The sequence below is a fragment of the Macaca thibetana genome, chromosome 11, assembly GCF_024542745.1.
Source record: "Macaca thibetana thibetana isolate TM-01 chromosome 11, ASM2454274v1, whole genome shotgun sequence".
Taxonomy (NCBI): Eukaryota; Metazoa; Chordata; class Mammalia; order Primates; family Cercopithecidae; genus Macaca; species Macaca thibetana.
Genome location: NC_065588.1, coordinates 44442189 through 44513810, shown reverse-complemented (window position 1 = coordinate 44513810; position 71622 = coordinate 44442189). Strand labels below are relative to the sequence as shown.

General features: G+C 42.5%; 3 protein-coding genes and 2 pseudogenes across 7 annotated transcripts; 4 read left to right on the top strand and 1 right to left on the bottom strand.

Annotated features, from left to right (window-relative positions):
* Nucleotides 1-18293: 18293 nt before the first annotated feature.
* LOC126930183 (olfactory receptor 10AD1) lies at nt 18294-19225 on the top strand. Its single transcript, XM_050746941.1, is given in 2 exon segments — nt 18294-19152; nt 19155-19225. Coding segments are annotated over 2 exon segments (930 nt in total).
* A 16444-nt stretch (nt 19226-35669) lies between these two features.
* CCDC184 (coiled-coil domain containing 184) lies at nt 35670-38010 on the bottom strand. Its single transcript, XM_050746955.1, has one exon. It carries the CDS (start codon nt 37469-37471, stop codon nt 36887-36889), a length of 585 nt encoding a protein of 194 aa, XP_050602912.1. The 5' UTR covers nt 37472-38010; the 3' UTR covers nt 35670-36886.
* Nucleotides 38011-40373: 2363 nt separating this feature from the next.
* ASB8 (ankyrin repeat and SOCS box containing 8) lies at nt 40374-70026 on the top strand. Of its 5 annotated transcripts, XM_050746945.1 has the most exons (6): nt 40374-40498; nt 63222-63508; nt 63709-63844; nt 65521-65682; nt 67763-67867; nt 69065-70026. In XM_050746945.1, the coding sequence occupies exons 4-6, from the start codon at nt 65554-65556 to the stop codon at nt 69695-69697; spliced, it is 867 nt and encodes a 288-aa protein (XP_050602902.1). In that variant the 5' UTR covers nt 40374-40498; nt 63222-63508; nt 63709-63844; nt 65521-65553; the 3' UTR covers nt 69698-70026. The 5 variants fall into 5 exon arrangements, with proteins under 5 accessions (XP_050602902.1, XP_050602900.1, XP_050602899.1 ...); XM_050746943.1 differs by lacking the exon at nt 63709-63844 and having other exon boundaries at nt 40375-40498; nt 65525-65682; XM_050746942.1 differs by lacking the exon at nt 63709-63844 and having other exon boundaries at nt 40375-40498.
* LOC126930185 (prohibitin 1-like) lies at nt 50877-51737 on the top strand (annotated as a pseudogene).
* Nucleotides 51790-65554, top strand: LOC126931588 (protein SCO1 homolog, mitochondrial-like; annotated as a pseudogene).
* Nucleotides 70027-71622: the final 1596 nt, after the last annotated feature.

Below are 71622 nucleotides of genomic sequence, written 5' to 3'. Positions count from 1 at the left end.
TAATCATCTTAAGAGATGCAGGAAGACCATCTATTTTATTGAAAATTCATGTCTGCTTGTAATTTTTTTAAAAAAATCTCAGCAGACCAGGAATAGAAAAGAACTTCCATAAGCTATTAAAGTGATTTTAAATCAAAACCGCATAGCAAACATCATCTTTAGTAGTGAAACATTAAAAGCATTACCTATAAGATCATAAACAAGCCTAGGTAACCATTATCCCTACTTTTATTTAAGATTATATTAAGGATCTTAGGTGGTACAGTAAAGCAGGAAAAGAAAAAATTATGTAAGAACTAGAAATGAAAAATAAAACTCTATTTACAGATGATATGATTGTCTTCATAAAAACTAAAAGGATGCACAAAAAAATTATTAAAATTAATAGAATTTAACAAAGTTACTGGAAACAAAATCAATATGCAAAAAGCTAACTGCATTTCTGTTACCAGCAAACAAAATAGAAAATGTAATTTTAAGATACCATTTTAAATACTATGCAAAGTATATAAAAAATGAAAACTATATGATCGTCTCAATAGATGCAGGAAAGCTTTTGATAAAATCCTGTATCTTTTTATTATTTTTAAAAAACCCTCAATAAACTAGGCATCAAAGGAACATATCTCAAAATAACAAGAGCCATCTATGACAAACCGACAGCCAACATTGTACTGATCGGGCAAAAGCTGGAAGCATTCCCCTTGAGAACTGGAACAAGACAAGGATGCCCACTCTCACCACTCTTATTCAACAGAACTGGAAGTGCTAGCCAGAGCAATCAGACAAGAGAAAGCAATAAAGGGCATCCAAATTAAAAAAGAAGTCAAACTATCATTAGTCACAAATGATATGATTCTATACCTAGAAAACCCTAAAGACTCACCAAAAGTCTCCTAGACTGACAAGCAACTTCAGTACAGTTTCAAGATACAAAATCAATGCACAAAACTCAGTAACGCCACTCCACACCATAACATTCTAGCTGAAAGCCAAATCAAGAATGCAATCCCATTTACAATAGCTGCAAAAAAAATAAAATACCTAGGAATGTATCTAACCAAGGAGGTGAAACATCTCTACAGGAAGAACTACAAAACACCACTGAAAGAAATCGTGGATGACACAAACAAATGGAAAAACATTCCATCCTCATGGATTGGAAGAATCAATATTATTAAAATGGCCATACTGGTCAAAGCAATCTATAGATTCAATGCTATTCCTATCAAACTACCAATATCATTTTTCATAGAACTAGAAAAAACTATTCTAAAATTCATATGGAGCAACAATAACAAAAAAAAGCCCAAGTAGCCAAAGCAATCCTAAGCAAAAAGAACAAAGCCATGGGCATCATACTACCCAACTTCCAACTATACTACAAGGCTACAGTAATCAAAACAGCATGGTACTGGTACAAAAACAGACACATAGACCAATGGAACAAAATAGAGAACCCAGAAATAAAGTTGCACACCTAAGCCATCTGATCTTTGACAAAGTTGACAAAAATAAGCAATGGGGAAAGGACTACCTATTCAATATATGAAGCTGGGATAACTGGCTAGCCATATGCATAACAATAAAACTGGACCCCTACCTTTTACCATACACAAAAAGTAACTCAAGATAGATTAAAGATTTAAATATAAGACTTCAAACTATAAGAACCCTAGAAGAAAATCTAGGAAACACCATCCTAGACATTGACCTTGGGAAGGAATTTATGACATTCCTCAAAAGCAATTGTAACAAAAACAAAAACTGACAAGTGGGACCTAATTAAACTAAAGAGCTTCTGCATAGCAAAAGAAACTATCAACAGAGTAAACAGACAACCTTCACAATGGGAGAAAATATTCACAAACTATGCATCCAACAAACATCTAATATCCAGAATATATAAGGAACTTAAGCAATCCAATAAACAAAAAAACAAAAACCCTCATTAAAAAGTGGGCAAAATACATGAATAGGCACTTCTTAAAAGAACACATACAAGCAGTCAACAAATATTTTAAAATGTTCCACATCACTAATCATCAGAAAATGCGAATCAAAATGATAATGGGATACTATCTCACACCAGTCACTATGGCTATTATTAAAAAGTCATAAAATAACAGTTGCTGTTGAGGTTGTGGAGATACCTCAACAACTGTTGGTGGGAATGCAAATTAGTTCAGCCACTGTGGAAAGCAATTTGGAGATTTTTTAAAGAACTTAAGGGGCGGAGCAAGATGGCCGAATAGGAACAGTTCCAGTCTCCAACTCCCAGCGCCAGCGAGCAACACAGAAGACAGGTGATTTCTGCATTTTCAACTGAGGTACTGGGTTCATCTCACTGGGGAGTGCCTGACAATCGGTGCTGGTCAGCTGCTGCAGCCTGACCAGCGAGAGCTGAAGCAGGGCGAGGCATCGCCTCACCTGGGAAGTGCAAGGGGGAAGGGAATCCCTTTTCCTAGCCAGGGGAACTGAGACACACAACACCTGGAAAATCGGGTAACTCCCACCCCAATACTGCGCTCTACCAAGGATCTTAGCAAAGGGGCACACCAGGAGACTATATCCCATACCTGGCCGGGAGGGTCCTACCCCACGGAGCCTCCCTCATTGCTAGCACAGCAGTCTGCAATCTCGAGGCAAGGCAGCAGCAAGGCTGGGGGAGGGGCGCCCGCCATTGCTGAGGCTTAAGTAGATAAACAAAGCAGCTGGGAAGCTCGAACTGGGTGGAGCTCACAGCAGCTTAAGGAGTCCTGCCTGTCTCTGTAGACTCCACCTCTGGGGACAGGGCACAGCTAAACAACAACAACAACAACAACAACAAAAAGCAGCTGAAACCTCTGCAGACGCAAATGACTCTGTCTGACAGCTTTGAAGTGAGCAGTGGATCTCCCCAACACGGAGGTTGAGATCTGAGAACGGACAGACTATCTGCTCAAGTGGGTCCCTGACCCCTGAGTAGCCTAACTGGGAGACATCCCCCCCAGGGGCAGACCGACACCCCACACCTCACACGGTGGAGTACACCCCTGAGAGGAAGCTTCCATAGCAAGAATCAGACAGGTACACTCGCTGTTCAGCAATATTCTATCTTCTGCAGCCTCTGCTGCTGATACCCAGGCAAACAGGGTCTGGAGTGGACCTCAGGCAATCTCCAACAGACCTACAGCTGAGGGTCCTGACTGTTAGAAGGAAAACTAACAAACAGGAAGGACACCCACACCAAAACCCCATCAGTACGTCACCATCATCAAAGACCAGAGGCAGATAAAACCACAAAGATGGGGAAAAAGCAGGGCAGAAAAGCTGGAAATTCAAAAAATAAGAGCGCATCTCTCCCTGCAGAGGAACGCAGCTCATCGCCAGCAACGGGTCAAAGCTAGATGGAGAATGACTTTGACAAGATGAGAGAAGAAGGCTCCAGTCCATTAAACTTCTCAGAGCTAAAGGAGGAATTACGTATCCAGCACAAAGAAACTAAAAATCTTGAAAAAAAAGTGGAAGAATTGATAACTAGAATAATTAATGCAGAGAAGGCCATAAACGAATGGACAGAGATGAAAACCATGACATGAGAAATACGTGACAAATGCACAAGCTTCAGTAACCGACTCGATCAACTGGAAGAAAGAGTATCAGTGATTGAGGATCAAATGAATGAAATGAAGCGAGAAGAGAAACCTAAAGAAAAAAGAAGAGAAAGAAATGAACAAAGCCTGCAAGAAGTATGGGATTATGTAAAAAGACCAAATCTACGTCTGATTGGGGTACCTGAAAGTGAGGGGGAAAATGGAACCAAGGTGGAAAACACTCTTCAGGATATCATCCAGGAGAACTTCCCCAACCTAGTAGGGCAGGCCAACATTCAAATTCAGGAAATACAGAAAACGCCACAAAGATACTCCTCAAGAAGAGCAACTCCAAGACACATAATTGCCAGATTCACCAAAGTTGAAATGAAGGAAAAAATCTTAAGGGCAGCCAGAGAGAAAGTTCGGGTTACCCACAAAGGGAAGCCCATCAGACTAACAGCAGATCTCTCGGCAGAAACTCTACAAGCCAGAAGAGAGTGGGGGCCAATATTCAACATTCTTAAAGAAAAGAATTTTCAGCCCAGAATTTCATATCCAGCCAAACTAAGTTTCACAAGTGAAGGAGAAATAAAATCCTTTACAGATAAGCAAATGCTTAGAGATTTTGTCACCACCAGGCCTGCCTTACAAGAGACCCTGAAGGAAGCACTAAACATGGAAAGGAACAACCAGTACCAGCCATTGCAAAAACATGCCAAAATGTAAAGACCATCGAGGCTAGGAAGAAACTGCATCAACTAATGAGCAAAATAACTGGCTAACATAATAATGACAGGATTAAATTCACACATAACAATATTAACCTTAAATGTAAATGGACTAAATGCTCCAATTAAAAGACACAGACCGGCAAACTGGATAAAGAGTCAAGATCCATCAGTCTGCTGTATTCAGGAGACCCATCTCACATGCAGAGACATACATAGACTCAAAATAAAGGGATAGAGGAAGATCTACCAAGCAAATGGAGAACAAAAAAAAAAGCAGGGGTTGCAGTACTAGTCTCTGATAAAACAGACTTTAAACCATCAAAGATCAAAAGAGACAAAGAAGGCCATTACATAATGGTAAAGGGATCAATTCAACAGGAAGAGCTAACTATCCTAAATATATATGCACCCAATACAGGAGCACCCAGATTCACAAAGCAAGTCCTTAAAGACTTACAAAGAGACTTAGACTCCCATACAATGATAATGGGAGACTTCAACACCCCACTGTCAACATTAGACAGATCAACGAGACAGAAAGTTAACAAAGATATCCAGGAATTGAACTCATCTCTGCAGCAAGCAGACCTAATAGACATCTACGGAACTCTCCACCCCAAATCAACAGAATATACATTCTACTCAGCACCACATCACACTTATTCCAAAAAGGCCCCATAATTGGAAGTAAAGCACTCCTCAGCAAATGTACGAGAACAGAAATTATAACAAACTGTCTCTCAGACCACAGTGCAATCAAACTAGAACTCAGGACTAAGAAACTCAATCAAAACCGCTCAACTACATGGAAACTGAATAACCTGCTCCTGAATGACTACTGGGTACATAATGAAATGAAGGCAGAAATAAAGATGTTCTTTGAAACCAATGAGAACAAAGATACAACATACCAGAATCTCTGGGACACATTTAAAGCAGTGTGTAGAGGGAAATTTATAGCACTAAATGCTCACAAGAGAAAGCTGGAAAGATCTAAAATTGACACTCTAACATCACAATTAAAAGAACTAGGGAAGCAAGAACAAACACATTCAAAAGCTAGTAGAAGGCAAGAAATAACTAAGATCAGAGCAGAACGGAAGGAGATAGAGACACAAAAAGCCCTCCAAAAAATCAATGAATCCAGGAGTTGGTTTTTTGAAAAGATCAACAAAATTGATAGACTGCTAGCAAGACTAATAAAGAAGAAAACAGAGAAGAATCTAATAGACGCAATAAAAAATGATAAAGGGGATATCACCACCGACCCCAAGAAATACAAACTACTGTCAGAGAATACTATAAACACCTCTACGCAAATAAACTAGAAAATCTAGAAGAAATGGATAATTTCCTGGACACTTACACTCTCCCAAGACTAAACCAGGAAGAAGCTGAATTCCTGAATAGACCAATAGCAGGCTCTGAAATTGAGGCAATAATTAATAGCCTACCAATGAAAAAAAGTCCAGGACCACATGGATTCACAGCTGAATTCTACCAGAGGTACAAGGAGGAGCTGGTACCATTCCTTCTGAAACTATTCCAATCAATAGAAAAAGAGGGAATCCTTCCTAACTCATTTTATAAGGCCAACATCATCCTGATACCAAAGCCTGGCAGAGACACAACAAAAAAAGAGAATTGTAGACCAATATCCCTGATGAACATCGATGCAAAAATCCTCAATAAAATACTGGCAAACCGGATTCAGCAGCACATCAAAAAGCTTATCCACCATGATCAAGCGGGCTTCATGCCTGGGATGCAAGGCTGGTTCAACATATGCAAGTCAATAAATGTAATCCAGCATAAAAACAGAACCAAAGACAAAAACCACATGATTATCTCAATAGATGCAGAAAAGGCCTTTGACAAAATTCAACAGCCCTTCATGCTAAAAACTCTCAATAAATTCGGTATTGATGGAACGTATCTCAAAATCATAAGCACTATTTATGACAAACCCATAGCCAATATCATACTGAATGGGCAAAAACTGGAAAAATTCCCTTTGAAAACTGGCACAAGACAGGGATGCCCTCTCTCACTACTCCTATTCAACACAGTGTTGGAAGTTTTGGCTAGGGCAATCAGGCAAGAGAAAGAAATAAAGGATATTCAGATAGGAAAAGAAGAAGTCAAATTGTTCCTGTTTGCAGATGACACGATTGTATATTTAGAAAACCCCATCGTCTCAGCCCAAAATCTCCTTAAGCTGATAAGAAACTTCAGCAAAGTCTCAGGATACAAAATTAATGTGCAAAAATCACAAGCATTCTTATACACCAGTAACAGACAAACAGAGAGCCAAATCATGAATGAACTTCCATTCACAATTGCTTCAAAGAGAATGAAATACCTAGGAATCCAACTTACTAGGGATGTAAAGGACCTCTTCAAGGAGAACTACAAACCATTGCTCAGTGAAATAAAAGAGGACACAAACAAATGGAAGAACATACCATGCTCATGGATAGGGAGAATCAATATCGTGAAAATGGCTATACTGCCCAAGGTAATTTATAGATTCAATGCCATCCCCATCAAGCTACCAATGAGTTTCTTCACAGAATTGGAAAAAACTGCTTTAAAGTTCTTATGGAACCAAAAAAGAGCCCACATTGCCAAGACAATCCTAAGTCAAAAGAACAAAGCTGGAGGCATCACGCTACCTGACTTCAAACTATACTACAAGGCTACAGTAACCAAAACAGCATGGTACTGGTACCAAAACAGAGATATAGACCAATGGAACAGAACAGAGTCCTCAGAAATAATACCACACATCTACAGCCATCTGATCTTTGACAAACCTGAGAAAAACAAGAAATGGGGAAAGGATTCCCTATTTAATAAATGGTGCTGGGAAAATTGGCTAGCCATAAGTAGAAAGCTGAAACTGGATCCTTTCCTTACTCCTTATACGAAAATTAATTCAAGATGGATTAGAGACTTAAATGTTAGACCTAATACCATAAAAACCCTAGAAGAAAACCTAGGTAATACCATTCAGGACATAGGCATGGGAAGGACTTCATGTCTAAAACACCAAAAGCAACAGCAACAAAAGCCAAAATTGACAAATGGGATCTAATGAAACTAAAGAGCTTCTGCACAGCAAAAGAAACTACCATCAGAGTGAACAGGCAACCTACAGAATGGGAGAAAGTTTTTGCAATCTACTCATCTGACATCTACTCTCTGTTTCCAAGGCTGACTTTTTAACATTCCACATATAAGTGAGATCATGTGGTATTTGTCTTTCTGTGCTTGGTTTATTTCATTTAACATCACATCCTCCAGGTTCATCTATGTTGTTGCAAATAACAGAATTTCCTGCTTTTTTTTCTAAGGCTAAATAGTGTTCCATTGTGTATATATTCCACATTTTCTTTACCCATTTGTCCATTGATGGGCACTTAAGTTGATTCTCTATCTTGGCTACTGTGAATAATGCTGCAATGACTGTGAGAGTGCAGATGTCTCTTTGACATACTGATTTCGTATCCTTTGGATATATCATATGGTAGTTCTAATTTTAATTTTTTGAGGAACCTCTATAATATTTAACAAATGAAATACCAATTTCCATTCCCACCAACAGTGTGCACTTATTCCCTTTTCTCCACAGCCTCACAACACTTATCTTTTGTCTTTTTGCCAATAGGTGTGAGGCAATATCTCACTGTGGTTTTAATTTGCATTTCCCTGATGATTCGTGATGTTGAGCATTTTTTTCATATACCTGTTGGCCATTTGTCTGTCTTCTTTTAAGAAATGTCTATTCAAGTCCTTTGCCTATTTTTAAATTCAGTTGTTTTCTTGCTATTGAACTATTTTGAGGTTTTGAATCTCATAAATACATAACTATTTGCCTCTTAAAAAACATCTATTTCATAGTCCAGGACGCTCAGTGTGTTTCAAATTTTTCTCTTCTGTAACTTATAGCTATAGATGATAGTACTAATTCTCTCTGATAGGAATTCTGTCTCTCTCTCTCTCTCTGTCTCTCTCTCTCTCCTTCCCTTTCTGTGTGTGTGTGTCCTCTTTCTCTCTCATATCTCTCATTCTTTCCCTTTCTTCTCTAAGCTGTTTAGAGTTAGTCCAATTTTTTTCAGGCATTTAAAATAGCAAAATAGCTCAGATTAATCAATGCCATGGAACAGCTGAAGTTATTATCCAGTCCACTGATGTATCGTGGTTCTTCTTGATTACTAAGTTCTTTTGAACATACACACAGAGGAGCATTATCATGGGTAGCTTGGCATATCATTTTCTCTGTCTTTCCCTTAGATTTCTGGTTGTTTTACTCTTTGTTTAAATCTCCATATTGAAGGTGACTGTGAGAAGGGGGAGGAGCAGCAAGTCTAATCTGGTTTTGTTATAGCTTTTCTAATGGAATAGTAGATTCACTTTAGTGCTCAGCTGGAGAAGGAAGGGATAGGGATCATGGAAGGTGATCATGTCTTATGATATAGAGGGAGGCACAATACGGAATTAAAACCTCCACTATAAAATTAGGATGAGGTTATTTTTGGTATTTTCATTATTTATTATGTCTTCTGTGGAGTCCTAATTAGGGAAAAGGAGTCAGGCTGGCAGGACCAAGGGAAAACAAAAAAAGAAAGCAGATAAGCTGTAAGTCTGCCTTTCTTCATGGTCCAGGACATATAGCCCTCCTGCACAAATAACTCACAATCTTCCTGTACCCAACTATCACCAGACACCCTGAAGTTAGCTCACTGCAACCTTGGCATTATCAGCACTGCACAAAGCTCTCTTCAGCATACAGCATAAACTCTATTCTATAATATAAACTCTCCAGCAAGCCTGTTTTTTTGCAGTCAGCTTCTCTCGTGCTGATACTGCCAGTTGCCTCTCAGCCAAAATATTTTCCTACTTTCTCTAGTAAATCTGCCTTTCTGCACCTACAATTTGCTTGGTAAGTTCTTTTACCCCTGCACCATCAGCTCAGATAGTTGTTTCTTCCCAGTAACATCTCCCTTTAATGCAGTAAGTAACCTCCCTTTAACCAATAAGAAGGACCTTCCAGGACAGTTTGTGCCCTACACTTACCTTTTGTAGATCACAGGGATCTGTCTCATCACAGGGGTCTGGCATGCCAAGTCTGGATATATTCATAATACTTGGCCTTGGCTAGGTGTCTTCAGGGGCTGCAGGTACTTCAGAGATCCTCACTTTCCGAGGGATGTGGAGAAATTGAAGTGGATATGGTAGCAAAGAGGTGAAAGAAGCAAAGTGAAGGCAGAAAACACGGGGAGGGAAGCAATGAGAGAATTTAGAACACTTCTACAATTTAACTTAACAAATCTGTTGCAAGGCGTGGCACCATGAAAGGCAAACTACTCACTGTCCATCTTGCTGAAGAAAAGGGAAATGGGAATCAATTTAAAATGGAAAAGAAAGGAAATGGACAGGCCTGTAGAAGCACTTCTGAAGTGAGTTTGTGAGACATTGGAATGAGTTGCTACATTGCAACAGAGTTGTAAGCAGAGGCCTCCAGGAACTCACACTAAGGCTTAGTTGCCCTTCATTAAAAGTCATTTACATCTATCCTCCAAATGTCTCCCCAAACGTGGGTCCACATGCTTTTGTCTCTACAACTTCATTAGGAAATACATGGCAAAAGTTTATTGTTTGTTGTTTCCTGATTTTATTCCTAGCAGATAGGTCTTAGTGAAAATCACAGAGTTCCGAATTCTCAAATTTTAAAATCTTTAAAAATGCCATAATTACAGGGCTTTCTGGGTTATATGTAAAATCAGATGGAGAAACAGCTAGTTTTTTTCTGGCCATTTAAGGATAGAGTAAGGCCTGACCTTGTGTTTCTAATGGGGGCTGGTGCTTGGTCAGAGAGGTCTGGCAGACAAGGGCTCTGATTTTTTTTTTTAAACATAGTCTTGTTCTGTTGCCCAGGCTGGAGTGCAGTGGTGCGATCTCAGCTCACTGCAACCTCTGCCTCCTGGGTTCAAGCAATTCTCTGCTTCAGCCTTCCCAGAAGCTTGGATTACAGATGCCCGCCACCATGCCCGGCTAATCTTTTTGTATTTTTAGTAGAGACGGGTTTCACCATCTTGGCCAGGCTGGTCTTGAACTCCTGACCTCGTGATCCGCCCACCTTGGACTCCCAAAGTGCTGGGATTACAGGCGTGAGTCACCATGCCTGGCCAAAGGGCTCTAATCTTACAGGGACTTTTGCTATGGGCTGTTCTTTTTTGATTTCTCTCTTTTTGCTCCTGGTGAAGGGTCTCAGTGTAGTTTCCTCTCTTTCTAGCATTCCTGATGCAAAACACCTACCCAACCAGATGCAATTACTTGGTTCTCTCCTTGCACAAATAGGCAGCTGAGTCTTACAAATGACACTGCAACTTGTGCATTCTCCCCTTCTCTCTCCGGTTCTGGGTAACCCTGGTCTCACTAATAAGGACCTCTGGAAGATCCTGGTTGTGTTTCTATTTTAGCAGGGCTACTTCCAGGGCTCATTCCTCGTTGATTTCTAAAGCTAGTCATCTTATCTGTATTTTAGAATGACTACAGGTCTTTTCTTTGCTTTTATTAGTCTGATTTCTAAATTCTATTAGTTTTCCCATTTAATAAAAACATATGCATTCTCTTAGTTAACAAAGAGAAATTGACTTACCACTTTAGGGCAAACTATGGGCTCTCTGGGCTAGAATCAGGAGGGTGGATGGTTTTGCCTTCTTCCTGTAGACTGCCTGTTGATTTAATCTTATTCGACCAGGGAATTTTCACAGTGGGAAGAGGGAAGAAAAGTCCTGTAAATCCTAAGTGCTGGCTCTAGTTCTCTGCCTTGAGTAGCAAAGAAAATCTCCATTCAATTTTCAAATAAGTCCTAATTTAAATCTTCTATATATTCAATTTCAAAATGATTAAGCATTGGCCATTATAGGATTTACTACCTCCAATCAGTCCACTCATTATCAAATTCAGGGACAGGAATCTCTGTTGTTTATCTTCCTTAATAAAGATGAAAGGGAAACTGCTTTTCCTCACTGAGTGTATGTTGTATACCACAATAATCACACATCCACGAACAATTCAATTACCAAATGAACATTTTTTGTGACTACTTTCTGCCTCTTAAGGAATTCCTCAAAGTTTAGGTACAATTTCAAGTTTATACCTAAATGGAAGACTTTCTGGACTTAATTCTTGTTCTCACTTAGATTGGTCATATTTTGGTTGTTATTAAAAAACGTCTTTTTCCATGAACAAGATTCTTTCAATCTGTCAGTTATTAGTAGAAATTTTCTCTCATACCTATTTTTAAAAATTATTTGTGCATATTTTTCCTATTTTATTGTCTCATTACTGTTGGGATCCACCAGTACTTTATTGAAGCCCTATTAGAGAATACTGGTGGTAGACGGCTGCTCAACTCTCTCTCAATCACTCTCCATTGGAGACACTTTTGAGGAAACAAAACAATTCAGCAAGATAAAAGAACACTTTTTCAGACCAAATAAATCTGTGGGAACTTTGTGACTTCAAATCAGAAATTTTTAACCCTTCATGGGCTCCAGCCGCCTTAGGGAAGTTGATAAATTGTAGACTCACCAGGAAAAATGCTCTATTGCTCACAACTTTTCCTACAACATTTCAGAGATGCACGGACACTCTGAAACATGTCTATTGATTCCCTGGGGAGTCCATGAACACCACATTAAATGTATCTACTATAAAGTTTATTCACCCAGAAAAAAACAATGTTTTTCTGCATCGTAAAATGATGCATTTAATTTAATCCAAAAAGTAAGAGATTTAAGTATGCATTGGATAAACCAGGTTTTAAGTGGTGTAAGGTTTGAAATTATGAGAGGCACGTTTTATTTAAAGCAGACCTACAGAAGATAGTCAAGCCTCACACAGGCTGAAGTTTTCTAAGAGAAGACTTACATGATTTAAACAAGGTCGATGAGTTCATTTACAATGTAAGTGCACTAACCCCATTCCTAAAACAGATTCCATAGAATAAACCATAAAATATGTATTATATTTTATTTCCTGTGTTTATAGCATGCTAAGAGAACAACAGAAACACTTTGCTGTTGAATGTATTCAATACTGTCCTACCCCTCTTAGGTAAATACGACAAGAATCAGAGCCTTACATTATAATAAGACATTTTCCCACCAGTCTAGTCTACAATGGGATACTTTGTTCATTGTACTCCTGTGGTCATGGAATGTAGACTTGTGTCCCTTAATTCACCCACATTGTACTTTGAGAATGCAAAATATGTGTATCACCAGCATCCTTTCCTTCCAGGACCTGCTAGACATTATTATGACTGAGTTTATTTTAATTATAACCAAAACTCTATTGTTTTCTTTGTTTGCAATTTTATTTCCACACATATAATAATATCACTTAAAATAATTGTTTGGGACCTTGAGGGGGATACACTAAACAATATTACTCTTCCCATGTGGTTCTGAATCAACTGAGAAATAAGACAATGAGTCTGCAGATGGAGGTCAAAATATCACCTTTATTAATAAGCAGACATGGACTTCCTAATACAGAAGCACAGAGTCAGACAGACAGACAGACATACTCATTCCCCTGTCATTGGCAGCACTGGCCAACAACAGAGGCTTCCCAACAAGGGGCAGAGCCTGCCCTGGAGAAGTCCACTCACTCCCAAGAGGAAGGGGAGAAGAAAGGGATAGAACACATGTACTCAGTTTCTCCTTCTAAAATCATCAATCAGGTAAGCCACTCCACCTCCTGTGGAGAAGAGAAAGGTCAGGAGTATTATGTTATTACAATTTCCTTCAAAAAGAAGGAGACATCAAGAGTATGGAAGAAGTTATTTCTCACTCTACCACACCCCTAACAGTATCCAGCATTTTATTCTCTTAGCCGATGAAGTCTATGCCTAACCAGGAATGCCATAATTAAAACAGTTCTAATTCCATTCTCATGTCGCTGCTCCCCCAGTACCAATCACCGCTGTTTCGAGAGGCTCTTGGAACTGTTGGGCCATTTTGATTTTGCCTGCAGATGGTTCTAATATGGGTCAGAATCATAGGTTAATTAAATCAAACATGACACCACTCTAGATCCACAGCTGAAAATTAATTCCCTCTTTTTTTCTCCTTGCCACACTGTGTTCAGCTACATAGTCCAACATATCTTATCAGAGGTTCTTCACTGAGATTAAATCACATCATTTAGATACAGTAACAAAATGGAGACTCAAATGTTGTTATGTATATGAGCTACTTTGTAAACTACTGTTAATTTAAGAAAGATTACAGACCCTCAACTCTTTAAATAGGAAACCCAAGGAGTCATGGTTGACTTTTTATTTTATCTCTACGCACCTGTGATTAAAAAAAAAAAAAAAAAAAAAAGATCCTCTTCCAGTTTAACAAAGAAATTTCATAAGTATATACTGTATATCTTTCAGAAAACAGAGATATCTTTTTAAATATTACTATGGCCATGAATTAAGACAACCAATAAAAATTACATTTTAGAGTTCAAGATTTGTTGTAGAAGACCTAGCAACAATGTCTGAAGTCCATTCTTCAACGATTCTTTGTTAGAAATGGTGTGGTGGCTCACGCCTGTAATTCCAGCACTTCGGGAGGCCAAGGCGGGCAGATCACAAGGTCAAGAGATCAAGACCATCCTGGCCAACATGGTGAAACCCCGTCTCTACTAAAAATACAAAAATTAGCTGGGCGTGGTTGCACACACCTGTAGTCCCAGCTACTCGGGAGGCTGAGGCAGGAGAATCGCTTGAACCCAGGAGGTGGAGGTTGCAGTGAGCCGAGATCATGCCACTGCACTCCAGTCTCGTGACAAAAAATAATAATATGTGCAAGGACAAATTTTATGTTACAGAATGACATGTGTTTATCTGCTGTTACAGGAATAAAGACATGAGTGTTTTTATTTTCTTGCTGGTGTTTCTTCAACTAACGGGGGGAATGTCATTTTCAAGTCAAGGTGCTAGAATTCAATTCATTAGCACCGAGACAGAATTTTTAAAATCTGAGAAGGTCCAAATATACCATCTGAAAAAGATGGGGCAGAATGAGATTTTTAGCAAACGGTATATGGGGTGTCATGGAGTCAGAGATCACCTTTAACCCTCCTTTTAGATCTTAGTGAGCTCTTTAGCTGGATTTAGAAACCAAATTGACACTAAGCAGATTAATAAAAGTATACAAATTATATTAGTTTTATATATACATGAGGATCTTGACAAGAGAGTGGTCAAAGCAAGGCGTTTTGTATTGTTTTAGACAAAGAACAATGATTTTGAGAAGAAATGACAGGACAAAGAAAATCTGGCTAGAGGCAGTAAAATGTTTTAGGAGAGTCACTAGAAGATATATGGGAGGGCGTGTGAAGCAGGTGGAAGGTGGGGTTACTTTGTTCAGTATGTTTATTTAGGTTTATTGTAGTCTTTAAGTCTCTGGTGATAAGGGCTATTTTTTCACCCTGGTATGAAGAAAGTACCCCTGCCAGTGGAATCTTTATGGCTCGATGTAAGAGACAGGTCAGCTCTGAGACTACAACTTTTTCCTTTTTTTTTTTTTTTTTTGAGATGGAGTCTTGCTCTGTCATCCAGGCTGGAGTGCAGTGGCGCAATCTCAGCTCACCACAACCTCCGCCTCCTGGGTTCAAGCGATTCTTCTGCCTCAGCCTCCTGAGTAGCTGGGATTACAGGCATGCACCACCACACCCAGCTAATTTTTAGTACAGACGGGGTTTCTCCATGTTGGTGAGGCTGGTCTCGAACTCCCGACCTCAGGTGATCTGCCTGCCTCGGCTTCCCAGAGTGCTGTGATTACAGGAGTGAGCCACCACACCTGGCCTTCAATGTGTTTAACTCAAAATAATCAATATTTGGGAGGCCAAGGCAGGCGGATCATGAGGTCAGAAGTTCGAGAAAGCCTGGCCAACAGGGTGAAACCCCGTCTCTACTAAAGATACAAAAAATTAGCTGGGCATGGTGGCACGTGCCTTTAATCCCAGCTACTTGGGAGGCTGAGGCAGAAGAATTGCTTGAACCCAGGAGGCAGAGGTTGCAGTGAGCCGAGATCATGCCAATGCACTCCAGCCTGGGTGACAGGGCGAGACTGCATCTCAAAATAATAATAATATACCAGTCTGGCATATTTGGGGATGGCACATCTTTCACTCCTTCAAGGGGCATGTAAGTTTTCACGCCTATACTATAAAGTGTATACACATGCAACTTATCAATGTCATTTAAGTAGACATTCATCTCTAAAAGTATAAAAGAACAAAGTCATCAGACACACCTTCCCTTCCAGAGTGGCCGGCCAGGTCAGATGATCCTACCTGGACCAGCTTTTCTTCAAACACTATGAGATGTTTTCTGTTACTCATTACTTGATTCAGTGACAAACATCATTATCAGCCAAGAAACAGAATGAGGTAGGATGTGATTTCCATGATATTGTCCCATTTATTTAGACAAATCCTTCACCGATTAACCTCTAATGGTAGCTAACAAGGCGCTAAATGCTGGGTATCACAGAATTCTTTCTGGCACAATAAACCACAGGCAAGCATTTATCCTCCAGTAGGGCCTAGTAATTCCTCAGGTCAAATCTCAGTTTCTTCTTAGACAAATCCCAGGCTTCTCTGGAGTGTAGCTCACTGACTTGTTTTGCCCAGACTGTGACCTAAGCCCCAACATGTCCACTGAGCACAGGCTTCCAAGAAACATCTTAAACAGTGCTTTCTGCCCTTCTCTTCCTTTTCTGGGCCCCCAAGAGAAGTCCTAGGCACAAGAAAAGTATCCCAAAGTAAAGATGATGGGAGTAGCCTACTGCCCAGTCACTACCTTGACCTAGCATCAAATCACAACTGGAGGAATCTAGAGCTGCAAGGAGTGGCAGTGAGAGGGTAGGTAGCTCTAAATCCAGATCGAGAATACGTGAGATTGAGACACATGGAGAAGACAGGGGAGTTTGACCAGAGTAAGATAAACGGCAGGCAACCATCACCACAAATGGGAAAAGGAGAGGGAGAAGAATGAGGATTGGAAGTAGATTGAAAAAGGAAAAAAGACTAACAGAGTGTAGAGTGAGAGTGTATAGAAAAGGGAGTAGGAGAGGAGAAAATGAAGAGAAATGGCTCGCAGAACTGAAAGTTAAGCAGGAATATAGTTATCATCTATAGGCATCTGAAGGTGAGGAGGCTGGGTGCAGTGGCTCACACTTGTAATCCCAGCACTTTCGGAGGCCAAGGCAGGAGAATCACTTAAAGCCACAAGTTCAAGACCAGCATAGGCAACATAGTGAGCACCTGTCTCTATAATTAAGTTAAAAAAAAAAAAAAAAAAAAAATATAAGCATCTGAAGGGAAGGGATCTGATACATCCTAACCCCAAAACAAGATGAAAAGCATAAGACAGACTTAATATGAACATAACAACTTCCTAAAAGTTACAATAGAGAGATAAGAGCATAAGAATTGTGACTGCTCATTCTCTGAAAATGGAAAAAGAACAAGAGTTATTGCCAGAGACAAAGGGACAGCTGAAAGTTCTCTGAAGGTCCATTCCAGAAAGGTTAAATATATGCCCTGCTCATAGCTTCCCTTTTCACACAGGGATAGTTGGATCCTTTCCACCTAATTGTGTGTAACCGTAAATTCCAACCCCAGGAGGAAAACTGTCTCCTGTTAGGAAGGCATGCATGAGCGCCCACCCAGTCCCCAGCTCCAGCACGCACAGCATGGGTGGCTGCGGTAGCAGCAGCAACTGCTGGGCGAGTGAGTCTGGAAATAGGTGGGTGACTGGGAAGAGCTTGACATGTCTCCAGAAAAGGTGCAAATCACTGTTAGCTGAGGGACAATCCTGAGGATTAGAATGTTTTTATTTTCCCTGAAACTTCAACCCATTCATCATTTTTTTAAAAAATTATTTATTTATTATTATTATACTTTAAGTTGTAGGGTACATGTGCACAACGTGCAGGTTTGTTACATATGTATACCTGTGCCATGTTGGTGTGCTGCACCCATCAACTCGTCATTCACATCAGGTATAACTCCCAGTGCAATCCCTCCCCCCTCCCCCCTCCCCATGATAGGCCCCGGTGTGATGTTCGGCAGCCGGGCGCGGTGGCTCACGCCTGTAATCCCAGCACTTTGGGAGGCCGAGGCGGGCAGATCACAAGGTCAGGAGATCGAGACCACGGTGAAACCCCGTCTCTACTAAAAATACAAAAAATTAGCCAGGCGCGGTGGCGGGCGCCTGTAGTCCCAGCTACTCAGGAGGCTGAGGCAGGAGAATGGCGTGAACCCGGGAGGCGGAGCTTGCAGTGAGCCGAGATCATGCCACTGCACTCCAGCCTGGGTGATAGAGCGAGACTCCGTCTCAAAAAAAAAAAAAAAAAAAAAAAAAAAAATAGGCACACAGAGATTCAGCATTTTTTTCTTCTAGAAAAATACACCTTCAAATAGCTCAAGTATTTCCTAAATACAATCTTCTATAAGCTGATAGCCACCATCCCTTTCCCTCACACACTCCATTCTTCAATTCCTAAAACTTTTCCTCATTTGGCATGGGCCCCAGACCCAATTATTTTATTTTTTCACCTCTGAACACATCCTGGTTAGTGGCTAATCCTTCAATATTGAGGGTTCTGGAGCAGATGCAATACTTCACTTGATGCCTGATCAAACCAGAGTAAAGCACATTACAACCAGCACTTCCTTCATGTTTTGATATTATGATTCTATGTATGCAGCCTGTGGTGACCCTGGCATTTTTACCACCCCATAACACTGCCAAATTACTAGAGTTTACTAAGTTCCAAAAGGATGACCACCATTCATCTATCCTGTTTTATAACTGGGCTTCTGGGACCAAGTTGGTACCTTCTGTTACCCCACAGCTATATCCTTGTGCTTTTCCCATCTTCCCTCCTCAAGCAGGCCCCAGATGCTAAGGAATGGCAGCACAGTGACAGAATTTATCCTCGTGGGCTTTCAGCAGAGCTCCACTTCCACATGAGCATTGCTCTTTGCCCTCTTCTTGGCCCTCTACAGTCTCACCATGGCCATGAATGGCCTCAACATCTTTATCACCTGAACAGACCCCAAGCTCAACAGCCCCATGTACTTCTTCCTCAGCCACCTGTCTCTCCTGGATGTCTGCTTCATCACTACTACCATCCCACAGATGTTGATTTACCTCGTGGTCAGGAACCACACTGTCTCCTTTGTATCTTGCATGACCCAGATGTACTTTGTCTTCTGTGCTGGTGTGGACGAGTGCATCCTCTCGGCTTTTATGGCCTATGACCGTTACGTTGCTATCTGCTACCCACTTAGCTATGTCCAGAGCATAAGCTAGAAGGTCTGTCTCAGGCTTGTGGGAACTGCCTGGTTCTTTGGACTGATCAATGGCATCTTTCTTGAGTCTGTTTCATTCCGAGAGCCCTTCTGCAGAGACAACCACATAGAAAACTTCTTCTGTGAGGCCCCCATGGTGATCGACCTCTCTTGTGGGGACCCTCAGTTTAGTCTGAGGGCAATCTTTGCCGATGCCATCGTGGTGCTGCTCAGCCCCATGGTGCTCATTGTCACTTCCTATGTGTGCATCCTTGCCACCATCCTCAGCAGAGCCTCCTCCTCAGGTCGGGGGAAGACTTTATCTACTTGTGCCTCTCACCTGACTGTGGTCATCTTTCTCTACACCTCATTCTCTTACATGAACCCCCACAGCACACACGGGCCTGACGACGACAAACCTTTCTCCCTCCTATACACCATCATTACCCCCATGTGCAACCCCATCATTACAAGGAAATGAAGGAGGCCATGGTGAGGGCACTTGGGAGAACCAGGCTGGCCCCGGCACAGTCTGTCTAGCAGGAAGGCCCTGAAAGGAAAGCTCCTTCACCTGGGGTATGGGAAAGTTACCCCTTCCCCAGCGCTGGCAGAGGAGTAACTCTCCTATGCTGAAAAGCTCCAGGAAAGAGCATGGCTTCCTTGGTTCATGGCTTCCTTGGCACTAGAATCAGACCTGAAAGTTCCTCCTGATGTCCAATGTCCTGATGTTATCTCTCTGACTTCACTTCCACATTGTTTTTTCTTGGACCTTCCTCAGGTCCAAGAGGAAAATTTCAGATTTTCCTTAGTTTCTTTTCCTCTTAAGTTCTCACAACAGGATTCAATAAATAAGCATACTTAACACCGTTTTATTTGTATTTACATGCTAGTCCCCCAACCTGAGTTGCGTACATACATTTAGAAGTAAACTTTTTTATTTTTCAGCTTTTCATTTTACTGTTTTTCTTTCTTAAATTTCACTCTCACTTCCTGAGTCTACCCTCATCTACCCAATTCCTATGCAAAGTAGGTAAAGAAGCAAGAAGAAAAGAGCTGGGTGCAGTGGCTCATGATTGTAATCTCAGCACTTTGGGAGGCTGAGGAGGGAGTCTGAGACCTGCCTGGGTAACATAGGGAGACCCATCTCTACAAAAACTTTTCAAAATAACTGGGCGTTGTGACACATGCCTATAGTCCCAGCTACTGAGGAGGCTGAGGTGGGAGGATTGCTTGGGCCTGGGAAGTTAAGGCTGTGTGAGTAAAGATAGCACTGCTGCACTCCAGCCTGAGCAACACAGCAAGACCCTGTCTCATTTAAAAAAAAAAAAAAAAAAAGGAAGGAAGGAAGAAAGGAAGGGAGGAAGGGAGCAAAGGAGGGAGGGGAAGAAAAAGAAACTAGGGATAAGTATTCACATAAGAAAAGTCAGAGAAAAAAAAAAGATCAGCACCCTGAACTTCATCTTCTTAGCTTCCACCAGTCGTGGGGGGAGAATGATACTAAATGGCAACAGTGCACTCAATTTGTCTGTGTAGTGTGTTGTCAGGGAGGGATGGGTGACACAGGCCAGTGTGCCAAACCCCTTCTCCTAAATCCTCTAGCTTCCTTTAGCAACAGGACCGTCTGCATATTTCCCTTCCCATGCAAGTGGTAAGTGCCTCTACCAAGCTTCTCAGGTTACCTATTTCCTTCCCTGTTATCCATACCCCAAATTAACTCCCCTCTTCCCCTACTGCCTTCCTTTTTCGTTTCCATCTTTCAATTCATTCCACCTCAATCCTACTCCACCTTACCTCCTCATCTTACACGGATCCCTGTATTTTAAGGAACCCTTCTGCATACTACCTCCACCATTGCAGAAGTCTTTTGATTTGTAACCCTGCCCTCTGTGGCTTCCTCTAGCTTCTCACCTTAACCAAATATAGCTTTCTTTGAGAAGGTACTACATTCTCAGCAGTTCTCTTTCTTTGAAAATTGCATTTTTCTCATACCTCTTCATAATAAATAAACAAAGGGGTAGTCCTGTTCTTTATTTCCCAGTGCACTTCCATAATATGAATGGACCTCATTTGGGATGCTCTCAAACAGATGTACCGCCCTTTTCACTCATGCACATCACACATTACCCTTTGCAATGATGACTTAAAACAGTAGCTTCTGGCAGAGCGTGGTGGCTCATGCCTGTAATTCCAGCACTGTAGCAGGCCAAGGTGGGCAGATTACTTGAGGCCAGGAGTTCAAGACCAGCCTGGTCAACATGGTGAAACCCCATCTCTAATAATAATACAAAAACTAGCTGGGCGTGGTGGCGTATGCTTGTAATTCCAGCTACTTGAAAGGCTGAGGCGGGAGGATCACTTGAACCCAGGAGGCGGAAGCTGCAGTGAGCCGTGATTCCACCACTGCACTCCAGCCTGGGTGAGAGAGTGCGACTCCATCTCAAAACAAAACAAAACAAAACAAAAAAACAAAGCAAAACAAAAACAGTAGCTTCACTCCACAAAACTCCAATCTTTTGAGTCCAAATTGATTTCTCTAGAAATCAGAGGATGTAAGAAGCTCTTCTTAACAAGGAGAAAGGAGAAATCACTGTAATTGGGAAGAAACAATAAATGCAGAACCTAAAATTTCCATTGTCAAAATTTGCATCAAAGTTAAACAGGCAAGAAAGACCTTAAGACTACTGCAATATGAGATTAAACTCAATGCTACTGAAACAAAGGTCTGGGAAGTTTTCAAGAGCTGCTATGGGGGAAATCACATGACCTCTATGTTTGCTAATTGCAAAGGAAAGGAAACTTTCTTGTATCTTCAAAACAAGCTGTAGTTTTACAATTCCAAACAAGGCACCCACAGGTTAAGCTCCCACCCTCCCACAGAGACTGAGAGGGGTGCTATCCTCCTTGATAATTACATTTCAAAGGGATGGCTCCCAGGTCCTTGAGAAAGACATTCCCTGGGTCGTAAAACTGGCATAAGCTTCTAAGGAGATTTATATACATTTCAAAGGAGCACAGAAGAATTTGCAATCACAAGTTTTCTAAAGTTAACACTCAAAGAAAGGGGAGGTCAGGGGCCTAACGTCCAAAAGAAACCTGTCTAAAGTTGTCAGACTGGGGTGAATGTTAAGGCTCTTTTGGTCACCATGGAGAAAAACAACAAAAGGTCCCAATCTTTCCCCCTAGGGTCTCAGCTTCTTCTGTAGGTTTGAAAATTCCTATGTCAAAGAGGAAAAAGTGAAGGAAAGGAAGAAAGGGAAAGGAGAAGAAAGACTGCTTTTAAAAAGTTTTCTAAGAAATCATTTATTAGCTTTACATTTGCCCAGCACTGATAGATGCTGAGATTATAAACAAGACAGTTACAGCTTTTGAGAATCTCAGTCTAGTAGGGCAGACAAGAACAAATAATGGTAATAGAAAGGGCAAGAGTTATAAAAGGCCTACACCAAAGTACTTTGGAAGCACATATGATAACATACTTATTAAGCACTTGTTGTAAGAGCTTTCCATTTAATCCTCACATAACCTTATGAGGTATTAGTATTATCTCAATGCTAAGATGCAAAAACTGAGGCTCATAGAGGTCAAATACTCAAAACCCACAGCATTTACAATGGCATAGAGGCCTGCGCCTATAATCCCATAGGCTGAGGCGGGAGGATTGCTTGACCCCAGCCTGCAGTAAGCCATGATACCGCCACTGCACTCTAGCCTGGGCGACACAGCGAGACCCCACCTCTCTAAAAAATGAAAAATAAAAGCAAAATTAAAATAAAGAAAAATAATAAAACGGCATAGCTCCTGTTCCTAAGCTAGCACGGCGCAGGCTTTATACCAAGGAGGTGATATTGGCTGAGCCGTTAAAAATACGCTGGAGTTGTAAGGTAGAAAATTGGGGCAGAGGGTTCGATACCAGGGACGAGTGAAATTCCAGGCAAGAGGAATCGCTCGCTTCGTCGTAGAACTGGTGCTGTCAACATGGATGGCAGAAGGCGAGCTGGAGCCCGGAATGCTGGAAAAGCAGGCCGAGTGACCTAGAACTGCTTTTTCAAGGGCGAGCACTGTCTCATTCAAGGACCTGGGCTGACGGAGGGACGGCCGCAAGGCGGGAACGGACGCGAATGGAGCTCGCACAAGAAGCGAGCTCGCACAGCCTTGGCTGCGTCTCCCCTGCCGTAGCTTGGGCCCAGGTCCCTGGTCTCTGAAGGACACAAATTGCCCCCAGACTCTGCGAAAACCCATGAAAATGTAATTAACCAGAAACTACCCTGAAACTAAACAGCACTTTCCAGTCCCCTTTCATGTCCTAATGCAAAGACACTTCTCGCCGGTGGGCACGCAACTAGGCTCTGGGGTTACCACGGCGCAGCCCAAAGACCGAAAATGTGGGAAGGGTACCCAGGAATTGCCCCCCGCAGGGTTTGGCTGGGCCCTCGGCTCCCTCACACCAAAACCTGAAGTTGACGCCATATTTCCAGGGCCGGCTCCGCGACGCACTTCCAAACTACCCAAGAGGCTGTAGGGCCACTGACCTAATTAGAACCTGGAGAGGAGATAGGAGTGGCCTGCGCAGAAAACAGCCTGTGACGAATAAACCTTCCTCCCCCTCTCGGACTGGGGCTGTGGCAGCCAATGAGCGCCCTCTTTTTGGCCGCCTTCCATGCGCCGAATTGCGGTAACCTGACAACCTCTGGGGAACAAGATCTATTCTGGGACACCAGTGCGGCTGCTCAGTCCCTCCAGCGGGAGATGCGGACCTTGAGGCTTAGGATCCCCTGCTAGCCGAGTGGAATGGTTGGGATACTGCTCCCCATTGGCGCAGGATGGGATGGGAGCGAAGCAAGACTTGACGCAGACCTGAGCAGAGGTGTCTGCCAATCACATCCGGCCTCTATAGCTCCCAGCCTTGACCGCGGATCCGAAGCCAAGTTCTTTCGCAGTGATAGCCCCGACTCAGCGAATTGCATAATTGTTGAATCCTCTTCCCTCCATTGAACAAGTGTCCTTTGAGCTGCCTTACCTCCCCTTTCCAGGTACCCACTCGGTGAAACCTCCCATAAGCCCTAGCCCTTTCTGGGTTTACTAGACTTTCTTTGAGTTCCCTTAATAATCTGTGCGTTTTTCTGTCACTGTACTCCCTTATTGTTTTAGAGTGTATTTACTTTCCTATCTTCTCCACTCGTCTGTGATTTATTTTGTAATTCTTCGCACAGTATCTGGCCAGAGGAGGTACTGTTGTGCTATTTCCTCAATGACCTCTTAAGCAGAATCCTGATATATTAACCAAATAAAAACAGAGCTGTTCTGATAGGAGTGGAGCGGTAATGTCCAGGGCCCTGAACCCTCACGGAAGCCCCCAAGGCACCTATTATTGGTGACTTCCTTTGAAATATTCAGTTTAACATATAGAAATATGGTTTATCTAGGAGATGAAAAATATATTTAGAGCCTCAAGGAGCACTTGGTTTGGTTCAGCCTTGAAGACCCAGCTGCATTCTTACTCTTGGGTTCTGTGAAATAACCTTACGCCCATATAACAAATGCTTTTTGTTGTTGTTTGACTTAAAGCTGTCTGAAATGGATTTCTGTTTCTTGCAACTGAAGAGTCTTAGCTGAAGAGTCTTAACTAGGACAACGATGTTTCAGTGTGGTTATGAGGATTAAAAACATAAAGATTTCAAGCACTTCAATTAGCACCTCAAGAAATGTTTCTCCCCTCTTCCAACTGTTAACAGCATCCCATGTGCCCAGAGCATCAGACTTACCTGTGTTTTGTACATGATCAAAATAACAAGTCCAGTTTTTGAGACAGAGACGGAGTTTCGCTCTTGTTGCCCAGGCTGGAGTGCAATGGTAAGATCTCGGCTCACCACAACCTCCACGTCCCGGGTTCAAGCGATTTTCCTGCCTCAGCCTCCCAAGCAGCTGGGATTACAGGCATGCGCCACCAATACCTGGCTAATTTTGTATTTTTAGTAGAAACGGGGTTTCTCCATGTGGATCAGGGTGGTCTGGAACTCCCAACCTCAGATGATCCGCCCCCCTCGTCCTCCCAAAGTGCTGGAATTACAGGCGTCAGCCACCGTGCCCAGCCAGTTTTCTTTTTTGCAAGATTTTCCTCATTCCAGCCTTCATCTTTCAGGTGTTGTTATGATTTATGTTTGCTTTTTTTTTTTTTTTGGCTATGTTTTGAAGTTTTGTTTGTTCCTGAAAGGATTGAGTTGGTCATACTCCTCAGTTCATGGCACACTATCATCGGACCCTGACAGTAAGGCCCTCTTGTTTTATTTTTTTTATTTATACCCTTCAAATCCCACTTTCCCCTATAATAGGCAATTTTCTAATGTGCTTAATGTGCATATTTCCATTTATGTGTTTTCTAAACATAGTTATTATTTCATGGGCATGCATTATTAAATGTACTCCAAAGCTACTCAGATATTTGTCTCATTACATGTATTTGTTTAACCTAAGCACTGTTTTTTAGCTCCATCCACATTGCCAGATGTTAATATTTAATCTGTTACTTCACATTGATGCCTAATAATCCGAGGTATGCATCTGTCCACTCTTCCATTGATGAGCTCCCATGCTGCTTCCAACTCGATGCTACTACAAATAACCCTGCACTGAACATCCTTGTATTGGTCCCCTTGTGAACTCGTAAATAATTTGCTTTATGTTACTTAGGGGAGGAATTGCTGCTGGGCTACTGGGTATGAATCTGTTTAATGTGTCCAAGTAATGCCATATTGCTTTCCAAAAGTGGTGGAACCAATCTTGCAGCAGTGCAAGATTCTGTATTTCCACGTCTGACAACACTTGCAATTTTTCTTTTTCTTTCTTTTCTTTTTTTCTTTCTTTTTTTTTTTTTTTTTTTTTTTTTTTTTGGAGACAGAGTCTCACTCTGCTGTCCAGGCTGGGGTGCAGTGGTGTAATTATGGCTCACTGCAGCCTCTCAGCCTCAACCGATCCTCCTGCTTCAGCCTCCTGAGTAGCTGGGACTATAGGCACATACCACCATGCTCAGCTAATTTTTTAAATTTTTTTGTAGAAGTAGGATCCCACTGTGTTGCCCAGGCTGGTCTCAAACTCCTGGGGTCAAGAAGTTCTCCCGCATTGGCCTCCCAAAATACTGGGATTACAGGCAAGAGCCACTGCACCAGCCAACACTTGCTATTTTCTAGATTTCTAATCACTGGTTTGATAGGAATAAAGTGATATCTCATTATTTGTTTAGTTTGCATTTGATTACTAATGTAAATTTCCATATACTTATTAGCTTTCTCCTCTGCAATTAACTGCCTGTTCATATTCTTTGCTCCTTTTTTAAAAAAAAAATTGGGTTGCTTTTTCCTGTTCATTTGCAGGAGTTCCTTATATATTTTAGAGTGATATTACACCCTTGTCAGTTTTAGACAAAGCAAATGTATTCTCCATCCTGCCATCTGCCTGTTAACTTGGTTAATAATGCTCTTTGTGGAACAGAAATCCTTGATTTTTTAATAATGAAACTCCCCAGCTTTTGCCTTATGACTTGCACTTTTAAAATGTTGAAATATGGGTACCACTTTCTTAGTTGTGCTTATTCTTTGTCAGATATCTCTCAATCTGAATTCACTGGTGAGGTCTCTCTAGGCATTCCATTCATTCCTCGTCACTGAACTCCAAAGTCACTGTTCTGACTGAATTTTTAACCCTCTTTGAACCTTTTCCCTCATACAGTCTCAAGCTATGAAAATCATAGCCTTTAACTATTTGAAGTCAAGTTTTTCATCACCTTAGACACATATTTCACCTTATTTCCTTGGCTACGAGAAACTCAGTGACATGGTTACTTTCTCTCAAAGAGTTTTCTTCACTTCCATTTCACTAATCAGTTCCACCTTTGTGGGTCAGAATTAGATCCAGAATAGCAATCTGTACTATGTCACCTCTTCCTTCTGAGGAATGACATTTACGTCAAATAACATATCCTCCGATTCTGGAACTTGGTTTTGTGCTGGTTTCATTATTTGCTTCTGGGATCTGTAATCCAGTTTATATATCTGTTTTGTTAGCCTTGGCACATTTGAAAAACAACGTGACTTATTTCCTCTCCTTTATATTTACCTAAACGATTCCTTTCTTGCTTCCATGCTCAAGAATATAAAAAGCCCACACAAGACTCTACCTTCGTGATGTAAAGGGCTACTCTGACTTTCCTTCTATCATTTTCTTTTGTTTTTATTTCATTCCTTGCACTTATTTTATCTCTTTCTTTCCTTCCTTCATCCCTTACTTGACCTTTTTTTCCCTCTTTCCTTCCTGAATTTTACAAATGCCGGGGCAAGGGCTAATTTTCTGCAGATCACAGCAAAGCAGCTGCTTCTTACCCAGAAGCAGGTTTCCCACAAACACATGGTATGTGTCCCATAACCTGCAACCCTTTTTTAGCTGCGCATCAGAACTTAGTTATGTTTCTATGGAGCAACATACTGTACCTTTTTCCCTGCCAGGTTCCAGGTGTGAATCCCATCCTACCATGTTTCTGTATGAGATTTTCTTTTCCTCATCATATAAAATTTAAAATTCTATTGTTTTATTACCTGTATTTTGTGCATTGGTGTGGACACCATACATAGGTTTTTTGTTTTGTTTTGCCAACTCCATTGTACTTACTTTTTCCAGAAAATTACTAGGATGCTGCCTCTGCCATGGCTCTTCCTCCAGTGTCATACTTGATGTCCTCTGTAGCATAAAATGTTGTGGCTTTTCTGAGCATTTTTTAACTTCCTTTTTTTAAAAAAAAATTATTTTTACAAGCCCACAGCTAACATCCCACATTTTTTTAAATTTCTTCTCCATTTTACCTTGTCCCACCTGCATACATACCTGTGCCTCCCACACACACACCATTCCCATTTTAAAACTGAAGTGCTTTCAATTTAGTGGGCAATACTCATAGAAAACAGATTTTCCCTTTGATCTTCCGAGAAGCACCCTGTCCTGATTCAAGAACACTCTGTCTCAATTCAATTATTCTCTTATAATTAGACTGTGAGCTTCTTAAAGGCAGGGACCATGACTTCCTGGAGTCTGCTGCAGTGCCCGCTGCCTTCAATGACACATAGCAGGCAGTTGGTAAACACTTGCTGACAAATTCACTCAGTCATGGTTCTCTTTTTGGATGTATTTTTCCATCATGCTGATAAGAATTATTCACCCACTGTAAAAAAATTTTTGATTCTTTATTCTTAAAGCTGGATTCAAATCACAATAAGCTTTCCTTAGCATATTGTAACCATTTATAGCAGATTAAAGTGTAGTACCATTTAATGGGAAAAAAAAATTCTTCTATAGTTCAGGTGAACAGGCTTCTGTTCCTAACACTGTCATTAACTGTGTAACCTTGGGCATATCACCCATTTCCTTAGTTATGTACAACGACATAATTAATATTTGCTCACCGGCAATTCTCTTAGAAGGAGGCTGTACTTTTTAATGAAGTACTTGGGGTAAAAATAAGATAAATTTCCCCTACCCGGGGGGCTACGTGTGAAAGAAACTATTTTTCTCAAAATATGAGAATGCACTGGTAATGCTGAGCAAGCAGGCAGGAGCAGAAAGAAAGGAAGGAAGGATGGGGTGGAGGAGCCTGTTAAAGGCGTAAACTTCTTCATGGGACTTTCCCCAGGATCCCTACCCCACCCACCTCCATTTTCCTATTCAATCTACTGTAAAATATTTTAAATGCCTAGCAGGATTATGTGATAGTTCTTCTTGAAACCAATGAAAGGGTTTTTATGAGTCCTACAGTTGATAAGGAATGAAACTGAGGCAGCCTGCATGGACTCAGGGGTGTGGATGCGAGGGATTGGGGATGGGCTGATTCTCTCTTTTTGGAATCCAGGATCTGGTATAAAAATGAGACCCTCAAGTTCTGGAAATCTGTTTTTCCTTCCATCTCTGTCTGCTTATTAAGCCATTAAAAACTGCATGCTTTAAAGAGAAACTTAAAAACTGGCAAATGAGAAACCTTACAACTACAGGATCTTCTGTCTATTTATATGTATTGTGTGTGTAATGTTTATATAAAAGAGCTCTATTAATTGGCTTAAAGAAAAGCACTTAAATATTTTCTCAGAAAAATTAAAACTAATGCTTTTTAGTTCATGTGACTATGGTAAACTTTCAAAAATAAAGACAGTTTTAAAGACTATTGGTAAAATAAAAATGTCTTCAAAATTTAGATATTTGGTCTAAATTAGGTCAGATATTAGGTTTTCTAAGTGTTTTAAGGTCACAAACTGCTTCTTTGACTTTTGGAAATTGTTCAGTGTACCTACCTTGAAGCAATTAAATTCTAGATAAAGCCTGGGGACATGTGGAATTAGCCATGCCCCCTAGCTATGCAAAGAAGGTTATAAAGAAAAGAGATTTTATATAAGAAGTGATCTTGTATGGTAAATTATTATCCTAAAGCAAAATGACTGGTTGTTTAAAAAAAGGGATGTTTAGGGCAAGTAAGATAGTCCAAGCATGTGGTAGGTGATCTGTGTGAGTCATGAAAGGACTTGTGAAAGGGAATTTATGCAAGAAAAGTTGTACAATTCAAAGGTTGTTAGACCTCCTAAATCCTTCGTAAAATGCCACTATGACTCTTACTGTACAACTTGCCTAGCTTTACAGTTAGGTAAGGCCTGAGACATGTGGAGAATCAAGAGGAAAATAAACTATGAGACACTGCAGAAATTGTATGGAATGCTTTGGACTTCCCAGGTTTGGAACTGAAATTTGGGTCAAATTTAATCAGATTCTTAACAGACATGGGTACTCCCTTCAGACGTCTGAGTTACATACAAAATGGCTGTATGAGGCCTGGCGCAGTGGCTCACGCTTATAATCCCAGCACTTTGGGAGGCCAAGGTGGGCAGATAGCTTGAGGTCAGGAGTTCAAAACCAGCCTGTGCAACATGGTGAAACCCCATCTCTACTAAAAATACAAAAATTAGCCGGGTGTGGTGACACATGCCTGTAATCTCAGCTACTCGGGTAGCTGAGGCAGGAGAATTACTTGAACCTAGGAGGCAGAGGTGCAGTGAACTGAGATTGTGCCACTATACTCCATCCTGGGCGATAGAGTAAGACTGTATCCAAAATAAATAAATAAATAAATAAATAAAATGGCTGTATGATCATCACTAAAGTTTATTTCACCAATAACATTTTCTAAGATTCTAAGGGATGGTAACGTGTGTTTTTTTATTCCCAGCTCTAAAATCTTGTAATTCTTTAGATGTTATATACTTGTTTCAATTATACACATTTTCTCCCTATTATAAGAAAGATCCCTTACTACTAATTCCAGACAGACTTCCCCGGACCCCACGTTGTAACATCTCTGAAATGGAATGTGTCTTACAATTGATGGCAGCCTTCAATTACTGTTGGCCACGCAGCAGTCATGACACAGTTGTCATTGCATATACATGCCTGATCCTAGTTGTTATCCTAAGTGGCATGACTGCAAATCTATAATCCCTTGATGTTTCAGTTAATCAACCATTTAATGACCATTTGAAGGAATACTAGTCCTAGTTGTTGTCTGAACACCTTCCCTGAACATGTTCTAGCAAGATCAAAAAATGTGCCAGCATTAAAACTTGCACACTCGGTATTGTAGCCTGGAAGAAATTCCCATAGCCAGTAGTAGAGGACTTTTTTTTTTTCTTTAAGAAATGCCACTTCATGAATATTCAAAATGGCCCAGCGAATAGAAATGCATGGGAAAAATGCATCAACAATTCTGAGTCAAAAAGTAATTCAAGTGTCAGACTCAATGTGAAAAAAATTAAATAATACCATAATGACTTAGTTATTTCAGTGCATAGTAGTGATTTTTTTAAGTTCTATTCCTAAACAACTCTAAAAGAGTTATTTAAATAAGAATGAAACTTTAAAATATAAATGATAAGAAATCATAGTGATAGTTTGGCAGTATTTTTTCCTTTCTTAATGGTACCTAAAATAGGATGCCATACAGTCAATGGTGCCTTAAAGTCAATAAAATAGATACTTCAGAGACTATAAAAATGAGAAAGCAGTTCCAGCTCTCAAGATAACTGATAATCCAGAAGGGAGAACGTAAAAGCACATAAGGAATAATAGAAGTAAGGCAAAATGCAGTTACCATCCCCCAAATAGGTACAAAGAAAAAGATTTGGACATTTTAAGGAGGAAGAGAGCACATCAGGAAAGGCTCCAAGAGGGAAGTAGCATTAGAGAAGGGCTTTAGAGAACCGATAGAATTCTAACTAACAGACATGATGGAGCAGGAAAGTAAAGAGAATGACCAGAGAACCAGATGCAGGAAAATAAGGGGCATTTCTGGGAAATGGTGAGTAGCACATTTTGACTAGAGTTAGTTACCCTTTCTGACTTTACAGGCTTCTTTAATAATTTGATGAAAATTATGAACCCTACTTGAAATAAATGCACAAATTCATAGTCAAAGTTTTGCATGCTATTTCTGTGGATTTCCCATTCACAGGTAGCGTGAGAGAGGGAAAAGGGGCAAGGGGAGGTGGGGAACACCTCTGAGAGGCTCGTGCAGGTGGCCCAGCCTGCAGAAGTCCTTTTTCTGGAGGAGATGTGCATCCGACTGCACTTGGAAAGAATGAGTGAGAGATACGGAATTGAGGCCAGAGGGCGCTCATTTAGACAGCTCACTCAGGGATTAAAGAAACTGGGATACCCTTGGGAATCATTTCCAGCTTTGACTTGTATGATATGGGCTTCTCACCTGGTGGGATGGTGTCCAGAAGATGTAGTTGGGAAATGAAATATACAGATTGAAAAATATTCCGGGCCTAATTAGGGAGGACCTTGACTCTCCACGCCCACTGGATTTTAAACTTAGCTTAGGAAGCACTAGGGACACACAGATTTCTGAGAAGAATGAATGTTCAAAGCTCTGGTTTAGGAAGATTAACCTTCGGATGAATGGTATGTGAGCAAGGCCAGGGGAGACCAGTCAAGAGTTTATTGCAGTTGCTCTTTTACATTCTTCAAATACATTCTATTTATTTACTTTCCCTTCTCTCCTCGCCACCCACCATTTGGCAGAGAACCAGGCCTTTAGCAGGTATCTGATAGTGCTTGCTGAAGTGAAAGCCATAAATTCCCTTAGAGGCTCCCCTTGTAATGTCCCTGTTCCCCGACAGGTGGCACCATTACAGCATTATTTACAGAGCAGGATTCCTTCTACAAGCACAGTGCTTCCAAGCAGAAAGAGAATTCACTTTCTGGGGACAGTCTAAATGTGAGGGGGAAATGGTAGCTGGAATAAAGGATTCAAAAACATGTCTTTTGTTCAAAAACATTTCTTACCATAGCAAAGTATCCTGGCTGAATTTATTCTTCAAGGCATATAAATGAGGAAGATGCTTTTGAAAACCTGCCTTTTCAAAGATGCAAGCAATTTTATGTCTTGCAAGAAGTATACATCTAAATATATTTGGGTAAGGACTATTCCTTAGTTCAGGGAAAACTACTAGGTGAGCCATTTCATCATACATATCAAACAGAGACTATCATTTATGGTGATCCTGAGATCATGTAAAACTAAGTGTTCATGTTGGAGGCTAGCTTACATCTCTTAGGGAAATAACAGTTTCTCTAAGAGCAGATTTTAGCCGTACCAGGATAAAATTGTAGCTTACTTCTATGAAGCTATACATGTTTTCATCTTGAGAATAGGAGCTAAACCCTGAGGGAGGCGCCTTAAACCAGTGTGAGACGGGAGTGCCAGAAACTGAAAGAGTTGTGATGAGTTACATGCAGCACAGCATGTGCTGGCCCCAGACATAAAATGGTATGAAGCCATGGCGGGGTTCATTTCCTCACCTCCACATCAGCAGTGCTCCAGCAAACTCCAAGTACTAGCAGACTTGGAAGTATTGGGAGACAGGATTTTTAGCACATCATGGGTGTCAACAAAATTTGAATGTGTTGATTAGATGGTGAGTAATCAGATTTCTGTAAAAATTTCAATTCAGTGTGGAAAACTCTGGAGGAAAAGGTGCCAAGAGTACCAGGTTCAGGAAAAGTCATTTCCCCTAGGGTATTTCTCAAGTTAAAAAGTCTCATTACCCTTTATCTCAGTGATTCTTACTTTTTTTAACTTAATTCTTATTTTTTAAGAATAAAGTTGAAACAATGTACCTTTCTCTAGAGAATGTATATACTTAAATGACTTTGCATTCAATTTCAAGGGGTTGTGGCCCTCTGGAGTTCAACTGTGACCCTTGCCCATGAGTCTGCACTTAGAAATCCCAGCTGACACTCACTCATCAGAGTAAAGAAGAGGCCGGGAGGCATTACAAAGGACAAATGCAAGAGAAGAGTGGGGAATAGGAAGAAACAAGGACCTCCTACCTGTGCTGGATCCTTGTGAGATGCTGGGTGCAGGTGACTGAATAAGGTTGAAGGATTGCTTTTTCTGGAGAGATTTTCGTCTATCTGGGACTTGAGGGGCAATGGTTAAAGAACTTCAAAGAGGCCTTAAGGGACTGAGGACAGTGGGCATAAGAAGGGGAACTGGAGTCAAAGGCTAAAAGACTCTGCCAGAATGTTCTACAGAGGCTAAAGAGCTAAACTTCCCTTGGCTTTTTTTTGAGACATGGTCTCACTCTGTTGCCCAGGCTGGAGTGCAGTGACACAATCATGGCTCACTGCAACCTCAATCTCCTAGGCTCAAGTGATCCTCCTATGTCAGTCTCCCAAGTAGCTGGGATGACAGGTGTGAGCCACCATGCCCACCCTAAGTTGCCCTTGGGATTCATGTCAGACTCTGGAGAATCTGAGATATAGAGAGCGGGAAAGAGGCACAAGAATGGAGCTGTGTGAGAGAACACTTGGGAGCATCGGCTTCTTCCTCCTGGAACAGGTCCAGGAGGCTGTCTTCTTGGTGCTATTATTATATTACCACCCACTGGACTCTGGGAAGGGTCGCTAACCAAAATCTGAACTGCAATTTCTTTTTCCAACTAAGAAGATGAAAAGTAACCAAAACTAAGGTTATTTCCTTTTCAGGATTCGTTCAGGCTCTTGATTGGAGAAATACCCTTATTTCTCCAATATGAAGATTCCTCTCTGAAGATCCAAATAAAAGAGCAATTAGCAAAGTGGTTCCATCTAGGGCTTTTTAAGTCAGACAGACCTGGGTTTAAGTCCTGGCTCTGCCAAGTACTAGCCTGTGACCCTGAGTGTCTTAGACTCTGTTTCTGAACTGTTATATGAAAATAATAATAGTACCTATTTCATAGGGCTGTTGAGAGATAAAATTGGGTACAGTGTCTGGCACATAGTAGATGCTCAATAAATGACAGTTATTATTGTTTTTCTTAGTGCCTACTGCTGGAACTATAATAGGAACCTATCTCCCAGTCCTCAGGGACACTTTCCCACTTATATACTTTAGCAGCTCTCTCTAGGGCCCCCAATACACATTCTCCAGTCACTGCATAACTCAAGATTCCTCTGGCCAGCCTATGTGTTCAGGGCTGGCTGCCCCCAAGATGTTTTTGGCCCATAGTTACATGACATTCATGATGACCCTTTCATTTATGATGAAAAGGTCCATGCTAGCTTAGGAATCTTACCATTCCCCTTTCCTTAGCTCCATCTAATTCTAAATAACTAGAATTCTGTACATAGAATCAGATAAGTAGAATTAGATAGAATACCTAATATCTAATTCTAAAGAAGGATAAGGGATCTTTTGTTTTTTTGTCTTTTTTGAGACAAAGTTTCACTCTTGATGCCCAGGCTGGAGTGCAATGGCACAATCTTGGCTCACCACAGCCTCCGCCTCCCGGGTTCAAGTGATTCTCCTGCCTCAGCCTCCCGAGTAGCTGGGATTACAGGCATGTGCCACCACGCCTGACTAATTTTGTATTTTTAGTAGAGACGCAGCTTCTCCATGTTGGTCAGGCTGGTCTCGAACTCCTGACCACAGGTGATCCACCCGCCTTGGCCTCCCAAAGCGCTGGGATTACAGTTGTGAGCTACTGCGCCCAGCCTCAAGGATTCTTTGGATAGGAAAAGATTATATAAAAAGAAAGTTTCTAGAGCCTTCCGTGGGTAGCTTTGTTTTCCCAGAGGAGCCAGTCACCACCACCCCCCCACTCCAATAAAACTATAAGGAAACTAACATTTGCACAAGACTTCTTAGGAGTCCTATATATTTTTCTCCCCAACAACTTTTTGTTCCCATTTTACATATCCAGAAACTAAGCCTTGAGCACTCAATTCAGTGTTGGAACTGAGATTTAAGTCCAGATCTGTGTCTTTAGTGCTCTCTCTTTCCACCACTCCACAGCTACCAGCAGCAAGAAAACACACACACACACACACACACACACACACACACACACACACACACACGGCACCCTAGCTCATTCTGCTCTCAGATTTTGTTCAGGGTCTCCATTGCCCAAGGGAGTAGACTAGAGCTGTCAGTCAAGCCCTCTGGGGAACACCTTCCCCGGGTTCTCCACTAGAGGCCTGAGGCAGTTATTGTGGTTTCCCTTTGTGATGTGTCACTCTATTTCCAGAGATCCCAGGTAATCCCTCCAGAACAATACCCCCACCCCACTCCCTCCACAGAACAGGTGCAGTACCTGCCATTCCAGGACGCAGATTTGGAAATCATCTCCCAGGGGCCAGATGCTTCACTGAAAAGTCTCCTGCACATTTGGAGTTCTGGCTACTAAAAACTCATGTTAGCATGGGAGTCTCAACACTTACCACCTCCTTCCCCAGGGCAGCTTGAGGTCAAGGTCCAGGACAGAAGGGAAAGCAGGCGGAGCTGGCAATGCCTGTCCCAACCAGGACAGGAACAGTCAACTCCTTGAACTGGAGGCAAGGAGAGAGGAGGGAAGGTATGGTCCCTGCAGTTCCCACTAAGCCCAACCCTGATATCCCTCTAGTATCAGTCAGCAAGGAGGGGAGATGACGCCTTTTTATTAAGGTTAACACCAAGGAAAGTATTGAGAAGGAATACAGAAAGGAGGGGGAGGGCACACAAAGTCACCACTTGAGGAGGTGGGAGGGCGGCACATCAGTAAAAGAACCTCAGGACAGCCACATGCTCCATGCCCTGATTGGGAGAAGAGGGAGGGAAAAGCGCCATGATAGCTTGGAGCTCATAGAAGGGTCTGAAGCCCCCTGAACCTAACATCAGAGCCACAAGCCCTGACCCTGAGGGCTCACACACTACTACACAAGTAGACACACATAACACACACAAGACATGAAGGCAACACCGAGAGGCAGCGGGCAGGGACATATTGACAGAAAAAGGAACTGAAGTTAAGCAGGTGTAGCCAGGAGAGACAGTTTTTGGCTGCGGCCCCGAGTCCCTCAAATGTCCCCTAAATCTGGGCTGCTGCTGAGCACCCCCTTCCGAGTCTCTGCCTGTGAACCGGGCTCTTTGTTCTGTAAGCCCCAGTGAGTGGAAAAGCAATCCCAGATGAAGTCAGTGACAAGGCAGGATCCGCTCTGCATGCAAAATCCTAGAGGTTGAGCTATTATGTCTTCATGCACATTCATAGCCAGCTCCTCCCAGCCCAGGGGCCCTTGGAACCCCATTCACCCAGATTCCTAGGGCTGCAGTTCCCTCCTCAAGCTTCCTTTACCAATCAGCAGCCGCAGAGATCTGTGAGGGGGAGAGGCTTCTGCAGAGCACTGAATATCTTGGATTTCAGCAGAAGGGTAAATTTCCTGTTGCCAGAACAGAATACCCCCAATTCCTTAATTTCTAGGTAAATTGTTAGAGATTATTTGCCATGGTCCTAGATAAGTCCTTTTTCAGAATAGAAAAAGCAGAATTTTATTTACACATTTCAGGGGTTCTCCTGTTGTCTGGGGAGGGGGAAAGGACAGGATAGGGATGGATGGGAGTCCAGAGATGGGCGCTTCCTCTCCCGGAGCCTCACCTTTCCGCAGTTTGCTATAATTCGCTTAGTTGGGCAGAAAGAATTCTTGATGCTCCCAAAGTCCCTCACCCTACAAATCCTTCCTCGAGGGAGTCTCTCTCTGCCTGACCCACAAGAGCAGCTGTCCAAGGGAAGCATGCCGCACCGCGCCGTTCAGTCCCCTCGCGTCATGCACTCGGAAACCCAAAGACAGCCCGAGAAGGTAGTGCCCCACGGAGTCCCCTCACAGGGAGGCCTCGCCCTCCAGTTGCAGCAGGGTAATGTCGGGCATGTCAAGGGGCTCCATAGGTGGCCCGTCCCCCGCAAGGAGACCAGCACAGGGACTCTCGGGACGCTCACAGTGACTGGTGGGTGTGGCGGGGCTGGGCATCTCCTTCTCTTCTTCCTCGTCCTCCTCGTCCTCGGGATCGCGACCCAGTAAGCCGCTGTCCCCAATTCCAGGTGAAGGAGTCTCCGGCTCTTGGGGGTCTCTCGGGAAGCTCCCCTTGCCGCTGACCACGCCCAAGCCGCCCTGGCGGGGCGCAGTGGTCATAATCTGGCACATGGAGACGATGGCTCGCTGGTTGGCGCACACGTCGTCCGAGAGCACCTGGATGTGCGAGGCCTGCTCGTCCAGGGCCCCCCTCATGGCCCTCACGTCCTCAAACAGGGCTTGCAGCTGGGCTTTCAGGTGCTCCATCAGTTCCTTCATGCCGCCGTTGTACTCCCCGGAGATCACGTCCCCCACGGCCGGCACGGTGGACACCTCCAGGGGCGCCGGCATGTCGCCGCCGTCCTTGGTCATGATCTCCAGCAGACCGTCCTCCATTGAGTGGCAGAAGCGGGTGGCGGCGGCTCTGGGTCGCGTCCAGCCCGGCCTCCGGAGTGGGGGAGGGGGTGGAGGGGGAGAGGTCCCGGAGGGGTGGGGAGGAGCGGAGGGAAGCAGAGGCTCCCGAGACTGGCTGGGAGCGGACGTGAGAGACGAGTCCTGGGCAGAGGGCGCGGGCAGGGTCGCGGGCAAGGTCGCGGGAGGCCGAGAAGAGGCGGCGGGACGAGAACCCGGAGAGGGTCCCAGAGCCGGCGTCTCTTGGGCTCGCCCCGGGACGAAAGTGCCCTGCCCTGCCTCACCTCCCGGATTGCGCCCGTGTCAGCGCCGCCCTCTGGGCGCCACAAGCAGAGAGCGCCTGCCGGTTCCGTGGGTCACAGACGCGCTCGCGGAGGGGTCCGGGTCCGGGCTGAGGCCAGCGGCGCGTAGCACTCGGGACTCCCCCAGGCCATTAACTGGCAGCGCCCGCGAGTGTGGCAGCAGCAGCTGGGGCGGGTCTCCCGGCGGCGCCGCGGATGCTCCTCTGTTTCCAAGGCGACGCACGGCACGTAAATGACGTGTGTCTCCATGGTAACCAGGAAGTGGAGAAGAAAAAGGGAGGATGGCTTGAAGCTGCAGTGGGGCTGTGGAGTCTGGACTAGCGAGGTGGGGGGAGGAGAGGGGACGCTGCAGTGGCTTCGGCCGAGGCTAGAAAGAGTGTGTGGTTGCAATGTTTAATAGGGAAGCATGAGAGAGCCGTTTGCTGCATAAACCTCCAAGTCCGGGAGAGATCGTCCCTCCCCTAGCCGGGGTATGAGACCCAGCGCGACTGCCCTGGAAGGATTTTTCCAGCCCGCATTCCTTTCTCAGAGGATGGCGCTAAAGTCGAGTCCTGCCTCCCTGTCCTCCAGCGGTGCGCAGGAAAGCGGAGAGGGTAGAGAAGCTGATGCTAATCATCCCAGAGTTGAGCTGGGGAACGGTGGCGCTCTGGAGCCGGCCCCACCGGGCCTGGCGGTGCAGAGGCAGGAGGAGGAGGGCACTACGGAGGTTTCTGCAGTAAATCAGCCCTCTCGCTATAGAAATCACCGGAGCTGGGAAAGGATGGGACTCCCTCCTTTACGAGACCCTACCGCTCCTACCCAGGTCCCTGGGAGTTTGTCCCGGATGGGGAGGCCAAGTACTTAAGTTTTGGCAATGAAAGCTCCATAAGGGCAGAGATTTTTGTCTCCCCTGCATCCTTCATCACGGAATCCCCAGCTCCTAAAATACTGCCTGGCACCTAGTATGTAGACGCTTAATATAGTTATTGAATGAATAACAAAAACCACCAAGTCCCATGCTCTCATCCGGAACTCTCCAAGCCAAACGTACTGGGTTTTAGGAGACCTGAATTCAGTTTCGTTTCTGCCACGTATTCATTCAGAGACCTTGGCCACATCATTTTCCTCATCTGTTAGGGAATTGAACTGGATAGTCTATAATATTATTTCTAATTCCGAATAACACTCTGCATCATCTCACAGGTGAAAAGGTAAACTGTTGACGGTTGCATGGAGGGGATGGATGGGATGACTGTGTGTTAGAGTAATTCCCGCTCTCTCTTTCAGTGCCCAAGTTCAGACATACACTGAGTATCCACAACCTTTGTGACAACCCCTTTCCCTATTTAAGGGGTGGAGCAGGAAGGGCGGAGGAAGAAAAACATTGTCTTTAATATATGTAGATGATTCCAGATTGAGAAGGAATCAGTACCTGGGCAGAGCACATTAATAATGACCCTAGGAAATTAGGGAAGCCAAGTGATCAGAAACCAAAAATGAAGTTCACAAGAATAAATCTGGGGAAGAGAAACAAACCATATCACTTCAAGATAGAGAAGAGCTAGGGAAAGGTGTTTTGTAGACTGGCGGTTCAGTTACAGCAAATGTGTTACCTTTGGGTTTCCCTGATTATGTGGTTGGTGATGAAGAGTGAGACTGGCACAGGGAAACTTTTGTGACACTAGAGGACTGTTTGGCCTATACCAATCTTACTGCTATTAAAATAGAAACAAGTGGGGACTATCCTAAATGACCAGGAGCAGAATGTTTAAATAAACTAAGGCAAAATTGCTCATATATAAAGTATTATGCAGCCATTAGAAATTTGATTTCCCAAAACAAATATATGAACAAATTTTAAAAACACAGTATCGTATTTTCTGAAACTAATGATTCAATCCTATTTGCTTGCTTATTTCTTCCTTCATTCTACAGATTTCCAGCACTCTTATCTTGGTTAGGACTCCTACCTCTACTATGTACCCCATAAGTGGTAATGACACCTTAAGTTACTCCTGAAACTCTGGCTCAGGAGAGGACAGAAATGTTTTTCCTTGGTTTCCATAAGCACAACTGAAGTGGGCTGGTATTTACAAAGAGACTTTATTAACAACTATAGGAAAATTAGAAATAGAGACAGGACACATGAAAACAACTGAGCTTACACAGCATTAGTTTCTGATTATACTACAGCAAGCATGTTCTCAGGGCTTATGGGTTCAACCCTGCTTTCATCCTTCCCATCCTTCCCAGGAGAGCTCAGCTATAGCCAGAAAAGACTGTCATGGCTTTCAGGCTTTCTGTCTGGGTCTGTTACTTTACATCTCTTGACAAGCACTTCACATGGAAAATTTCATCTTGCCAGTTCAGGCATGTCCCTGCCTTCTACCTACAAAGAGTGACTCTGTCCCAGTGGGGGACCTCTCATCTTTGAAATCCCATAAGCTTACATTAAGCATAGCCCCCATACAGGAGGAGCTGTGGCATGTCATCATACAAGGCCTTTTGCCACTATTGTTGAGGATACCATTTATGTCAAGGCTTTCAGCATAAGATTACATCATGCTGTCCAGAGGTGCTGGCTATGAAGTCCACTGAGAGTACAAGGGATCTGAGCCCAGAGGGAGGGGAAATTATTGGAGAAGCACAAAAGACCATGGGAAACATATGCAGAGATCAAGCAGTGTGGCTGGTCCAGTCAAGTTCCAGGTCAAACATTTGAGAGTCAAGGGTAGGTGGGAACTGGGGGAGTGGACCAGTAGCAGAATTTGAAAATATAGGAAGGTGACTGGGTACGGTGGCTCATGCCTGTAATCCCAGCACTGTGGGAGGCTGAGGTGAGTGGATCACTTGAGATCAGTAGTTTGAGACCAGCCTGGTCAACATGGTGAAACCTGTCTCTACTAAAAACACGAAAATTAGCTGGGCATGGTGGTGGGCACCCGTAATCCCAGCTACTCCAGAGGCTGAGGCAGGAGAATTGCTCAAACTCGGGAGGCAGAGGTTGCAGTGAGCCAAGATCACGCCACTGCACTCCAGCCTGAGTGACAGAGCGAGACTTCGTCTCGAAAAAAAAAAGAAAGAAAAAGAAAAGAAAAGAAAAAGAAAGAAAAAGAAAGGAAAAGAAAATAAAAGAAAAAGAAAATATAGGAAGGAGACATTGGTGCGTCTGATAGAAAACCAGATCATTTCAGGAACTCTGTGTGAAAATGAGACAAGGTAGAAAGGTCTAGTCTCAGGAAAATAAGGAGAACAGTGGCAGAGCCTCAGTCAGCTAGCTGGGTTACAGGCCTGGGCCCTCTGGATCCCTGTGCCCTATAGTTAGTGCATGGGTCCATTTCTAAGCAAAAGGGGGCAGATGTGTACCCCAGCTATCCTACTAGAATATTCAGAGGAACTGCCACATAATAAGAGAATATAACCCCTACACAGCTTCTGCTTCCTGCTTTTCTATTGTCCTCTGGGAATCACCTTAGCTGTTCTCTTTCTTCATCCCACTGTCATCAGTCTGTGGTGGGGAGAGACCCTCATGCTGCCGACATACAGGTTTCCATCAGGTGCACCTAGTTTCAAACATCATATTCTCACTAAAATTGGGATTCAGAAGAGGCTCTGCCATTTACCTCTGTCTAGTATCTAGTATATCTCTAGTTTATACTTTATATGGCTGGTGTATTTTTTGCACTATAAATCCGATAAAGCTGGCTAGACTCAGTTCTAGAGCAATGATCTAAAACAAGGTACAGTTGACTGCTGTACCTTAGGCCCCAAATCCCAGACAATATCCCCCAAGTATAACTTTTATGAAGCTGAGCTGCTTTGTGGCCCATGGCAGCGTGATATCACATTCAAAAGAAACATATCCAATCGCCAAAAGCATTAAAAAGCAATTTAGATTTTTATTACAGTCTCTGGGAAAACTCTAAAGGTGTTTACATTCTTAGTGCACAGCAAAACATCTGAAACTTGTCTTCCTTCCTTCTCTATTTGTTCCACACATTATGGCATAGCTGTTGCTGCTGGTCTCTCTCCTTTCTCCCCAAACACCCTCAAACTTTCTCTCAAGCCTGACCCTTGCTTTCTCACTCCCTGGCTCTCTTCACTTCTTGGATGTATTCTTTTTCTCTTCTCCAAGAAGAAGCTTCCTGTCCTTCTCACGTAAATCAGGCCAAGCTTATTTTAGCTCTTTTGATTCTGTCCTTTATTCCCCCAATCTGCATGAGTACTGAGAACTCCAGCTATCAATTACAGAGGTCTTCTCAGAGCATAGAAAAGATGGAGAGGCTGAGAATATTTGCATTGTTGTGGGTTTTGCCTGTCACATAGACTAGTTTTTCTCAGCACCAGAGAGTGGTTTACCTGGCATTACAGCCAATCTGCTTTGTTCATCTCCCCGACGTTCGCACAGCAAAATGGACATGGTGGTTTGCAAAGACCCTAGGCCTGTATGAGCCTCTGACTGGAGAGGTGATCCAACTGTCCACAACCTCAAGATTATTTAGCGTCAGAGACATGGTCATGTGGTGAGCCACCTACCCACACCTCATGTAAGGTCTGAACTACACTTCCAGTTGCTTGCTCTGTGACCTCAAACTGTTTTTAGGAGTCTTTAAGGCCACCCCTAACCCCTTATTTCTCTTCCATATTAACTTTACTCAGAGCAAGAATTCCAGGGGACCTTCCAACTTCTCATGCAATATGAATCTCCACTGACAATAACCCTCCATTCCAATTAAACCTGTTTTGCCAGTGTCATCCCATCTCCCCTTTCTGCACTGCCCCCTGCAGCAGCTTCTCTTAGATCAACACTTGCAGAGGCTTTTCCCCCTCTTGGTGCATATTCAAACATGTATTCGGTGTCACTGTGATGTCACCAGTTCCAACCCAAGTCTCTAGGTAACTGGCCATGGACACAGAAGCATATGGAACGCCAGAGCCACCAATGATCCCTGGTGCATGGCCTTAAGCACCTTCCATCTTCTCCATAAATTATTTTGCCCCTAGAAAGTTGCCATTTTTGCAACAGCTCAGAGCCTGATTTGGCCCCAAGTCAGGCACTGATAGTGCTGCACCACCCAAAAAAGCAATTTCTAGTTCAATGGGGGCAATTTTGTTTGATCAATTGCCTCTCCCAGAGTATCAGTCCAATTTGAAGGAAATCATGTCCAAATATTTATGGTAGGATAGGGACTATGGTATGTGTACCATAAACTTCCCTTTCATTAAAGATATTTTTAGGAATTTAATGTCCCTCATAGCTGACTTATGCAAACTTTCAGGCCCTTCCTTGCCTGTCATATCTTGAGGAAGCCTGTGCTATCTATCCTACGTAATTCTACAAAACTTTGTAGGTCTCACTCTTACTAATACATCTAGTTATAGTAAGTCCATCTCTCTCAGAGGCCCCCCAAATAGTGTCAAAAGTTATTTCTAACACATTCTCAAGGACCAGCAAGGCACTATCAGTTACAGTTTAGCAGCCACTACAAGGGTGCATTCTGTTTCCATTGCCCAGACACAAATGGAGACTATACTAGTATTTGTGAAGATACCATGGACAGGGACCCCAAAATGTAATCCATGTCTTCAAAGAACTGTAGAAGTGCTAGATCTTAGGCAAAAGTGAGGAGAAGGACCCTTTCTCCCAACTTTTTCACCTAGAACCCTGAGGCTCCTATTTTAAGAAGTCTTACATGAAAATAGCTCCATCTTCTATGGTTGACCACAGTTCATAGGCACAATGCCTGCTCTTTTGTTTGTTTTAAGGCACCAGGATTACTTTCATCCTGGATCTCTAATCCTTTTCTTTGCTTTATTCTTCTCCACACCAGTTATCAATATCTGTTATCCTGTATTTTTGCTTATTTATTTTATGTATTATTTATTTATCTTTTACTCCCAACTAGGGTGTAAGGTCCATTAGGGCAGGGGGTTTGTTTTCTTCACTGCCATGTCTAGCACCTTGAATAGTGCCTGGCACATGGTAGATGCTTAATAAATATGTGTTGAATAGCTGAATCTCCAACTCTGCCTTTTCTTCAAGAACATTTTAGCTTTTTCAGTTTCAGCCATCTACTTTGGTAACCTACGGCTTATGGTCACACTATTAAGTGGCCCCGTTGGTGGCCTTTCTTGAACAAAGGAATACTTACTTCAGAGACAAATGGAAGTCTCCATTTCTTACAAAATAGAAAAGTGCTTGCAGCTTTGGAATGACAGCTGTCACCTACCTACCCCTCTAACCTCCCTTGGCATATTCCACCACTATCCCCATCAAAGTCTCAAAGATACCAGGCCAAGTTTTGTCAGAACTCAGGGTCAAAGAAATGCACGTTCTCTGCTCCCCTCAGCATTATCAGGGAATGGGATGATGTCAAGCCTGTATCTTCATACTGCATATTAAGGAGAACTCCTGATTTATATTCTTATTCTGCTGGAGGCAGCCTCAAAAAAAAGTACCCTGTTTCTGGTTGTAAGAGTAGTAGCCAACTGAGAAAGGGACATTATGAACATAGAGATTACTATGCTTTAAATCTAGTGTACCTCTTCTCTTCATATTCCTAAACTGGTAGACTATGGTGATTTAGGGTAGTGTTAGCACCGAGTTACACGTTTTACTATAATAAAATTGAGTCCTTTTTGTCCCTTGCTGCCTGCTTTCCTTGCTTCTGTTTTAAAACCAAACCAAACAAAAACTCCCCACATTGATCAAATATAACAAAAGATATATAAGGATCAGCCTTCCCAGGATAGTAAAACTAAATTAAAACCAAACAGCAAACATGGATCGGAAAAATAATATTCCAGAAATTGAGGTTAGTCTCTAAACAACCTAAGTGAGACATTTTTAGTAAGGTCTTGTTATTCTCCACAGTGTTGTCTGGGTCTCTAAGACACAGAAGGGAACAGTATGTGAGATTTACTGGTAATTGCCTGGATCAAATGAATTAAACCGGGATAGATTCTCCTCAGAGGATGATCCCGAGTCACATATCCAATCTCCCATTCATCCCAGTTCATCCATTGCCATATCACACACTGGCTTCCAGCTGCTTCTTATACTATTAAAAACCAATTCCCTCTTACCAAAGGCATTAGAAGCTTTTGCTCCTCATTAGAACAATGAGTATCATCCAAGACACTTCCAGGTATATTAAATAATAAACTGCTCACAATTTCACATATTCACATTGAAATCACTGATGTTTAAATTGCAGGGAGATCTGTGGGACATAAGCTTCTCTGGTTCATACTTGTGGACTTAAACTAGTGTGTTAGGGGAGATTCTCTTCCTAGAAAGGAGAGATTGTGGAGAAAGATTCTAAGAGATGGAGATAATGTAATTTGAAACTTACTGCCGTAATTTGAGATCTAAGACCTAATGGAAGAAAGCAAATAGTCAACAAGCTCCAGCCTGGGCGGCACATCAAGTATTTTAATGTAATGCAACTGACATTTCAGAAGAGCCATGGGCTAAGAAAGTATATTTAAAAATATGGCAGGGCGCAGTGGCTCACGCCTGTAATCCCAGCACTTTGGGAGGCTGAGTCGGGTGGATCACCTGAGGTCAGGAGTTTGTGACCATCCTGGCTAACATGGTGAAACCCCGTCTCTACTAAAAATACAAAAAATTAGCCAGGTATGGTGGCAGGCGCCTGTAGTCCTAGCTACTTGGGAGGCTGAGGCAGGAGAATGGTGTGAACCATTGGGAGGCGGGAGGCGGAGCTTGCAGTGAGCGGAGATAAAGCCACTGCACTCCAGCCTGGGCGACAAGACCAAAACTCTGTCTCAAAAGAAAGAAAGAAAGTATATTTTTAAATAATGGCTAAGCCTGGGCACGGTGGTTCATGCTTGTAACCCCAGCACTGTGGGAGGCTGAGACGGGTGGATCACAAGATCAGGAGTTGGAGACCGACCTGGTCAACATGTTGAAACCCAGTCTCTACTAAAAATACAAAAATTAGCCAGGCATGGTTGTGGGTGCCTGTAATCTCAGCTACTAAGGAGGCTGAGGCAGGAGAATCGCTTGAACCTGGAAGTGGAGATTGCAGTGAGCCAATATTGTGCCACTGCACTCCAGCCAGGGAGAGAGAGTGAGGCTCCATCTCAAAAATAAATGATAACAAACAAAAAGCTAACATTTTTCCAAATTTGAAAGCTCAATAAAATCCAGGCAGAATAAACAAATAAACCCATTCCCATGTACATCATAACCAAGTTGCTACAAACCAAGCATAAAGAAAAAAATTCTAAAAGCAGCCAGATGAAAAAGATACATTATAGGCCAGGTGCGGTTGCTCATGCCTGTAATCCCAGCACTTTGGGAGGCCGAGGCAGGCGGATCACCCGAGGTCGGGAGTTTGAGACCAGCCTGACCCACATGGAGAAACCCTGTCTCTACTAAAAATAAAAAATTAGTGGGCGTGGTGGTGCATGCCTGTAATTCCAGCTACTCAGGAGTCTGAGGCAGGAGAGTTGCTTGAACTTGGGAGGCAGAGGTTGCAGTGAGCCAAGATCATGCCATTGCACTCCAGCCTGGGCAACAAGAGTGAAACTCTGTCACAAAGAAAAGAAAAGAAAAGAAAAGAAAAGAAAAGAGAAGGAAAGAAAGAAAGAAAGAGAAAAAGAAGGAAGGAAGGAAGGAAGGAAGGAAGGAAGGAAGGAAGGAAGGAAGGAAAGGGAAGGAAGGAAAGAGAGAGAGAGAAAGAGAGAGAGAGAGACATATTACATACACAGCAGGGGTTGGCAAACTATGACCCCTGGGTCAAATCTAGATTACTTCTTATTTCTGCAAAAGGAAGTTTTAGTGGAACACAGCCATACACACTCATTTATGTATTTGCTATGGCTGTTTCTGTGTTACAATGGCAGAGCTGGTAGTTGCAACAGAGACCATATGGCTTGCAAAACCTAAAAGATTTACTGTATGGACGTTTACAGAAAAGTTCGTCATCCCTGATGTAGAGGAATAAAAAAATAAGGCCAGCAGATTTCTTATAAAAGCTGTGTAAAGTGAAAGACAAGATTGAGCCAGAATTTTTTCTACCTCACAAAAATGTCTTTCAAAAATAAAGGTGAAATAAAGACTTTTAAAAATACCAACAAAGGTGAAGTGTTAAAGGAAGTTCTTCAGGCGAAAGAAAAATAATAACAAAAATTTGACCAATATAAAAAGATAAAGAGTGTGAGAAGTGATAAATATAAGCAAAATAGTTAAAACATTTTCTCACTATTTATTTATTTAAAAAAGAGTCTTGCTTTGTCCCCCAGGCTAGCGTACAATGGTGCAATCATGACTCACTTCAGCCTCAACCTCCCAGGCTCAAACAATCCTCCTCCCTCAGCCTCCCTGGTAGCTGGCACTACAGGTGTGTGCCACCATGCCCAGCTAATTTTTGTATTTTTTTTTGTAAGAACGGGGTTTCACCATGTTGCCCAGGCTGGTCTTGAACTCCTGGGCTCCAGTGATTCTCCCACCTTGGCCTCCCAAAGTGCTGGGATTACAGATGTAAGCCACTGCACCCAACCTCTCACTTTTTGATCTCTTGAAAAAATAAATGACTATTTAAAGTAGAAATAATAAATATCCAGTTGGGTTTTAGCATACGTAGAAGCAGTATGTATAACAAAAACAATAAAAAACATAAGGGAGAAACTGAAAGTAAATTGCTATAAGATTTTTACACTATTTGAAAGTAGACTATGATATGTTACAGGTGTGTATTGTAAATCCTAGAGCCGCAGTGTCCAATCTGCTAGCCTCTAGACACAGGTAGCAGAGGAATAGTCTTACAGGCAGGAGATTGCAAGGGCCTGAGTATGGCATTGCTTGGGGAAATAGGGAGAAAGAAAAGGATTCGAGAAGCATCTGTGGTTATTAAGAGACTGTGGTAATCTTCCTATTGTGAAAAACATGCAATCATTTCAGGATTCATTCAACTTTTGGTTTGGAGTTAAAATGTGGGTGGTAGAATTGCTGAAATAGCACCGAGCTGGTCTCAGGGATATGTAAATCTGTTTCTTCCCAAGCTAAACTCAGACAAGTAAGACTCTCTTCTGGTATTTAAGGCTTCCTGGAGAGGAGATGCAGGCTCCTTCCTCTCTCACACATCCATCACTCTCAAACTTTTAAAGAAATCTAACCTAAATGCCTCATCCTGCATATTGACCTCACAGTGGAAGTGGGAATAATGCTAGTTTGTCTCAGAGTTAAAAATCCTTTCAGAAGTTCTTTCTAGCTTTTCCTTCTCTCACAGTGAGCTCCAGCCTGGGCGACAGAGCAAGACTCTGTCTCAAAAAAAAAAAAAAAATTGATACTCCTAATTTTATTCAATATTAAACTTTAAAATTTGTGCCACATTATTGAAGTATTACTTACTTTGACCTACAAGAATTGTATAGTTAAACTAAACATAATTTAAAAATAAAACTATTTACTTAAAATAATATAATTCTCCTTTAGTAAAGGTAGCTTTATATAAAGAGTTTGGCTTCAAACTGTCATTGCTGTTTATTGCTGGATGAAATTCCTCTCTTTGGCCTTCATTCTCCAGAAACAGGCATATTTCAAATCATATTTAAATTAATAATTTGCAACAAGTTCCTGATGTTTTACAATTCTTTCACACTTGTGGAAATTCTTCCAAACGCATTAAGCAATACTACTTTTTGTCTGGTTAGATGGAATTCCTAATTGGGCCCACTTTCTGGCACGTGTGTTATCAATTTCTTTGAAAACAAGATCTTGAGAGCAGTGCCAAATCCTGAGCCTAAAGCTTTCCCCACGGTTGACATTTAAACCAACCAATGCAATCCCTATTTTTTGAAACACTTCTATAATGCAGCCTAAAATCTGTCTTTAGTTACTTTGCTGCTTTTTCCATCTCAAGCCAAAAACATTTTAAAAAGAATTCCATTGGCCGGGCGCGGCAGCTCACGCCTGTAATCCCAGCACTTTGGGAGGCAGAGGCAGGCAGATCATGAGGTCAGGAGATTGAGACCATCCTGACTAACATGGTGAAACACCATCTCTACTAAAAAATACAAAAAATTAGCCGGGCGTGGTGGTGGGCACCTGTAGTCCCAGCTACTCAGGAGGCTGAGGCAGGAGAATGGCATGAACCTGGGAGGCAGACCTTGCAGTGAGCCAAGATCATGCCACTGCACTCTAGCCTGGGCAACAGAGCGAGACTCCATTTCAAAAAAAGAAAAGAAAAAAAAAAGAATTCCATCAAAATACAAAAGAAATGATTTGACTTCCTAAAATATTTCCAGAAATAACTTTTTGTTTTCTGAATCTTGAATAGCTGAAAATCTGGATGCTCAGAGAGTGGTTGCATTTTAGATTAAAATTAAGGCCTTATATATTCAGCGTCAGGGTGTGCCGTATGACATCAGCTTCACAGACATTGTCTGAGGAGTCATCTTGTTTGGTCCACTGAAGAATAGTCTTTTGTGTTTTCCAGCTCAGAGATTTATCCACAGATCCAAGTTGTTCAGCTTGTCCATAGTCTTCAGTGAGATTATTGGCATCTTCAGAACACTTGTAGCTTGCAGTTTAAACACTAGATGTTTACTTATTTGATTTCACATTTTTATTGCTTCTTACACTAAACTTGCTTTATCTTATAAAATACACAAAATAGTTTTACAATACCACTATTAGAATAATAAAATTACAGAATGAAACTTAAGAGTTCTTTGTAGTTTGTGTTGATCCTAGAATATATTTCACTAAGAAAAGACAAAGTCTTGTGTTTAAAAGTCATTTGAAATAAATCTTTCTTTTTGGTTATGTTATCAACCTTGTAAACAGCTTTATTTCACTTGCTTCAGTTTTAGGGATTGTTCTTTTTTCTCTTTTTGGTTTAACTTAATTTTTGAATATATTAAATGATTATATGATTCTAAAGTTGAAACTACATAAAAAGGTATACTCAGCTGTATCTCCTTTACATTCCTTTTTTTTGTGTGTGATGGAGTCTCACTTTGTTGCCCAGGCGAGAGTGCAGTGGTGCAATCTCAGCTCATTGCAACCTCCACCTCCCAGGATCAAGTGATTCTCCTGCCTCAGCCTCCCGAGTATCTGGGATTACAGGCGTGCACCAACATGTTCAGCTAATTTTGTATTTTTAGTAAAGGTGGGATTTCACCATGTTGGCCAGGTTTGTCTCGAACTCCTGACTTCAGGTGATCCGCTCACTTCGGCCTCCCAAAGTGTTGGGATTACAGGCATGAGCCACCGTGCTGGCCTCTCCCTTCCATTTTCATCCGTTTTCCTTCCCTACTCTGTGTAGATAACCACTTTTATTAGTTTTATATTTACTAGTCTTTTATTGCTTTTTTCTTTCCAATGTTTCATTTTGCACTAAAGTAGCTTCTTATAAAATATTATGGCTATCATTCTAGAGCAACACATACAGATATACCTCATGTTTATGGGTTCATAGTACTCCACTATATACTACAGTTTATTTAACCACTCAACTGCTCCCCTATTGATGGATATTTGGGGAGTTTCTAGACTTTTGTCACTCAAATACCACAATGAATACTAACCTTGTGTTTATAATATTTCAAATTTGTACAGAAGTACTTTTAGTGTAGAGTCCCCAAAAATATCATTGCTGGGTTAAAGGACAAATTAATCCATTTGCAATGTTGCTAGATCGTACTAAATTTCCCTCCTTAAGGACTGTATCACTCTATACTTCTACCAGTAGCATATCACTGTGTCTCTTTTCCCTATAGCTTTAGCAATAAAATGTACTCTCAAACTTTTGAATTTTTGCCAACACAATAAGAAATGCTGTTTCAATGTAATGTAATTTGCCTTTCTTTTTTGAGTACGTTGTGCATGTTTTACTATTTTAAGGGCCACTTGCATAAATTATTTCTATCTGTTCACGTCTTGGGCTCATTTTTCTACTGGATCTGTGTCGTTTTATTTCTCAGAGCTCTTGCATATTAGGGAGATTACTTTTTATTCTGTGGTAAAAATTGCAATTGTTTTGTCCAGTGACTCATTTGTCTTTGGCTTTGCTTATGGTATTTGGGCCATACATTTTTTTTTTTAAAAAAATATGTAATAGAATTTGGTGGCTGGAGAATTCATGTGTAGATCAGAGTGGAAGCAGGTGTGAGAGGGTCCAGCAGAAGAAAACATGGCAGCCAAAGTGTTTGAGTCCATCAGCAAGTATGGCCTGGCCTTAGCTGTTGCAGGAGGCCTAGTGAACTCTGCCTTACATAATATGGATGCTGGGCACAGAGCTGTCATCTTTGACCGATTCCGTGGAGTACAGGACATTGTGGTAGGGGAAGGGACTCACTTTCTCATCCCATGGGTACAGAAACCGATTATCTTTGACTGCCTTTCTCCACCACGTCATGTACCAGACATCACTGGTAGCAAAGATTTACAGAATGTCAACATCACACTGCGTATCCTCTTCCGGCCCGTCGCTAGCCAGCTTCCTGCATCTTCACCAGCATTGGAGAGGACTATGATGAGAGTGTGCTGCTGTCCATCACGACAGAGATCCTCAAGTCAGTGGTGGCTGGCTTTGATGCTGGAGAAGTAATCACCTAGAGAGAGTTGGTCTCCAGGCAGGTGAGTAACTACCTTATGGAGCAAGCAGCCACCTTTGGGCTCATCCTGCACGACGTGTCCTTGACACATCTGACCTTCAGGAAGGAATTCACAGAAGGGTTGGAAGCCAAACAGGTGGCTCATCAGGAAACAGAGAGGGCCAGATTTGTGGTGGAAAAGGCCGAGCAGCAGAAAAAGGCAGCTATCATCTCTGCTGAGGGCGATTCCAAGGCAGCCGAGCTGATTGCCAACTCATTGGCCACCGCAGGAGACGGCCTGAGCTGCGCAAGGTGGAAGCTGCGGAGCGTAACAGCTCTCATGCTCTGGGAACATAATCTACCTGCCAGTGGAGCAGACTGTGCTCCTCCAGCTGCCCCAGTGAGGGCCCGCTCACCCTGTGTGCACCTCCGCGGGCCAACTGGGCCACAGCCCCGATGGCTCTTAACACCGCCTTCCCCGCCGCCCTCCACCCCAGAAATCACTGCGAAATTTTGTAAAACAACTTTAAAAAATACATACATGTATATGTAATAGAATTGACTGATCTTTTATTGATTCTGGGTTTTGAGACATAGAAATGCTTTGCCCACTATTCCCAGGGTTGCGTAGGTAGATTACACGGAAATCTACACATGCTTTCTTCTAGAACTTGTAGAGTTTCCATGTAGTCATGTTTAGCTAACCAAGCCACGTGAAGTTTTTCTTGGATGTGCAGTATAAGCAATGGATCCAATGTTACCTTTTTCCACATGGTACCCAGTTGTCTCAACAGCATATATTTTTAAAGTCCATTTTTCACATTGTTTTATAATGTCTAACATACATTAAATTTTTATATGTACTTGGATTGATGCCTAGACTTTCTACTATGTTCCATTAGTGTGTCTGTCTATAGGCACCAGCTTTATACTAGTTTGATTATGAAGGTTTTATAATATCTCAAATGTCTAATAAGACTGGCCCCTCCTCATTGCTCTTCCTTTCAGGACTTTCTTGGATATTCTTGTTTATTTCTTCCATATGAACTTAAGAATCAATTTGTATAACTAAAAAACAAAGTGAAACCAAAAAATCCTTGACTTTTTTGTTGGAATCATGTTAAATTTACAAATTCACTTAGAATGTCTTTCATTTTTTCAGATCTATTTTATGTCTTTGAAGCTATTATATTAACAGTTTTCCTCATAGGCTTTACATATTTCTTTTTACCTTTATACCTAGGAGTTTTGTAATTATGGTTGCTATTACCAATTGGCTCTTGATTCCATATTATTTTCTAACTGATTCATCCTTGTATCTTATGTATGAAGCCTGTTGTCTTCTGTATATTGCTTTTATATTGTGCTACCATATAAATTCAACTTTTTGTGTGTGTAGTTTATTCATTGATTTGCTTTTGTTATCTAGATATAGCTATATCATCAACAGTTTTCACACATCCAATAGGTTTCTTTTGTAAAAATGCGTTGACAAATACCTCCAACATTATGTTAATGTTATAGTGATGGTGGGTATCCTTGCCTTGTTTCAGACATTACCAGGAATGCCTCCAGTGTTTTCCTATGAAAATAGTAAGATGATGATAAACAAGATGGTTTATGATGTTAAGATAATTATCTTCCACCCCTCTTTTGTAATTTACTTTTATAGGAAATGCAACTTTAATTTTTTCAAATGCTTTTTCAACCCTAGGAAGATAATTACAGGATTTTCCTTCTTAGATATAATAATATTAGTTATATTAATGAATTTCCTAACATTGGACAATCTTTACATTCCCAAAACAGTTTCTACTTTGTCATGACATACTGTGCTGTCTGATTCAATTTGCTAATTTTTTAGCATTTCTGCCTATGATATTCATAAATGATATTGGTTTGTAATTATCTCTTTTGTATAATCTGTATCAGGTTTTGGTTTCAATGTTATATTTATGTCATTAAAATTTTTTGAGTTGGGATAAGAGGTCTTCAAAGAATATAATTTTAAACAATCTTGGATACTTTTAGAAAGATATATGCTGGGCATGGTGGTTCATGCCTGTAATCTCAGCACTTTGGGAGGCTGAGGTGGGTGGATCACCTGAGGTCAGGTGTTCAAGACCAGCCTGGCCAACATGGCAAAACCCTGTCTCTACTAAAACTACAAAAATTAGCTGGGCAAGATGGCATGCACCTGTAATCCCAGCTACTAGGGAGGCTGAGGCAGGAGAATTGCTTGAACCCAGGAGGCAGACATTGCAGTGAACTGAGATGGCGCCACTGCCCTCCAGCCTGGGTAACAGAGCAAGACTCCATCTCAAAACAAAAACAAAAACAAAAACAAAAACAAAAAGGAAAGAAAGAGAGAGAGAGAGAGATACATAGGTTGTTTGTTTGTTTGCTTGCTTGCTTTTTGAGACAGAGTCTCTCTTCTCTCTGTCACCCAGGCTGAAGTGCAGTGGCACCATCTCAGCTCACTACAACCTCCACCTCCTGGGTACAAGTGATTCTCCTTCCTCAGCCTCCTGAGTAGCTGGGATTACAGGCACCCATCACCACCTCTGGCTATGTTTGTATTTTTAATAGAGGTGGAGTTTCACCATATTGGCCAGGCTGGTCTTGAACTCCTGACCTCAAATGATCCACCCACCTCAGCCTCACAATGTGGTGGGATTACAAGTGTGAGCCACCGTGCCCAGCCTAGGAGTCTTTCTTGACCACAGTACCCCTCATCTCCAGCTTGTAACCAATCACCAAGTTCTATCAATTCTAACATTAAAATATTTCACATTCACCCCCTTCTCTCCCTTTCTATGGCCACCACTCAAATCTAAGCCTGCTTGACTTTTTGTCCAGATCACTTAGGCTGCTGTTTTCTCTATTTTAATCCTTGCCATGGGTCCACTATAATCCATTCTTCTTCAAAAAGTCAAAGTGGTCCTTTAAAAACACACATGGGGTCATGTCACTTGAATAAAACCTGTTGATAGACTTCTTGTTCTCTTGGGATACAGTTCAGAATCCTTAACATGTCCCCCAAGACCACACCTGATCTGGAGCCTCCCTACCTTTCCGGGTTCTTGTCTCTTTCTCATTCTCGCCTCTTCCTTGTCTTCCAGCTTCCTAAACTCTTTCCTCCTCAGGGTCTTTGAATATCCTGACCCTGCTCCATTGGCCAGCCCCCTCCCACTCCCCACACTTCCTCCACACCTTTGACCTGGTTGTTTCTACCCATCTTCCAGGTCTATGCTTAGGGAAGCTTTTCTTGGCCTCCCAGCCTGAATTAGGTCCTCTATTGAATTGTCCTATTACCCTCCCTACTATTTATCTTTGTTTATGTGGGCACTATAACAAAAGTACTGTAAACTGGGTGCCTTGTGAACAACAAAAATTAATTTCTCACAGCTCTGGAGGCTGGGAAGTCCAAGAAATCCCAATGTTGGTGTCTGATGAGGCCCCATTTGCTCTTTCTTACTGTGTCCTCATATGGTGGAAGGGGAAAAGGTCCCTCTTTTAGAAAGGCACTAGTCTCATCACGAGGGCTGTGCCCCTATGACCTAATAACCTCTTGAAGGCCTCACTTCTTAATACTATCACGTTGGGGGGGTTAGGATCTCAACATATGAATTTTGAGATGACATAAATATTCAGTTCATTGCACTTTTCCTTTATAGAAGTCATCACTATTGTGATTATTTAGGCATTGAGGTGACTATCTAATATTTGTTTCTCACATCAAACTGTAATTTTTCTGGTGATTAGGACCATATTTCTGTTGATCTCAGCTGGCTGGATCTTTAGTGTCTATCACAACAAACATCACAGTGACAAAATTCAATAAGTATTTGTTGGATTAATGGATGAATCAGTCAACCAATTAATGATATAATCAAAGACTCAATGGATGAACCAAAAACGAATCATTCAACTTTGGGCAAGAAGCAAGAAGGAGCAAATGCTCTACTTGCCCTCCAGGGGGAGACACACTCCCATTAGAAATAGCATAGGCCCAGGTGAGCAGAAAATTCTGACATCGACTGTAATTTGCTTCTCAAATGGATTCAGAGAACCAGATCTTTTCTCTTTTCCTTTCTTTTCTCTTTGTCTTGCTTGTAGGACTCTCCAGATTAGTCTGGACCACCCAATTGTACCAAGCAAGTAGTCATTTCCTCTGTAATTTCCCTCCCCTGGGTGACGTTAACTGTCCTGCCAGAGTTTGTCCACTTCAGTCTGGATTTGCTAGGTAATTTAGCTATAAATGCCTACATTCTTGGAAAAATAGTATCATGTATATACAATTTCTGTATTATCATTAAAATTGTTATATGTATTTTTACTGTACTTTTTTTCCCAAAATCCTTCAGGCAATTTTTCTCTATGAAGACTAAAAATGTTTTATAATTGCTCTGATAGTGGAAAATATTAGTAGAACTATGTGACCAAAAATAATAATAAAATATTGATTAAAAGCTAATTTTCTAAAAATAGAAAATTCATAAAATTTCCCAAGCCCTGGGGAAAGTTAAAAGGAAAAAAAAAGAGAGAGAGAGAGAGTAGGGTTTGGCTATTGAGCGCATGTCTGCCTCTGAGCAGTTTCTGAAAGAAATCCTTGTTTAATCCTGATGGCATGTCTTGGGAGAGTATCCCTGCTGCACATTAATACTGTTCTTTTCTTTGCTGAATTACTTTCTCTAGTACAAGGTTTAAGCATATGAAAGGTTTCATGAGACTTACATTATGTTTCCTCTGAACTTTCTTTTTCTTTGCTCTAGTTCCAAAGCTTCCTTTTCAATTTTTCTATGTCAGGGACTAGGACATAGAGGCACTCCACTATTCCCATTTTTGGGAGATCTGTTCACTTTAGTTCAATTCCATTGTATTTATTAAATAACTATTTTGTGTTTAGAACTGTGCTATGACAAAAGAGATGAGTATAAGAAATCTAAATCTCTGCTCTTTCAAAGGTGCCACAATGTAACTGGAAGGATGAGACATTTGGTAACCTCCTTGAACAAATATAAAATCCTATAAAGATGACGTGTCAACATTTATGTAGTTTACAAAACCACTTTTCACAAATGTGGACTAGTTTTTATGAAATTAACTTTTGGAGTAGGTGTTAATACTCTCATCCCATTGTACAACTGAGACTCAGGTAAAGTACTACTTACTTTAGTCAGTAATTTTACTTTTACTTATAAAAGTACTTACTTTTACAAGTAAAGTAACTAGAGCTACTATCAGAACTGGAATCTTGGTCTTTATGAAGTTTGCATAATATTACATTATTTCTAAATATGAGGAATATGCTAAAAGGGATAGTCCTAAAAATTGAACAAATTCAAAGTAAAGTAAAATATTCCATTATTGAGAGAAAGCTATTGTTTTCCAACTAGCCAACTAGTCTGACACTTGGATCTTATTTTTTTACCCTATTTTGTAAACACTGACTGATTCCCTCTCTTTCCTTCACTCTTAGGGTATCTCGAACTCCTTTTCGGTTTGTTTCTTCTTCTTTGGTGATGGATAATTTATTTGAAAGGGGTCCCTTCTTCTTACTTAACTTGCTTTTATCTAGGAAAGGTGTCAGGGGAACGCTGCCATCATTAGCCAGGCAGCCCCTGATGGAGAAGGATGAGGCCTTTAAGACAGGGGAGTATTTGATAATTTCTGGCCAGAGATTTTAAAAGCTGTTGTGAAAGACTTCATGTTACCACTCAGAAGCTTGTAATGCAGAATTACTCTCCCCCAGCACACTGTCATTCTGAAAGATCCACTCAAAATCAGGAAAGGGTATGGAGGCAGCCAAGTGAATAAAGGAGTTTTTACTCCAATTAGGAGTTGCTCAAAAGCCTGTGGCCATTTAGTACTGGCAAGACTCAAAGGGCAAGACACCCAGGTCTGCAACCTGGGATACCCTGTACCCACAGAGCCTGGATACTAATACCGTTGAACAGTGATAGCAGCAATCATTACAGGCAAAACATCATTATCAAATTTCCAGATCAAGTTTATGCCAAGGTCTGAAAATAGGAACATTAGTCATACTGTTGATCAACATCATCTAATGAGAACTTCTTTTTTTTTTTTTTTTTTTTTTTTTGAGACGGAGTCTCGCTCTGTAGCCCGGGCTGGAGTGCAGTGGCCGGATCTCAGCTCACTGCAAGCTCCGCCTCCCGGGTTCACGCCATTCTCCTGCCTCAGCCTCCCGAGTAGCTGGGACTACAGGCGCCCGCCACCTCGCCCGGCTAGTTTTTTGTATTTTTTAGTAGAGACGGGGTTTCACGGTGTTCGCCAGGATGGTCTCGATCTCCTGACCTCGTGATCCACCCGTCTCGGCCTCCCAAAGTGCTGGGATTACAGGCTTGAGCCACCGCGCCCGGCCCTAATGAGAACTTCTTGAGAGCAGAACTGGAATCAGGAGGGAAGGGAAGAAAAAATAATGACCTAAAAGTCTTATGGGAGACACAGCATACTAAAACACAAAATTCATGGAATCACTTGTAATCAAAACATCAAGAACAGAAATAACCAACTAAAATATGCAGAGATGGAATCTGAATAGTGAATGCAAGATTCATGGGATGTGATCAAAATACAAGTTTATTTTTTGTCTTTTTCCACTTTAAAAATGTTTTTGTCTGGCTGGGCATGGTGGCTCATGCCTGTAACCTTAGCACTTCGGGAGGCCAAGGCAGGTGGATGACTTGAGGTCAAGAGTTCGAGACCAACCTGGCCAACATGGTGAAATCCTGTCTCTACTAAAAATACAAAAAATTAGCTGGGCGTGGTGGCGGTCACCTGTAATCCCAGCTTCTCAGGAGGCAGAGGCTCGAGAATTGCTTGAACCTAAGAGGCAGAGGTTGCAGTGAGCCAAGATGGCACCACTGCACTCCAATCTAGGTGACAGAGCCAGACTCCATCTCAAACAAACAAACAAACAAAAACATTTTTTACTGGAGGATAATAATCTTCTCCTGCTCCTGAATAGAAAATTGGGAAGATTCCCTGACTTTTTGATTAACTCTTTGATAACTGGCAATCCTTTAAGTAATAGTCACTTTAAACCAAATAGTCTCGGCGGGCATGGTGACTCAGGCCTGTAATCCCAGCACTTTGGGAGGCCAAGGTGGGCCTTGAGGATCATGAGGTCAAGAGATCGAGGTCATCCTGGCCAAGATGGTGAAACCTCTTCTCTACTAAAACTACAAAAATTAGGCAGGCATTGTGGTGCCTGCCTGTAATCCCAGCTACTTGGGAGGCTTAGGCAGAGGAATCACTCGAACCTGGGAAGTGGAGGTTGCAGTGAGCCGAGATCGCACCACTGTACTCTAGCCTGGTGACAGAGTCAGACTTCATGTCAAAAAACAAAAAACAAAAACAAAAACAGCTAAGGAGATAGGGCAGGCTTTTCTTTCTTGGTAGGGTAGGTCTGTACTACCTGGGTCTTGCACATGGTTAAAGCTGACTCTTTTTCTTAAAGCGTGCTTTTAAAGGTTCTTTGCAGATTCCCATCACCAGAGATATCTGACTTGAGTTCCTTTGGCCAAAACCAGTGCAAGTGGTTGACTGTGACAAACTGTGGATTGTAGCACCCCTGTGTTCATTTCTGGCTTCTGGCCACTGGGTCCCCCCATACCTCTAGACAGCCCATTTGGATGGACAAAAGGTAACCCCAAGTTGGCTGTCTTCATGTGGCCCACATCTGGTCCAGGTAAACATTTATACATTTGTCATCCCTGTTGAATCTGGGTGTCCAGACAGATCCCAATGCAGCCACATGTACTTTGTGGCTGCAGCCCTCTTTAATTTATAAGTAAGTATTGGTGCAGTTTTTGTTTTACAATTATGGGGAACAATCTTCAAGCTCTCTGATCCCACAGAAGCCCCTCTTCAGGCAACATCAGTACTTCCTTTCCCTCTGGATAGGAGGAGAGTGGGGACTCAGCACATACAAATTTCTCCCCAAGAAGTCTCTTCACAGACCCTTCCTTCACTCTCTTGAGCTCACCATAAGGTGGAACCATTTGTCAACAGTGACTTTGGACATAACAATGTTGTTGAAATAATCATCTTTAATTGCAACTGAGGACGTTCATATCTGTCTCCCAACCCTCAATGATAAGAGACTGTCTCTCTCCATTTCTGTCTTCCCTGGAGAGTTGAACACAAAGCCTGAAACAAAGTAGGTGCTCAGTAAATGTTTGATGAAAGGATGGTTGAATGTATCTGAAACCAACTTTCATTGTGCATTGAATTCTCAGAGACACTTCAAAGTAACCAGTATGGGGCAACTTTGGCGCCTCTTGCCTGGCTGACATGAGCTTTGGGGCCCAGCCAAGTAGACAGTGAGAGTGTTGCCAAGGCAATTCTGCATGCAAGAGGAAGTGTGGCATGACTGGAGGCTCGCTGGTAGCTGCCTGGGAAGCCGGCCCCTCAGGCAGTGATACCACCAACCACCCTTGAGGTGGTCAGGGCCTGAGCAGAAGGACTGTAGAGACTGCACATGCCCCTTGAAGCCCAGGCCTATTTCTTGGAAGTCTTTAGCATTCACATTTGCTATGGGAGGAGGTTTACTGGTTGGAGTGAAGTATTCAAAATAGAAAAGACAGAAGCTAGAGAAGAAACAGCAGTGAAGCATCAACAAGCCTTTATTGGGGGACCATTTTCCCTCACAACACATTTGGAGAGCCTAAAACTGACAAAGACTGCCTGGGTCAGTGGCTGTTGATTTATTCTTGTTTCAGTCATTACTGGTATCTTTGCAGAAGAACTAGAAAAAATGATTCAAGTTGTGGATGAGATAGTATTCCAACTCTGCCAAATTTAACTTTTCATCACCATTGACCCAGAGAGGGACACAAAAAAGGCCATTGCAAATTATGTGAAAGAATTTTCTCCCAAACTGGTTGGCTTGACTGGCACAAAAGAAGAGATCAATCATGTGGCCAGAGCATACAGAGTATATTATAGCTCTAGCCCCAAGGATGAAGATGTAGACTATGTTAGTGAATCATACAATAATAATGTCTTTGATTGGGCTAGATGGTGAGTTTCCAGATTATTTTGGCTAGACCAGGAAGAATGCAGAAATTGTTAGCCAGTTCAATTGCTGCACACATGAGGGCACACAAGAAAAAAGAGCTAGCCAAAGCAGTGATGCTGGGTGCAACATTCTCTTGTTAAAGAGGAAGGAAGTGGCCAGGCGCGATGGCTCATGCCTGTAATCCCAACACTTTCGGAGGCCAAGGTGGGTGGATCTCCTGAGGTCAGGAGATCGAGACCAGCCTGGCCATCATGGTGAAACCCCGTCTCTACTAAAAATACAAAACTTGAGGCCGGGCGCGGTGGCTCACGCCTGTTATCCCAGCACTTTGGGAGGCTGAGGCGGGCGGATCACGAGGTCAGGAGATCGAGACCATCCCGGCTAACACAGTGAAACCCCATCTCTACTAAAAAATACAAAAAAATAAGCTGGGTGTGGTGGCGGGTGCCTGTAGTCCCAGCTCCTCGGGAGGCTGAGGCAGGAGAATGGCGTGAACCCGGGAGGCAGAGCTTGCAGTGAGCCAAGATCGTGCCACTGCACTCCAGCCTGGGCGACAGAGTGAGACTCTGTCTCAAAAAAAAAAAAAAAAGTACGAAAATTAGCCAGGCGTGTAATCCCAGCTACTCGGGAGGCCGAGGCAGGAGAATTGCTTGAACCTGGGAGGTGGAGGTTGCAGTAAGCCGAGATCATGCCATTGCACTGCAGCCTGGGCAACAGAGTGAGACTTTGTCTAAAAAAAAAAAAAAAAGAAGAAGCTTTGTCTTCCATATAAATATATATATATTTATATGGAATTAGAATTTTATATATATATGTGTGTGTATATATATATATATATATATGCAACCTACAGAATGACCTTTGTACCATTGTACCATGAGAACACTTCTATTGTGGATTGCCATGTTACTCTTGGGTTCAGTCAAAACAGACTCTTGAAACTGTAAGATAACAACTCAAAGTCTCCCAAGTAGCTGTGGTGAGACCAGAGGACCAAGTCAAAATGAAGTCAGTAAAGAGTGGAGGAAGCTCATGGAAGGACACAGCATAGGGAGGCACAGCCAGTACATCTCCCATTATGAATGGGCCCTCCCAGCAGCTTTGTTGGCTCTCCAGTGTTTCGGACCCTTGCTCATACAGGCTGTGGAACGGAATTTCACAGAAAAGAATAATTTTCATAGTGCTTTGGCTTCTCTCTTCTTGAGTTATTTGCTCTTCTGAGTTCTTGGTGGCTGATGATAGATTAGGCTCTCTGCCATTCAGAGTTGATCTTTATACCTGAAAGCGTAAGTTTTGTCTTCTTTGTTAATGAATATCACTGTCAGCTTTGCTCCACTGCACTATCAGCAGATGCTGATTTGACTAATAAAGATGAGATCTACTGTTTGGGGGGAAAAAGTTAGTTTGATTTCTCTAGGGGTCTTTCATGTGATTTTTAGCTTAGCGATGTGCTAGGTTTTCAAAGACACGCCAAATGGAAATAAGAGGATATTGATCATGAGTGTGACATAGAGTACTTTTCTGCATATACTGAGTTGCACGCCATGTAAAATAAAAGTGTATTCAGTGTTTCAATAAATAAGTAGAATAACCTGTATTGAGAGCCTATTTTATCACTCCCTGGGAGACTCCACTCATTCTTACATTTGTAAGATGCTGATGGTTTCCCAGAATTTATATACTTCAGCATTTCCCAATCAAGAAATTTGAGAGATGTGGTCCAGCATGGTGACTCACGCCTGTAATCCCAGCACTTTGGGAGGCCGAGGAGGGTGGATCACCTGAGGTCAGGAGTTTGAGACCAGCCTGGCCAACATTGTGAAACCTCATCTCTACTAAAAATACAAAAAAAAAAAAAAATTAGCCGGGTGTGGTGGCAGGTGCCTATAGTCTCAGTTACTTCGGCAGGAGAATCACTTGAACCCAGAAGGCTGAGGTTGCAGCCAACTGAGATCACGCCATTGCACTCCATCCTGGGTGACAAGAGTGAAACTACGTCTCAAAAATTAAAACAAACAAACAAACAAAAAAAAACACTGCCAACATTTGCAACTTGGAAGAATTCACTTTTTTAGAAAATCTGTATTTCAGCTTCTTTTGAAAAAAATGGACAATCTCACCATGGTGCAGTGGCAGGAAGTGGAGGGCATATTCCTACCTGGCAAAATTCCTTTGAGTCTGGAGCTCAAAGGAGGCTCACTCCTCAGACCAGGTCATGAACTTTCAGTTCACCATCCTCTCAATGATGTACATGAACTGTCTGGGCCTGCTTTAAATCTCTAATTGGTTAGATTTGGTTGCTTAGAACAAGCTTTGGGGAGTAAGTGAGGGGCACTCTGGTTAAACAGGCTGCTGGGCAGACCACAACTCTTGCAGTCTGCCTGAATGGGCTGCTTCACTCCTTCCATGCACCACCACCATGTGCTGCTGACTTTAAAATGTTTATACTTTGCACAGAAAGTCTGTCACTCAGAGGTGTCATCATGTCTTTGCACAGGAAGGTTCATTAACCCTAATAAGAGTTATAAATAAGGGTCATTTATTCCTCTACATTCAGAATACTATACCTCTTGGGTAGTTGAGTTTGTCTTTGATATGGTTTACTTGAAGGAGAGTGGACAATGTACAGGAGGGTTCTAAGGAGTATAGATTCGTTCCACCATTATGAATAATGCTGGAAGTATTTTTATTTGTCACAGACACTTCTTATTAGGAGTTTAGTCTCCTAAGTAACTGAACCATTGTGGATGGACCCCCTGCTGGCCTGGTCCACGCAGGTGCAACCATATAGAATCGGCCCAACGCCCAGGGTTCCTGAGCTTTTTTTTCCCCACTGCAGGACCAAGACCCGAACCCTGCCGCTGTGGCCGAGAACGCCGCATTGAGCCTGCGCACAAAGCCTCTGTGAAAAGGAGAAAGTAACCCCCTAACTAGGCCTAGTGAGGACGGAAGCTGCTGCACAAGTCTGCGCAGGCGCGCCCCAGTGACGAACACTCATCAGTACGCAGGCGCCCATCTTAGTTGGTCTTCTTGTCCTGTAAACAGAGGGGCCTGCCCCCGACAGCTTCTGCTTCCGGGTCACGCCTTGACAGCGGCTTTCAACACCCACCTCAGCCCGGCAATTGGGTGAGTGCGGTCCTTGGTGCGGGTCTACAGCCAGGTGTCCTAACCCAGGGTACCACGCCCAATAACGCTTCCTCTGCTCCCCAGTGGAAGTGCTCTAGCTCTCGAGGCTGAGAGTTAGTTCCGGGCCTTAGGGGGCAGATCCGGGAGGGGTTGGTCCGCGTCTGAGGCTCCCCAGCGCAAACTGCGTGATTCTCTTTCAGTACCAGACCTGCCGGGATTACTGCGATCTGCTGGGAGCCCGTGCGGAAAGTGACACCGCACGTCCTTGCATTTCGTACCCTTGCCCCCCGCCCCCTAGCCTCAGCTAGACAGCTGCCGCGACCCCTCCCGCAGCAGGTGCGGTGGGATTAGGGGCGGTGCGGGATCCGCCAAGGTTCTCCTGGGGCGGGAGGGGACGGGGCCGAGGCCTCCTCGCATCAGAGCTGTTGTGTCTTCTTTTCCATTTTGCGGTTTTGTTTGTTTTTGTTTTGTTTTGTTTTGTTTTGTTTTCCCCAGCTTCGCAGTAAATGCCCTTTGGTGTTTTCTCTGGATCCCGTAGCAAAAGAAAACGAGGGAGACAGGGCTTTCAGCTCTAGCAGAGGAAAGGGCCTTCCAAGGGAATCAAACCGTACACGGGCTGCTGTCTGGTGAGATCGAATTTAGATTTCCTTGACCCATCCTCACAGTGAATGCTGTCAATCTGCCCTGAAGTTTCATTCCTTTACCGGGAGCTTCCAGGCAGCAGCAGACCGCTGACCATACTCTCAGGAGTTCTTAGCCCGGAGTCCAAGAGCGCCTGGAAAATGAGTGCAGAGTTTAGTTTCATCAGATTATCATGGCCCAGAAATGGTTAACAAAACCACTTTTTAAATTTATTTTAATTTTTGAATTTTTTTGTAGAGACGGTTGGGTTTTGGGGTCGTCTCGCCATGTTGACCAGGCTGGTCTTGAACTTCTGGGTTCAAGAGCTCCTCCTGCCTTGGCCTCCCAAAGTACTGGGATTACAGGCAGCAGAACTACTTTGGTCCAAGCCTCCTGCTTTAGATGCTCTGTCTTCTGCTGCTGTTCTTGGAATTACCAACTCAAAGGCACCTCTGTATTTTTTTTCCTTGAAACAAAAAAGTTATAAGATACAGACACTTGTCTCAGAGCAGTTTTGTGGCTACTGGAGAGATTAAAACCTCAGGTGATCCACCCACCTCAGCCTTCCAAAGTGCTGGGATTACAGGTGTGAGCCACCACGCTCCGCCTTTAACTCATTTTAAAATCTTCAAATTTTCCTAAAACTGAAAGTATATTTTATTATTGTGAACTTTAATTTTTTCTTAGTTTTATATAGATGATTCTAGGGTAGTTATACTTGTGCTTTCCTTTCTTATTTTAGACTATTACCTCAAATATTTCTTTTATCTCTTCTGAAGACATTTGAAAATATTTCAGATGCCTTTTCATTATTTAGATATATTTGCTCCATAGCCTTCTTCCTATCTTTTCACAGATGACAATCACTTCTATACTGTTTAGTCGTAACCAACCAATGTTTGTTAAATACCTACCTTTTGTGAGATTCGGTGGCTGGCCTTACATGGATGAAAGAATAGAAGACAAAGTCCTTGCCTTCCAGTTGATTACAGTATAGTTGGAGAAACAATATGTACATAACGATATTGCAAGGCCCAGTGTTATAAATAACTTAATGGTGGTGCTGATCATAAAAACCACAAAATTCAAAGACGGAAAATAATGTTTTGTGACCTCCTCAGCCTTTTAAAAATCCTATTCCTTGCCTAGTCTTGTTTGTAAACCACACAGAGCTCCATGGGGGTCTTAGTACCTCTTGGGGAAATCTTGTGTCCAAGTTTATCGAACTCCCTAGGCAACTATTATCCAATTCCTTATGATTATGAAAATAGTATTAATCATTCCTTGAAATCTGCTTTTAGTATTGGGAAGGGAAGGCCTCAGAGAACACCTAACCCTAAAGACAGGTGTGCTCAGTAATACTGTATATGCCGAAAACTTCTTTGTTTCAGGCAGTTTGGAGCATGTGAACACCCTGAGCCTTGATGAGTTCCAGTATGTGGTATATTATGCAGAGCATTCAGAGCAAATACTCTCTCTCAGAGCGCTTAATCCGAACAATTGCTGCCATCCGTTCCTTCCCACATGATAATGTAGAGGACCTCATCAGAGGGGTGAGTGTGCTGGTATTGACAGGAGAGTCCTTGCGATGTGAAGTGGGAAAGCTCTGTAAATCCTCATGGATTACAGATTTGCAGCTTTGTCTCAACCCAAGATCACAGGGAGTTTTTATATTTTGCTAACTGCATTAACTTGATCATTAAAATGTATTTCCCCTATGTTTGCTTCACTTCCCTTCTCCCTTTCACTTTGTGTATCTGACATTTTTCTTCATGGAATATGTTCTCAATAACCCTAGTCTCATGTTCTTTGTAAAATATCTAAGTATGATGCATATGTAATCCATTGAGCTCAAAGTCTTCTATACATGTTTTATTAAGAGAGGAGGTGAGCAAAGCAGAGGTGGTTTTTATTTTTATTTTTTGAGACAGGGCTTCACTTTTGTCACCCAGGCTGGAGTGCAGTGGTGCAAACATGGCTTACTGCAGCCTTGACCTCCTGGGCTTAAGCGATCCTCCCACCTCAGCTCCCTCAAGTAGCTGAGACTACAGGCACATGCCACCCATGTCCAGCTAATTTTTTTTTTTAAATTTTTTGTAGAGACGGGGTTTCACCATGTTGCCCGGGCTGGTCTTGAATTCCCAAGCTCAAGTGATCCACCTGCCTTGGGTTCCCAAAGTGCTGGGATTAGAGGTGTGAGCCACTGTGCCTGGCTACAGGGGTGGTTTTTAAATCCTGTGAGCTTTTCTTCATACCTGGGTTATAATAATTACATGGAGAGATTTGTACTTACATTCTGTGTTAAAAGCAGCTACCACTTCTAGCTCTGTAGAGGATATCAACCTCTAAAATGCATGGTAATTATAGTTTAAGAAAACACCTTAACCATCTGATGTTTAATCACCGCTCTTCAATAATTGTTATATGACTGGTATCCTAGAACGTCTTTACTATCCTCTTCTATTGATTTTTCTTGTTGAAGAGAAGTTACAGAGTAATTTTTTGATCACCAGAAAATGCATCCAGATGGTTACTTCTGTATATTCTAAGACTTAAGGCTCCTCATTTACAGCCTGGATCTCTGTAGCTGCTTCAGAGTTATTGGGCACAACTGGAGAAGGAAAAGTCATGCAGTGTTAGCTTATTCTCTGCAAAAGTGGTGTCAGAAGACTCCGCGGTGGAAACCTTGTCACATTCTAATTCTAGCTCTGCTGCTGAGTCATTCAGTGACTTTGGTCTGACTGGTATCTCCATCTCCTTTGATTTTTTTTTTTTTTTTTTTTTTTTTTTTTTTTTTGAGATGGAGTTTCCCTTGTCTCCCAGGCTGGAGTGCGGTGGCTCAATCTCGGCTCATGGCAACCTCTGCCTCCCAGGTTCAAGCAATTCTCCTGCCTCAGCCTCCCGAGTAGCTGGGATTACAGGCGCCTGCCGCCGCACCTGACTAGTTTTTGTATTTTCAGCAGAGACAGGGTTTCACCATGTTGGCCAGGATGGTCTCAAACTCCTGACCTCAGGTGATCTGACCGCCTCAGCCTCCCGAAGTGCTGGGATTACAGGGGTGAGCCACCGTGCCCAGCCTGTCCTTTGATTTTGAATAGAAGCACCAGCAAAGGCTAGGTGGTAAAGAATGCTGATACTAAGAGGCTACTTTGAAGATGTTTATAAATAAGGAAAAATAGTGTTAATATGATGCCACTATTAGTGATGGTCATTTGCTGAATGGCCAAAAATGCATGCCAGTTCTGGCCTCAGTCTGACAGACTCACTTTCCTACTTTTTCAGAGCATAGTGGCCATAGAAAGTGGATTGCTGGTCCAGCTTTCCTGCCTGATAAGATTTCCAGTGCTTTGACACATAAGATTGTCTTCAATAATGTCCAGATGACCATCTGGCAGGCTCCCTTGTGGAGGAACTTAGTAACTTGATCTAAGGAATTAACGGTTGTTTTCCTTCTTCTTCAGTGTACTCCTTTAGTTTGGACATTGGCATATTAATTAATAGAAAAGGAAACAAGGAACTAGCAGTGTACCTATAAAATAGAGAACGCTCTGTCCCCTGGACTCAGTTCTGAATTCTGTCCTGCTGGGCAAGCCAGAGCTGAGCACACTGACTGAAGTTGTCTTCTGCCCACAGGGAGCAGATGTGAACTGCACTCATGGTACACTGAAGCCCTTGCACTGTGCCTGTATGGTGTCAGATGCTGACTGTGTGGAGTTACTTCTGGAAAAAGGAGCCGAGGTAATGTTTTTAACACATTCACATTAATGATTCACTAAAACTTGAGCTTCATGCTTTCTTAGAATTTGTCCCCATCACTCCTCCATCTCTTCCCTCCTCCAGTCTGAAATTCTAACTCAAGGTAATGTTGGCACAGCCAATATTAAGGAAAATGTAATGGTAAATATATAAAATGATCTAAGGATTTCATTCCTTTGCCTTTCTGTCCCCACCCTGCTTGCCCCATTTTATAGTGCTGATACTCTGCTTTTCTTTCTTCTCCTTAAGCTGTCACTGGCCATCACTTCAGGAAGCTTACCTTGTAGGTGCTGTTTATATTGCCATTTAATCTTCTCATTGCTTATTGTCTATCCAGGAAATATAAACGCAGAGATCCCTCAACTCTAATTAAATCTAAAGTTTCCTTAAAAGTACTTAAAGTACTTAAGAAGTGGTACTTAAGATAGGTTTTAGCCAAAAGAAGGTTGAACTTACTTAAATGTTTCAGGGTTTTTTGTTTTTTGTTTTTTTTTTCATTGATGAGGGAATATGCTATTTGGAAATGTGAAGAAAAAAACTGCAAGTGATACTGACTGTCAGCAAGCCAGCTGCTTTTCCAGCACTGGGAGATTTGTGTTCTTCCTATCACATACTTTCATTTGGGTTCTCTCGTGAACCCACAGCATATTTTTGGAAAGGTCTGACTTACATTCTAACATTTTGAACTTCTCTGTATGGTTAAAGAACATAGCAAAAGCTGTGTTTTTCAGTTTGATTGCTACATTAGCCACAGGGTACAGAAAGGGTCAGGATAAGTAAAATAATCCAAAACTCTGTGTAGTCAAGCAACTTTCCAGTAAATATCTTTCTGAGCAGTTACAGGGACTTAGACTTCCTCTATTCCTGCCTTACCCTTTACTCTGTGGTAGAGTTTCTAACGAATAAATGAACATTGCAGCAAAAACCGAAATAATGCAGACCAGCTAGTCAATGCACATAATAGTGTTGACTGTTTGAGGACAGTTCTTTTCCATTTTGCTCCTAAGCTCCTGTCATATCTTCATCTTTATCACCAGCACTCCCTGGGAGTTGCTTGTTGACCCTCTTGTTCAGAGCACTGCATAGCAAAGGTAGTGGGTAACCATGTAAGCTTCTTTGCTGCTGTCCTGTCTTCCTCTCAGTAGTCTGTCTACTGTAATAGTTCCTCCCTTTTTACAGGTGAATGCCCTGGATGGGTATAACCGAACAGCCCTCCACTATGCAGCAGAGAAAGATGAGGCTTGTGTGGAGGTCCTATTGGAGTATGGTGCAAACCCAAATGCTTTGGATGGCAACAGAGATACCCCACTTCACTGGGCAGCCTTTAAGAACAATGCTGAGTGTGTGCGGGCTCTCCTAGAGAGTGGGGCCTCTGTCAATGCCCTGGATTATAACAATGATACACCGCTCAGCTGGGCTGCCATGAAAGGAAATCTTGAGAGTGTCAGTATTCTTCTGGATTATGGTGCAGAGGTCAGAGTCATCAACCTAATAGGCCAGACACCCATCTCCCGCCTGGTGGCTCTGCTAGTTAGGGGACTTGGAACAGAGAAAGAGGACTCTTGCTTTGAGCTCCTCCACAGAGCTGTTGGACACTTTGAATTGAGGAAAAATGGCACGATGCCACGAGAGGTGGCCAGAGACCCGCAGCTATGTGAAAAACTGACTGTTCTGTGCTCAGCTCCAGGAACTCTAAAAACACTTGCTCGCTATGCCGTACGCCGTAGCCTGGGACTCCAGTATCTCCCTGATGCAGTGAAGGGCCTTCCACTGCCAGCTTCTTTGAAGGAATACCTGTTACTTTTAGAATAGCCCGGAGAAGATGTTTGCACCATCATGCAGGCAACTCTGGGTGAGGTTGTGCCTGCAGTACTCTTTGTCACAGAAAACAGAAAAACAGTTGTTCCTGTTGTGTGGTTTATAGATTTTGAAGCAACATGTCACAACAGTAAACTCCATAGCACCTCCCCTTCCCAAACCAAACAACCAAACAAAAAAAATCCCTCACTTTTGTTTTCTGTTTATTGCTTACTTGGCTTTTTATATTGCACTTTGCAGAAGAAGTCTCCCTCAATCCTCCCCCTTAGGGAAGGAGTCAACAGTGCAACTAAATTTCTCTGGGAAGATGGAAAGTACTTAAAGAATGTGTGTATGGTTTTCCTTTGGGGACATGGTTAATGGTCCAGAAGAATCCCTTCTAGAAAGCATTTTAGGCCAGGCATGGTGGCTCACACCTGTAATCCCAGCACTTTGGGAGGCTGAGGCAGGCGGATCACCTGAGGTCAGGAGTTCGAGACATAGTGGCACGCGCCTGTAATCCCAGCTACTCAGGAGGCTGAGGCAGAAGAATTGCTTGAACCTGGGAGGCAGAGGTTACAGTGAGCCGAGATCACGCCATTGCACTCCAGCCTGAGCAACAAGAGCAAAACTCCGTCTCAAAAAAAAAAAAAAATTTTTAATCTGTGAAAAAATTTAAGAAAATCACAATTTCAGCTAACAGCAATTGCGTCCCAAAGATGAGGATACTATAACCTCAAATGATGCAGATCCAGAACTGGGCTGGATGACATCCCTAGTGTGCCATGTCCTGGGGCATTCAGAAGGGACTGGACCTCTTTCCCCTCATCAAAGGAAACAGCAGTCTTTGCCTCTTTCTCTTGGTTGTGCCCAAGGGCTACACAGTAGCTCTGAAATAATAAGAGCTCTGCAATAACAGTAATAAATAGCTCTGAAATAGGCCGGGCGTGGTGGCTCACGCCTGTAATCCCAGCACTTTGGGAGGCCGAGGCGGGCGGATCACAAGGTCAGGAGATCGAGACCACGGTGAAACCCCATCTCTACTAAAAATACAAAAAATTAGCCGGGCGCGGTGGCGGGCGCCTGTAGTCCCAGCTACTCAGGAGGCTGAGGCAGGAGAATGGCATAAACCCAGGAGGCGGAGCTTGCAGTGAGCCGAGATCGCGCCACTGCACTCCAGCCTGGGCGACAGAGCGAGACTCCGTCTCAAAAAAAAAAAAAAAAAAAAAACAAACAAACAAAATAAATAAATAGCTCTGAAATAACAGTCCTAAGAACTCCTAAAGCCCTGAGAACTTCTCTTGTAATGCAGCTTTTTCTCTTCCTGATAGCCAGTGTGTTCTAATGAGCTTCGCAGGCAGTTCCTACACCTACAGTGTGTGTGCCAGCAGGGAGGACTTATGGGCTGGGCTGCCTCTTCCCATGGGTCTTCATTCCCAATGGAAAGCTCACTCTGCTAGTTTGGAATTATTTTTCTTTCAGTTGTTCTGGAACCTTTGCTTTTTATTGATTTATACAATACAATTGGCGGGAGGGTGGACTTGGGATGGGAGTGGGAAAAGCATATAAGAGCTTCTTTTGTGATGGTCCATCTACCCAAAAGAGATCTGCTTTAGTGAACAATACTCTTTCATTTCATGTTTCTAAACTAGATCAAGTTGTTATTGATTTTAGATGACTTGTATGCAAATTTGAAAAACCTTTTTTTAAAGCTGATTGGGAACTACAAACAATGAATGGAATCTACTGACACAGCTAATTGGAAAACAGATGTCTTTTGTCCTATTGATGCTGGTGTTTAAAAAACACCATTAAAAAAAAAAGAGGAATAAATAGTTCTAAAAGCAAGTTTGGCAATTTCTACTTTTCCTACTTTTCTCCAACCCCCCTTAGAAAAAGTTCTTCTTTTACTGCCTGGCTGTTCAATGTAACTTTTCATC

What these genes read in the sequence shown, in the direction of transcription:
- CCDC184 (XM_050746955.1), bottom strand. Translation starts at nt 37,471, where the DNA reads ATGGAGGACGGTCTGCTGGAGATCATGACCAAGGACGGCGGCGACATG.
- ASB8 (XM_050746945.1), top strand. Translation starts at nt 65,554, where the DNA reads ATGAGTTCCAGTATGTGGTATATTATGCAGAGCATTCAGAGCAAATAC. An exon ending in TAGAGGACCTCATCAGAGGG is followed by an intron (nt 65,683 to 67,762) that starts GTGAGTGTGCTG and finishes TTCTGCCCACAG; the next exon opens with GGAGCAGATGTGAACTGCAC. An exon ending in TTCTGGAAAAAGGAGCCGAG is followed by an intron (nt 67,868 to 69,064) that starts GTAATGTTTTTA and finishes CCCTTTTTACAG; the next exon opens with GTGAATGCCCTGGATGGGTA.